Consider the following 60948-nt stretch of genomic DNA (forward strand, 5'->3'; position numbering starts at 1 on the left):
ACAACCCCTTGAGACTCCGATCAAAATCATTACGTTGCCATACATAGCAGGCGTCGCCAAAAAGATTTCCAAAATTCTGAACAAACACAAGATCCAGGTCCGATTCAGTACAGTACACAAGATCCGTGATCTGATCCCATCCATGAAAGATGTCATTCGTAACTTACAATACCCTGGTGTCTCCAAACTAAGTTGCACCTGTGGGGATTGTTATATCGGGGAAACGAAACGACATATTTCTGATCGCATTCGCGAGCACAAGTCAGATTTGAAACATGGCAGGACGAATTCTTCGGCCGTGGCTGACCACTGTTGTAATACTGCTGGTTCTCATGACATTGTGTTCTCTAATACCAAGGTACTCTGCAAGCCTCCTGGATACTACCAAGATTTGTCCATGAAGCCATCCTGATATACAAACATAGACATAACTTCAACCGAAAGTATGGATTCAAATTGAGCAATCATTGGAATGATTTTTTTCGATTTAAAGCTTTCGTGACTGCAGGGATTCATCTTCTTGGTTCTTTCGGTAAAGTCACGTAGAAGGGAAGTAATAAAATAATAAAAATAAAACATAATAAAATAATTCTCACGAAGTTTCGGCCACAACGCAAGCAGCCGTCCTCAGGTGGAGAACAGGTCCGTCAAGTAGACAGAGTCTGAATGGCACGCTCCAGACTTGGAGTGACTATTTATGCTGGGATGGAGGGGCGAAGAGCGTCTTGACAAAATAATTTGCATATCAAGAGGAATTTAGCATATTTATGGGAAATGCAGATATGCGATTAGCACTACTTGTGAAATGCGTAGGAGGTTTGGCGAGGGGTTTAAAGTGATTATGCCCATGTATTATGCAGGATTAGCAGCATCAAAGGGAGGGAGTAAGGTCAGAATTAATAAAGGGAAGGAATGTTAATAATATGGCGCCGCAGCAACTAATATGCTTATTGACTATACCTTGTCATATTACACTATGTTTTATTCTATCCACTCAACTGTAAAGCACACTGCTATATGTTCACTATAAAATTACGATACTATATATTACCTTATACATTGTATTAAACATTACACTTTAATACTATTTATTATATAATATGCTATACACTATACCATAAACCGTCGCGTGAAAGGTACTAAGAGAAAGCAACTAAATATGTCAATGGGAGAATGGTGGTAGGAAGCTTGCAGTGGAGCAAAGAATCCATTCTCTGCGGAGTGCATATCAAGAGGAATTTAGCATATTTATGGGAAATGCAGATATGCGATTAGGAGGATTGGCGAGGGGTTTAAAGTCATTATGCCCATGCATTATGCAGGATTAGCAGTATCAAAGGGAGGGAGTAAGGTTAGAATTAATAAAGGGAAAGAATGTTAATAATATGGTGCCGCAGCAACTAATATGTTTTTAGACACTGCATTGTAATATTACACTATGTATTATTCTACCCACCCAACTGTATACCACACTGCTGTATATTCACTATACAATTACGATACTATATATTACCGTATACATTGTGTAATGCGAGCGTAATTGGCCAGGCTGGATGTGACGATCCGCGAGGGAGGAGTCAGGGTCACGTGGGAGAGGGAGGAGTCAGGGTCACGTGGGCGAGGGGTTATAGGAAGGAGACCGGAAGACATCAGGGCAGTCGAGGGATTGAAGAGGGAGACCACGTTGGGTGGCCGCCGTGCCTCAGCCTTGTGGCTGAGGGGCTCATCGGACGGCGCCAGCCAGTGGGGTGAGGAGAGAGCAGAGTGCGCGGGGCGCACAGGGCATGCAGGGGTTGCACGGAGCAGCCGAGTAGTTGCAGAGCTAGCGGAGGCTAGCACAGGGCGTGCGAGGTTGCACGAAGCAGCCGAGTAGCTGCAGAACTAGCGGAGGCTAGCAGAGGGTGCGAGGTTGCACAGGCAGCCGAGTAGCTGCATAGCGGAGCAGCAGTGGGGCTGCATAGGGAGCAGCAGGGTAGCTGCAGAGTGCGTGGGGCGCAAGGAGAGACGACGCAGGGCCGAGGAGGAGGCCAGCGGGGTGAGCGGAAGACGAACACAAATAAAGGACCGACGGAGATCAACATCGTGTGACGGAGTCCTTTATTACATTGGTGTCAGTGGACTTTTTCAAGTCAAAATAACATCGAGGAAGACGGCCGAGAACTTGAAAAAGCGTAACCCACTTGTTACGTCTTCCGACGATGAAGGAACGGCTGCCGGCGCACGTTCTCCAGTGGCTACGTGGCGGTCCAACTTGAATCGCTGCGGGCCGTTCTGCTGGATTTGTCACCTTGGTTGCGCCGGCGACGAGGCCGGATCGGCCACGCGGCGGGCCTGGAAGCGGTGAGCCTCCGAGTGGGGCTGAGCCGTCTGCCATTGGGGCCTGGCCCACGCTTCCCGCCTCTCCAACACGCAGCAGGGCGCCGCCATCTTGGGTGTGGTCAGGGAGAAACGGCGGGAAGCCGCCATCTTGTCACCGCGGCGGGAAGACGCCGCCATCTTCAACATCGCGGCGGAGATGCGGCCGTGCGCTGCCATCTGGAGGCGCCGCGGGGTGAGCAGCCTGTTGCTGAGCTGCTGTTTTGCGAGGAGGAGCTGCGAGGAGAGGACGCCGACACTGCAGCTGCTGGGGCGGGTGCTCTCCCATCCTAGCTCGTGTGCGAGACAACGGAGCAATCAAGTCACCGTTCGAGTTCTGCGAGGCGTCTCAAGTTACCACCCTGCCATCCTCTGCTCGCTGCAGCCCCGGGCGAGTCGTAACGAGATGCACCCGGCCCTAACACACACCTCACCCATCTAGCGTGTGCCGGGGGGGCGATTGTTGTCATGTCTTGAGCGAGCGGAGAGTGGTTCGGGCTGTGTGTGTGTTGACGATGGACGCGCTATCTGCTTGTTTGCTCAGTGTCAAATAGTGTGCGTGCGTTGCGGCGTGGAGATGTTATCTTCATGGTGAAGTTAATTATTAATTCGGTTGCGTCAGGTATCCCGCGCTGTAACATCCCGTGGGAGCGTGAGCGATGTGGTTAATTGAAAAAAAAATTTCGTGTGTTGTTGCTGCAAGGTGCCGTGTGCGATGGGGTTGATTGCAAAAGAGAGAATCATTTTGTTGTTGCTGCAAAGGTACGACAGGGTTAATGGTGTGTTGGTTGCCTGCAGATCTGCTTGCTATTGTGCTTAAATGTACGCGTGTGATCGCGATATGCTGACTGCATGTGCTGTTTACACTGTTCTGTACGGATACGCGGTGCAGTGCATTGGTTGACCATTGAGTTCGGGATTGTTATTAATTGTGCGTACCTGTTTGGAAATTGGGAAAAATTCGGGGGGGACCCAAAAATTTGGTTGTATGGGTGTTCATGCACACGAGATTGCGTGCGTGTTCATAGGTAATTGCGCTTGTAGAGAGAGAGGGCGCGCGATGAGGACGCGCGATTACACCGTTCTTGGTGGTTTTGCTGTTAAGGGTGATGGGGCCGTAAATTGCCGCCAAGTGGCGTCGCTCATTCTGTTGATTGCATGCGGCCAGGGGTTGCTTTACGAGTTGGTGTGTGTAAGCTATGTGGTTTGGTAAAATGGGTCAAAATTTCCCCGATACGACTGCTGTGCACAGCAAACTGGGGCTGTGCATCCTATCATTGAGGGGTTGTTACAACGTGACGGGGGATGCGTCTTGTGACCCCCAGCAACGGGCAGCTGGGGTGCACGCACGGGGAAAACTGGCGACGTGGTCGCACGTTGGCCCGCCATTTTGAGTGCGCGCGGGGTATTGCGACGATGCGCTTTGCGCAAGGGGCCGCCATTTTGAGTGCGCGCGAGAAATTGCGGGGATGCGCTTGGCGAAGGGTGCCGCCATTTTGAGCGCGCGGGAAAAACCTCGGTGGGGCAAATAATCCATTTGTATATGCCTGCCATTGTTGATTGGGTGATGCAAGAGTTGTGGTCACATCGGCCTATGGCTGATGGCTGACCTGACAGCCCGGAGGCGAAATGCTCCGTGGTATGTCTCAAATTAATGGGCCGTGTTCTCATATGGCTCGGGGAGTCATGGTTCAGTTGTGCGGTGCCACACTGAACCTGGTGTGCCGGGGGCTCACGGGATTCTGGAGTGGAGGTTTTGTTATGTGCCAGCGAACGGGGTGACCTGGCTAGCATGGAGCAGGGATTCTCTATGCGGGTCCTCCAGCGGGAAGGGCCGCGGACTTGTTCCGCTCTGGGTTAGGGCATTATTGAATCTATAAGAGAACATTGCCCCGTGGGGGGGTCGATGGTGTCTGGCCTTGCCGAGGGATTAATCTTCCCTTGGCTATAAAGCGTCAGACTATAAGATGCTGGTGTGTGTCCATCGCTGATGGGATAGTAAGGGAGGAGCATGGCCGAGTTGCTGCTCATCCCCGAAATTGCACTAGCCGAGAGTATGATCAGTGGATGTTGCTGTGGTTTGACGACCACGGTGAGGGTTAGGGTGAGTTAAACGTTACCGCTGGGGAGCGCGGCTTTCTCCACGCGAGGGTGTGCGACTGGGGGCTTTGTTGAGAGTGACCGTGGGTACATGCTGTGTACGTGCGATGTCTGTGCTGGTCCTCAAGGGAGGACTGCTGGTGGGCAAGAGCAGGAATTTTTTTTGTTGTTGTTGTTGTCACGTGTAAATAATATTGTTGTTAAAATGTAAATACTGGGGCATCCATCGCGTCTTTTTTGGGTATTTATTGGGGTTTTTAAGCGGGCCGGATTTACATCATCTCCACTACCCTGGGGCCGGGTGGCTGTCGTGTACGACATGCGGATGTGCATTGTGGTGCTGTGCCTCAGGGGATTGGATTCTCCTTCTCGTCACAGATCTTCGGCGCCTGCCACACTGGGTGTTACCTGGTGTGCTAACTGGATGAGGATTTAAAGGAGCAATTGAGCACCCGTTCGTCATTCCTGCTCTACCACTTGCTCTTTGACGTTGGACTTGAGCCGAGCGGATGGAACAGAAACATGGACACGCTCTAAGACACCACATTCCTGGGTTGTGCGCGTCGGCCGTTTTTGCGTGTCAGTTGCTGTTTTTGTGCATTGTTCCATTCTTATTCTTGTTGTTGTTGCGCGGAGGACAAGCCGGTGTTCTGTTCCGGATCCTGATCCCTCCCCCTTCGTTACTTGTGTTGTTGTTGTTGTAATCTCCGTTGTGTCTGGGGTGACTCATGATTGTGATGCCTTCGCTCGCATTATTTTGTCCTGTTTCAGCCGAGGACGGCTGGATTTTTCTTTACGGGGGGGCGGGGGGGGGTGGTGTAATGCGAGCGTAATTGGCCAGGCCGGATGTGACGATCCACGAGGGAGGAGTCAGGGTCACGTGGGAGAGGGAGGAGTCAGGGTCACGTGGGCGAGGGGTTATAGGAAGGAGACCGGAAGACATCAGGGCAGTCGAGGGATTGAAGAGGGAGACCACGTTGGGTGGCCGCCGTGCCTCAGCCTGGTGGCTGAGGAGCTCATCGGATGGCGCCAGCCAGCGGGGTGAGGAGAGAGCAGAGTGTGCGGGGCGCACAGGGCATGCAGGGGTTGCACGGAGCAGCCGAGTAGCTGCAGAGCTAGCGGAGGCTAGCACAGGGCGTGCGAGGTTGCACGGAGCAGCCGAGTAGCTGCAGAACTAGCGGAGGCTAGCAGAGGGTGCGAGGTTGCACAGGCAGCCGAGTAGCTGCATAGCGGAGCAGCAGTGGGGCTGCATAGGGAGCAGCAGGGTAGCTGCAGAGAGCACGGGGCACAAGGAGAGACGACGCTGGGTCGAGGAGGAGGCCAGCGGGGTGAGCGGAAGACGAACCCAAATAAAGGACCGACGGAGATCAACATCGTGTGACGGAGTCCTTTATTACAATTGTATTAAACATTACACTTTAATACTATTTATTATTATATAATATGCTATACACTATACCATTGACCTTCGCGTGAAAGGTACTAAGAGGAAGCAACGAAATATGTCAATGGGAGAGTGGTGGTAGGAAGCTTGCAACGGAGCAAAGAATCTATTCCCTGCGGAGAATACAGGATATATAGTCAATGTCAGTGAGTGGAACGCGGTCTGAAAGTCACCGTAAACGTGGACACAATCAGTTAAGATCCGAAATGGTTTATTACGTCCTTCCAATGATTGCTAAGCCGGAATCCATCTTCTCGGTTGAAATTGTCTCTGTGTTTGTATATGTGGATCGCCTCATGAACGAATCTCTCATGGTAGCCAGATGGCTTGCAGAGTCTTACTCTGCGTGTGTGTGGCGATCTCGCCACTCCTCGACCTCCGCCCTGCGTGGCCTCACTCTAACTCTATCTCCCACACTCCCCCGTCTCTTCCGGTATCTCTCCCTTAAGACCTCACCCCTCTCTCCCACGTGACCTAACTCCTCCCCCCCATGATGTCATATCCGCGAGGCCGTTTACGCCCGCATTACACCACCCTCCCCCGTAGAGAAAATCCAGCCGACCTCGGCTGAACAATAACGAGACAAGTAATGCGAGCGAACACAACCATCACACATTCAAGGACAACGAAGCATACAATAAATATAACAACAACAACAACACAACAGTAAAATTCAACGAAATGTAAGGGACTTTGAGTGCGTTCGGGTCGCCGGTCCGTCCCGGACGGGCGGCGGCCCTCCTGCAGACCGGGAACGTGACGGGGTTTTAGGAGCGACAAGATGAAGTCCTCCTGTCGCTATTGGAGGCCCGTCAACGTCCCGGTCCCGTGTCCCTGAAGGCCCAGCATCGGGGGTGCGTCGCGATCGTGTCTGCGACGGGGTCGGAAGGACGGCGGGGCTCGGAGTCCCCGCAGCCGTGGTAGGCACACCCCGAGCAGAGTCTCCTGTCTCCAGCAATGTCACGGCCGGCTTGTCTGTAAAAGGCACGACAGGCGCTCTTGCAAGGTCAACAGGCACAGGCAAGGATGAGTCAGCAGCAACAGACCCCGGCAAGGCAACATCAGGAGATGACGCATCGTTTCAAGGGGCCACATATGGTTTCAAGCGCGACGTGTGAACGAACCAACGCCGAGATCCAAACCGAACACGCGCAGACTGTGGGTTGGGAACCTCGATGAGACGAACCGGCCCTTGCCATGGTTTGTGTAATTTAGGAGAGGTACCTGGCCGCACCTGCGGGCAATGGAGCCAGGCCATGTCCCCCACCTTCCAGGGGCACTCCCCCTTCGAGCGTCGAGCACACCGCTCGTTCCGGGCCTGGGCTTTGGCAGTAGCCCTGCGGGCCCCCTCCCGTGCCTCAGTAACCCGGCGAACGGTATCCCGAATGTAATCAGGAAGAGGCTTAGCAGGTCCCCTCACTCCAGTTCCCAACTGCACATCCATTGGCGGCACGTTCTCGCGACCGTACATAAGGAAAAACGGCGAATATCCTGTAGCCGCATGCGGCGTCATTCGGTATGCCGAAAGTACCCCAGGGATATGCAAATCCCAATCTGATTGTTTTTCACTCACGGTGTGACACAACATGGCGGACAATGTCCAATTTAGCCGTTCGACCATACCATCCGTTTGCGGATGGTAGGGAGATGTCCGTATCTTTTTAGTTCCAAGAGCCGCGCACACCTCCCCCAACAATTTAGAAGAAAAATTACGGCCTTGGTCTGTGAGGAGCCTCTCCGGCGCCCCCTTGTCCATAACGTACCCGAATAGAAAGGCGTCTGTGATAGACGCCGCTGACTGGTCAGGCAAAGGCCAGGCCATCGGCTAGCGGGAGAGGTACTCCACCCCAACTAGCAAGTATTTATTTCCCTTAGCGGATGGCGGGAAGGGTCCCAAAATGTCCAACGCCACCAATTCGTTAACTATAGACACCTGAATAGACTGTATGGGCGGCACATATGGTTGTTTAGGTGGTTTTCGCCGGGCACAATCAGGACACGCGCGAACGTGACCGACGACATCTGTTGTCATGCCGTGCCAAAAATAGTCTCGCTGCAGCGTCAATAGGGTCTTCTGCACCCCCAGATGTAAAAGCGTGTCCCCATGCAGAGTCCTAATCAACTTGTACCGCAAGGATGCCGGTACAACCAGACGCCAGCGTTCCTGTAACCCTTCCCTCCACATCAGCAGACCATCGCGGAGAGCGGTTTCTGGCATACCCCCCGTACCCAGTCCCCCACTCTTCTTCGCAGTCCGATTCCGTAACGAGACCAATGAACCATCCAACATTTGTTCCCGAATCCACACAGCCCTTGGAAGATTCAGAATCCCATCAGCCGGTCCCGGCTCCTTTGGAGCTTCAGGCACGTCGACCACCAACGCAACAGGCTGAGGGGGTTGCTGAATCGGCGCACATCTATGCGTCCCCGACGCGCACGCGCAAGGGGATCGCTGCGGCAGCCTAGAAAGCGCGTCCGCATTCGCGTGACGCACCCCCTTCCGATGGTGAATTTGGAAGGAAAATTCTTGCAGCGTGTCCAACCACCGCGCCAACTGGCCGGATGGTTGGTCCATCTTAAGAGCATACTGCAAGGCCGCATGATCCGTGCAAACAATAAACGAACGACCGTAGAGATACGGTCGAAATTGGCGGAGAAAGAAAACAATAGCCAAAAGTTCCCTGCGTGTGACGCAGTAGCGAGTTTCTGCGGGAGACAAAACCCGGCTACCATACGTACGCCACCACGCGTTCCACACCACCTTTTGATTGAGACAACACGGCCCCAATGCCCGTGTCACTCGCATCCGTATCCAGAATGAAGGGGTGATCGAAATCAGGATAATCTAACGTCGGTGCCGTAGCCAGTCGATCGCGCAGGCCCTGAAACGCCGCCTCTTCCGGCGGTCCCCAAGCAAATTTCCTTTCTTTACCTGTGTAGTAAGACCGAATTAGGTGCACACACACGCAGCTTGGAGGCAACACTATTTATTAAACGGTAGGTAATATAACACTGTACATAAGGTGGTGACCACCTTCCTCAACTCACTAACACTCTGGAACACGACACAGACTGGACCAGGCAGGCAACGGCCTGCCTGGCCCAGGACGACGACTCGGGACTTGACGACCGATGATGTCTTCACTTTGGAGTACAGTACAACAGCCTCGCTCTGCGTTCACACCACGCTTATATCTGGTTTGGCGTGGCTGGCTCCGCCCCGGCGTGGCTGGCTCTCTTCAGGCCACGCCTCCCTTCCCAGGACACGCCTCACTTCCCCCACCTCTGGGAAGGTCCGAATCCCTCCAGCACGTGACCCCCCAGGCACCCATTTGGGGCCCCCAGCCCTCGTACAGGCCGACACAGTAGTGACCATTCTATGTCACTACATCACCCCCCCCTGTATAAACACACAGCCGTCCCCGGCTGTAACACAACTGTGAAAAATCGAAAAGGTGTGCCTCCGAACCAGCAACATCAATAAATGACCGGCGACCGATAAGAAATACAATCACGTAATATATACAGAATCGACGAGGGTAAAAGGGAACCGCACAGAAAACGGGGAATTAACAACAAATATACATGCAAACTGGCTAACCCACTTACGCTCCAGCACAGCCCCCCCCCCCCCCCCCCCCCGTTAGAATCACGCATGCAATGACAGTCACCCGTTAGCACCCCCCCGCCTTTCCGACGTGGCGTCACAACCAGTAGCACGCGTCGGCCATATCGGGGGGGGGAATTTCCATGTTACCACCCCAACGCCTTTCCGATGCGGCGTCACAACCAGTAGCACACGTCGGCCATATCGGGGGGGGAATTTCCATGTTACCACTCCACCGCCTTTCCGACGCGGCGTCACAACTAGCAGCACGCGTCGGCCATATCGGTGGGATTTTAACCCAGTCTCTCTCCAAGACTCGCATCGCAGCATATAGCTGTAGCGACCGAGCTGAGACGACCCAGTCTCTCTCCAAGACTCGCATCGCAGCATATAGCTGTACCGACCAAGCTGAGACGACCCATCGTTCACTCACTGCACAACATGCACCCTAACAACTGAGGGATACAGTCTCAACGTAACAGGACAACTCCACCTGAACCTTACGAATCTCCAGCCCACTGTTTCAACGCGCCTCGGAGGGTCTCAACCTCCGAGCCGTCAGGTCAAGCTGTCAGCCATAGCATGACGGGACCACACTCCCCGAGCCATGTGAGCGCACAGCCCACAAGGCTAGACAAGCCACAGAGTGTCTCGATCTCCGGGCTGTCAGGTCAAGCCGTCAGACACAGCATGACGGGACCACACTCCCCGAGCCATGTGAGCGCACAGCCCACTAGGCTAGACAAGCCACGGAGTGTTTCAATCTCCGGGCTGTCAGGTCAAGCCGTCAGCCATAGCATGACGGGACCACAACGTTCATGTTAGACACGCAACTCTCACTGGGCCATCCTGGTCAGGACCTGCGCCCCAAGATAGGTGACAGCCAGCAGCACAATTCCAAATCCCTGGCAGCACGTCACCATCGCACTTTAACACCATCACAACACATACAATTTGAATTATGATCCGCCACAGAACTGATCCAATGCCGAACAGGTACGCACAATTTGTGACGATCCCGAATATTCAATGGTCACAACAATACACCTCACATCCCGTATCCGTACACATCATCTCTGAGACTCGCATTGCAGCATGCAGCTGTACCAACCGAGTGGAGAGAGCAACGCAATTTGACGGCAATTAACGGAAACGCACCCCCGATCCACGTAGAACACAAGGAGCATTCCCGCACAAAAGACATCATCTGTGCAACAACGGACAGGAACCAACCAGTGAGTTTGAAACAAACCGAACCTGTCATTTCAAAATCCCCTTCAACATTAACCATGGGACTCAGGGCATTCGAATTTTGAGAGCAAAAAAAACTAGACACAAACGTCAAAAATCGCCGAATTGATTAATACAGTATATGCAGTATACGAAGTTCGTACAGTCAATCATTTGGCGCAATGCTCCATCCAGTCCCCACATATAAACAACAACAATCCTAGACAACCGCAACAACAAACCAATCCTAAACCCCTACGCCAAGCATCAAAAACGCCACACAGCAACACACCACAACACCAAGCACCCAACTAACATCCCTATGAATAGCAAACCAAAAGCCCTAAGCCAACCTCTTCCTGGCCACAACATCACAACAACAATATAACACCAAATAACACTCGCACAAGCCAAAATGCAAAAAGAACAGAGGGAAAAACCGCCCGCGAGGAACACAAAACCGGAGAGTCAAACTGAAAAAGTCCCTCCCAGCAGTGTCTCCAACGTCGAAACCCTCTCTTCAATCAGGGGCCCCTCTCGCTTTCACCACTGATGCCCTCCCCCGCTCTACTTACTTTAATGTGGGGAGGGAGGCCCGTAATCACAGGGCTGCAGCGGCGCGCCGCCAGGCCGGCGCAGCACACAAGGCGCAAAAGGCGGGAACGCCGCCACCGCGAAACCACTGCCGCGGTGAAAATGGCGGGAACGCGGCTGTGGGAAGTGCGGGAACGCCAACACGTTGAAATGGCGGGAACGCCGGCACGTTGAAGTGGCGGGAACCGCCGGCATGGTGCAAATGGCGGGAACGCCGGCGCTGTGAAACTGGCGGGAACGCCGCCGCAGTGAAATGGCAGGAACGCCGGCACCGCCGAAACGGCGTAAACGCCACAGCTGCGTCATCTTGCAATTTCGCCATCACTCACCAACACCCGGCCACTCCCTTGCCACCAGCAGCTGGTCGAGTTGACGAGCGACGTCGCTCCAACTCGCCGTCGATGGCGACCAGCCCGGGCCCGCAGCCTCCTCCCATGCAGGCTGCAGTCGCCCATCCCCCGGGGCACACCACCGGGGCCCCGGACTCCGGGGTCGTCGCAGGGAGAGGCCAGGTGCAACCCACACCGTCCATCCGCACCTCGGGTTGGGTCTTGCACTTCGCTGCCAGCTTTTACACCATGGCAGCGAAGGGTACAGCTTCTTCAAATTAATCAGCGAAAGTTCGATGACCACTTCTACACTAAATGTAGTAAGACCGAATTAGGTGCACACACACGCAGCTTGGAGGCAACACTATTTATTAAACGGTAAGTAATATAACACTGTACATAAGGTGGTGACCACCTTCCTCAACTCACTAGCACTCTGGAACACGACACAGACTGGACCAGGCAGGCACCGGCCTGCCTGGCCCAGGACGACGACTCGGGACTTGACGACCGATGATGTCTTCACTTTGGAGTACAGTACAACAGCCTCGCTCTGCGTTCACACCACGCTTATATCTGGTTTGGCGTGGCTGGCTCCGCCCCGGCGTGGCTGGCTCTCTTCAGGCCACGCCTCCCTTCCCAGGACACGCCTCACTTCCCCCACCTCTGGGAAGGTCCGGATCCCTCCAGCACGTGACCCCCCAGGCACCCCCTTGGGGCCCCCAGCCCTCGTACAGGCCGACACAGTAGTGACCATTCTATGTCACTACACCTGTAAGGAGGTGCAAGGGCCTCGCGATCGTCGCGAAATCCGGAACAAACCTCCGATAGTATGAGGCAAACCCCAAAAAGCGACGTACATCCCCCACCGTGGCCGGGGTTGGCCAGTCACGTACGCATGCTGTCTTGTCCGGATCCGTGGCCACCCTGTCCGCACTTACGATATGCCCCAAATAGCGCACGGACCGTTGCAGTAGGTGACATTTCTTAGGCTTAAATTTCAAATTTGCGGAACGCATCCTGGTGAACACCGCCTCCAACCGCAGTAAATGCTCATCAAATGTGCGGCTGAAGACGATAATATCATCTAAATATATCAGACATGTCTCCCACTGCAACCCCGTTAACACCAACTCCATCAACCTTTGAAATGTGGCAGGGGCAGCATTCAGCCCCATCGGAAGACAGTTAAATTGGAATAACCCCTGCGGCATACGGAAAGCAGTCTTCTCCCGCGAGGGCTCGTCAAGGGGAAGCTGCCAGAATCCCGAAGAGAGATCTAGCATTGAAAAGAACTTCGCCCCTGACAAGGCATCGAGGGAGTCGTCCATACGCGGCAGGGGGTACACATCTGCCACAGACACTTTATTCAATTTCCGAAAGTCGACACAAAATCGCAATTTGCCATCCTTCTTTTTAACCAAAACAACAGGCGCGCCCCATGGGCTGTTAGATGGAGATATTATGTCCGCAGCCAACATGTCATCCACTGCCCCTCGAACCTGATCTCGCTCCGCCGGACTCATCCGATGCGAGTTCAACCGAATAGGGGCAGCGTCCCCTGTGTCAATATGATGGTAAAGCAACGAGGTGCGTCCCAAGTCCAAATCGTCGGAGCTAAACACATCAGAATAACTCAACAATAATTTACGAAGCGCACAACGTTGTTCACCGGAAAGGGAAGAATTTTCCCCACACAATTCGGCGATCCAGCGATTATCAGCGGCACCAGGACCTGAAACACCACCAACCACGACCTGGCTGCCCAGATGATCTTGTGCCGTAAACGCCGTAGTGGCATGTGCCACAACCGTACCAGCCGGCACACACACATTTTCGGTACTTGCATTAAGCACCTGCAGAAACGGCTGCTGGTCAGGCTGGACAATAGTTTGCGCCCCAAGGAGCGCCGCTCCGCCCGTTATAGTGGCGGACGGCGACAACAAAATCCCAATTGCACCCTGACGACCAGGTACAGGCTTCCGATATCGCAAGGGGATAAGCATCTGTGAGCGAGGTGGAATATCAACAGATACCTCGGACAGCGCCTGCACCTGAGCGACCGGAACAGGTCGCCCCCAGGGCGACGGTAGAAATGTAATTTTTCGCCCACCCGGTAATTCAATGCAGTTTTGATTAATTCGAATTAGAATGGGCATCTTGGCCAGGAAGTCAGTTCCCAACAAGCAAGGAACCGCGAGGGACCTCGAAATTAACACAATTCCCGAGGCCGACACTCCCCCGATAGATATAGTAGCGTCCACCTGGCCCACAATGCCCATGCTACCCCCGTTGGCAGCGACGCAGGAATCGTAAACCGGACGCACGGCCTTAGGTAGGATGTTCAACAGATGGAAAATGACATCCGATATAATGGTCGCGGACGCCCCTGAATCCACTAACACACGTACGTCCACCCCTTGTTTCGAACCAGGTACAGTGGACGAACCAGTAGCGGCCGCGACGACCCGCCGTGCCAATTTACGCCACTGCGTTATCGAGCGACGTGGCCCAGTCGATGGCCTCCCCCCGTTATTAACAACACCCGGATCGCACGACAACGGTGATGAGTGAGGTGTCAAGCCTTGCCGGGTGTCTGGTGCGCACCGACTTGCCTGTCCTGGAGGATCCTTCCGTGGCACGTCCGCTGACGAGGCCTCCTGCTGGGGCGGACCCAGAACGCGGGCCCAGCAGTCCCTGGCGTAATGGCCTTTACGGCCGCAGCGGAAGCAGTCGATGTTGTTGCGCCGCGCCGCAGGCACTCGTCCCGACGCTCCCGTGGCGGCGGCGCAGATCGCGGCACCGGCGTACTGCGGGCCGACCACTGAGCAGAGGCGGCTGTCAGCTCCTGCGGGCCCCCCCGTCAGGAACGTACACCGCCTTCTTGGGATCCCAACCCGCGGCACCTCCATCGACGATGGGCCCCCCCCGTCCACGCCGTGACTTGCTTCCAATGGCGCAGGTTGAACTGGGCATCAAGACATTTAGCGGCCGCCCGGGACGTGAGCTTTTCGTGGCCAAACACCGGCATAGGAATCCCCAAATCCCGGGACAGCTCGAGCATCTTACCCAAGATGAGAGGTTCGAGCAGGTCAGGCTCCATCTCCGGGTATGCAGCCATGGCCAACTCCAATACCGCACCCCTGTATGCCACCGGCGACTCCTCGGGTGCTCGCTGACATTGAACAAACCGGCGATGAGCATCATCCGGTGGCTCATTTGCATCTGCCATCTCGTCGAAAACTCCTCTCAATGTTTTCTTCTTCTCGGCCTTTATAGAGCGGAAGAATCTCACCGACTCGTCATCGAGAAGAGTCGGTAAAACCTCCAATGCCTCAGCGTCCGTCCACCTTGCTGAGCGTACCGCCGCCAGAAATCTGCAGGCGAAAGCACTCCAATCGCCCCCGATGGAGAATTCTTTAACGGTCGTGAGATGACGACTGCGACTCCTTGTTGCACCGTCCTCAGCCGATGAGTCACCAGGCGGCATATTCAAAATGGCGTCGCATCGCAACGTGTTCAAGATGGCGGCCTCTCGCCGCGGAGAGCGCAAGATGGCGGCTTCCCGCCGTTCTTCTCCTGCCACGCCCAAGATGGCGTCTTCTTGCCGCGTGGCCAATGGCGCCGACAGCGGAGGCAAGGCAGCGACCTGCGGACCTCCATCGGCTCTCCCCAACGCCGTCCTCGGCGTGACGAGCTCGCACAATTGCGCGAGCACGATTTTCAGTGTCTCCAGCTGCGCCGCCATCTGCCTCCATCGCCAATCCGTGTCCTCTGGTGCAGACGGGTCCACCGACGCGGCGACATCTTGGACTCCCGGACCCGCACTTGTTCCCGCACGGATCTCCTCCTCCATCGCAGGCAGGTCGACCGCCCGAGGAAGGTCGTCGTCGTCGGATGATGTAGCAGATGATGGCGCAGGAATATTCTTTCTTCTGAGCTGTTTTGACATGCCGTTTCACTTCTGACACCAGTGTAATAAAGGACTCGATCCTGGGTCTGTCTCCGTTGTCCTTTATTCGGGTTCTTACACTTGTCCCACACGGCCCTCGCTCAGAGCTCTCCCCTTGGCAGCTCCATAGCTGCCCTCGCTCCCGTAGCCTCCACACCTCTGCAGCTCCGCTGCAGATCCCCTGTGCAGTCCTCCGGCTGCCCTCACTGCAGCTCCACCGCTGCCCTCACTGCAGCTCCACTGCTGCCCGTCGTTCCTCCGCGCTTGGTCACCGCTGGCCGACGGTGCCAAGTCTTACTCTGCGTGTGTGTGGCGATCTCGCCACTCCTCGACCTCCGCCCTGCGTGGCCTCACTCTAACTCTATCTCCCACACTCCCCCGTCTCTTCCGGTATCTCTCCCTTAAGACCTCACCCCTCTCTCCCACGTGACCTAACTCCTCCCCCCCATGACGTCATATCCGCGAGGCCGTTTACGCCCGCATTACAATAGTGTAGTGTATAGTAATATATAGCAGTGTATTGTGTACTGTATAATAGTGTAGTGTATAGTAGTCTATAGTAGCGTAGTATATAGTGTAGTGTAGAGTATAGTGTTGTAGTGTATTGTGGTGTATATAATAGTGTAATGTATAGTAGTCTATAGTCGGGTAGTGTATTGTATAATGCAGTGTAAAGATATACAAACATAGGCATAACTTCAACCGAGAGGATGGATTCAAATTGAGCAATCATTGGAAGGATGTTATTAACCAAGTTAGACTTAGCAGACTTGTAGTTTACTGCGGTATACTGCAAGGCAACCAGTTTATTAGCTTCTACTCCACATGGCTCGCCCTCGGGCCCTCCGTACTCCTCCTCCCCCCCCCCCCCAGATTAACCTCCTCCTTAACCTCCTCCTAATCCTCCTAATCCCCTGCAGCATAACAAAAGGCGGCTTAACTTAGCTTCCCTTTTGTTCAGCTTAAATTTCGCCCCCGTTTTAACTCGCTGGCCATCTCCTGCATCATAAAAGTGATGTCACCAGCTTATCACCCGCCCCCCCTTCCGCCTCCCCCCTTCCGCCCCCCACGGCCCATCCTGGCACCCCCCCCCCCTCTTAACCTATATATAATGTCGTGTCTCTTAGAGCTCTCTTCACTTGATAGAGTAATTTTGCTGTGACAGTTCCACCTGAAGACGGAAGCTTGTGTTGCCTCCGAAACGTCGTGATTTAATTCAGTTGTTTTTTCATTTATTTTTATTTTTAACTACGTGACTTTACTGAAAAAAACAAAGAGTATATAGCAGGGGTTACCAAAAAGATTTCCAAAATTTTAAACAAACACAGGGTCCAGGTTATTTTCAACACAGTACACAAAATCCGTGATTTAATCCAATCTGTAAAGGATGTGATTCCTACAAACTGAGTTGTGGTTGTGGCAGCAGTTACATTGGGGAAACGAAACGACATGCCTCGGAACGCATTCGTGAACACAAGGCAGATCTGAAACACGGTAGGACCAATACCTCTGCCATTGCTGATCATTGGTTTAACGCTGTGGGCTCACACGAAATTGATTTTTCCAAGACGGAGGTACTCTGCAAACCTACCGGCTGCAAACAGATTGTGTCACCTGCAAACAGATTTACCCCGGAATGATCCAGGTCAGTGCCATAGTCATTGACATAAAGAGATAACAAGAGGGGGCCGAGGATGGAATCCTGTGGAACCCCTTTTGTTATCTTAACACTGTTTGACCTCCAACCATCTGTAGAGGAGTAGTATGGGGACGTGACGTCATACGCGCGGGCAAGTGCGATGATGTCATATAACCTAGGGGTGCTTAGAGGGAGCCTGTTGTATATGTCGGGTTATGCAATTTTGATTAAAAAAATTACAAAAATGAAAATGCGTAAATCGCGGAAATTATGCTAATGTATGTAATAATATTCATAAATTATGATAATCATATATATGTAATCGTATTAATGTATGCGAATGCTTGCGATTATGTTAATGTGGACAGTTATAATTAGGCTTAGCTTCGCTGCCCAGTGTCGTATTTATCAATTGGGATAAAACAATTATCCTTACTTAAACATTATTGATTATCTTAGTGTGTTTATGTTATGTTAGGTCTCCAAATTAATATCTCAACGCAGGATATAGTTCTTATAATTAAGACAGTTTTGCATGGACTGGGAAAGAAGCACTCGAACACTTCTGTGTTAAGCAATTTTAATTCTAAACAAAAATATGACTCTCGGTGAGCAGCACTCTTAACCATCAAGGCTTGCGTTGTTTCACTTTGGCAACCGCACATATCATTAATTCCACCGCGTAGCGAGCATATCCAGCGATAGGTGGTGTCTCAAAACAGGCATGCAACGATATTCATACGAAGGGCAATAAACTAATTATTATATCCCGAGGGCAAAAGTATACGTCAATAGATTCATCAGCAAGATTATGCAATTAACGAAAATGAATGACTAAAACACTTCTAACAACCGTATTCATGTAACTCGATGGGCAGCAACTGCTTGTCGCGATCAGTTGATATTGAACGCACCACCTTGAAATGGCAACCCTTTTCGAAACAGAAAGATAACTCCTCTTCTTGGTTCTTTCGGTAAAGTCACGTAGAATTGAAATAATAAAATAAAAAATATATAACATAATACAATTATTCTCACGACGTTTCTGGATGGCGTCTGTCTCAAATTTCTCCATGAAAACGTTGGCTACAACTGGAGATAGGGGGGAGCCCATTGGGGTGCCCTCAGTTTGTTTGTAGAAAGTTCCATTCCAGGTGAAGTATGTATTGGTTAAGCAGTGTCTCACCAGGGGGGGTACCCCAGTATTCAGTCCTTGATGAACCAAGTCTTCAATGATTGCGATGGTGTAGTTGCTTCCTCTTAGTATCTTTCACACGATGGTCAATGGTACAGTGTATAGCGGATTGTATAATAATAAATAATATAAAATTGTAATGTTTAATATAATGTACAAAGTAGTATATAGTATCGTAATTGTATATTGCATATACAGCAGTGTGATATACATTAGGGTGAGTAGAATAATACAAAGTGTAATATTACAATGTATAGTCTAAGGTATAGGGTGGTGTATAGTAATGCAATATATAATTTAATGTTGGGTTTGTCTATGGCAGTATATAGTACGGTGTAGACTCTTGTGATGTAAGAGAATAAAGTTTAGCTGGAAGCATATTATATTTTTTGCGACATAGAATTGTAATGTATTACTTACTGTTAGTAGTTGAGCTTATTGGAGAGTATATTTAGTATACTGATGATACTATGTAGTTTATACTTTATATAAACTACATAGTAGAAAGCTTTAAATCGAAAAATATGTCGTTTATACTTTAGTTGTTTACGTGGTGGTTTTGTTACTGCAGCTACATACTATTAACATTCCTTCCCTTTATTAATGTTACCCCTATCCCCTCCCTTTGTTGCTGCTAATCCTGCATAATGCACGGGCATAATGACTTTAAACCACCCACCAAACCTCCTACGCATTTCACAAGTAGTACTAATCGCATATCTGCATTTTCCATGAATATGCTAAATTCCTCTTGATATGCAAATTATGTTGTCAAGGAGCCCTTTCCCCCTCCATCCCAGCTTAAATAGTCGCTCCAAGCCTGGAGTGTGTCATTCAGACTCTGTATACTCGACAGACCTGCTCTCCACCTGAGGACGGCTGCTTGCGTTGTGGCCGAAACGTCGTGAGAATTATTTTATTATGTTTTATTTTTATTATTCTATTTCCATTCTACGTGACTTTGCCGAAAGAACCAATAAGATTAATCTCTGCAGTCACGAAAGCTTTAAATCGAAACAAATATAACTTTTTGGAATCTTATTCGTCCCGATGTGCGTGTTGTGTGTGTGTTGTCCCCTTGGTAAATTAATTAATTACATTTTTTAGAGCCGGGAGTTGTGTCGTGAGCCTGCGGGGGGTGAGGAGGAGTATACAACCAGAAGCTTCACACCCTGCTCCCTCTCTCGGGCGTGGCAGTAGCGAGCCCGTCGCCGGCTTTCTCTCTCCACAGCTAGATTGAGCGGCGTTGGCACGATGTTGTCCTTGAAGAGGCTCGGTCGCTTGGTGCTCGGTGGCGCCCGGGTGGTGCTGCTCGTGCACTCGTTTGCTGGCGGCTAGCTGCGCTCGTTTGCTTGTGCGCTGGTGGCTGGCTCCTTTGTGCTCTATGGCCGTTGCAGCTGTTTTGTCCACAGCTGGATGACGAGTCGGCACGACGCTCGCCGTCGTGGTGCGCGATGATTCCGTCGTCGGATAGCGCGCAGCTCCTCCGCTGCTGGACGTCTGGTCTGTTCTCAGCGGGTCTTGGTCGATGTGTGTGTTTTAATTACACGGCGCATTCGATGGCGCTCTCCTCTTCCTCACGGGCGGCCAATCAGGCTCTTTCCACTGCTCCGTTCTCTCTCCTTGCTTCCGCCTTTGGCGTGCAGCTGACAGCTTCACACGGGCACCCGCCGATGCCCCTCCCGCCCTCACTTCAGGGCTACGCTGGTTCAGGTTCACTTCGCTCTGCGAGAAGCGACACCGGCCATCGGTATTGGTGTTTGGCTCCCGCGCGACAGCACCGCCAGCCGGAGCACGGCTGAAACCAGCCTTGATCCAGACTCAAACCAGACAGACTCTGTCTCTCTAACGACCCCTCCTTATTCCATCTCTCCTCGAGGCACGACCCATGGTTGGTGTCACTTTGGCAAGCCTCCGCCCCAACTCCCTTGCGAGCCTCCTTCGCAACGCTGCGTCGCAAGCCGAGTTACAAGACTGAGCGCGACTCGAACCAGACTGAACTCAGACTTCTGCGACTCTAACGACCCCTCCTCGTCCCATCTCTCCTCGAGGCACGACCCGCCCCAACTCCCTTGCGAGCCTCCCTCGCAACGCTGCGTCGCCAGCCGAGTCACAAGACTGAGCACGACTCGAACCAGACTGAACTGCGTGATGTGCGTTTGTGATTAAACCCAAAAACGTGCAAACCCCCCCCCCTTCCCTCTCCCCTCTCTGCGCGTCTCTTGCGAGAGAAAAACAAACAAAAAAACAGACGCCCTCCACGGCCCCTCCCTGCGGTCTCTCCCCGTGGCCGCCCTGACCCCCTACCCCTGAGTGGGGTCATCCCGAGGCCAGACCCCTCCACGGATTTTATGGCTGGCCTGTTTTCGTGCCGAACCGTGGGAAGACAAAGGTGGCCGGGGAGGCTTTTTTCTATGGGATACATATTATTTTAGTTGTGCGTGGTTGACCTATTTTGACTTTCTATTTTTCTGGATGACCGTTGTTCTAATACTTAATAATTATTATTCGGTTTGTGATTTACCACCGTTATTACCACGTATATTCATAGAGTTTACTGACGTTTGTTGTCTATCTGTATACAGGGATTACACTGTTTTACTCGAATTATATTTTAATGTCCTGAGGTTAAGTGTAACTAAGTTTCCACTTAAGCTTGCTTGACTGCTGGAATTCGTATTCTTCAGTTTTTGGTAAGGTCATGTAGATATAAAGATACAATACAAAATAATATATATGCGGTGAGTACGAGTAAAATAAGGGAATTATTAATAAAAATCCCCTATTGTAGGCTGCAGTCTTATACCGTTGGTTGGTTCTTTTTGTTGAATTTCTACTTTTACCGTTAAGGAAAACCGTTAAAGAAAACACGAGTTGTAACAGTTGTTTTTTTCTGCTCTGCACGTTATCCGTGCATCTCCAGACGTCTTGGGAATGTTAGGCCATCGACCTTTCGTCCATCTGGATATGTCTAGATCAGGGGTGTCCAAACTTTTTGCAAAGAGGGACACATTTGATAAAGTGAAGATGCCCTGGGGCCAATAGTTCCTTCTGACATTTTTTTTACCACAAAAGTTACATGAAAATACACACTGTTATAAAACAATTGTCATTGTCACAATTACCTTTATTTTTCAAATGACAATGTAACTAAATATAAGCCACTCAGGCAGATGTGAACAACTCTAAAAACACAATTATGCCTTTCATTCAGTCAGATAACATTGAACAAACTGTACAGAATACCTTAAATTTCCATGAGTTAAATATCTTTGCCTCATGAACATTTTAAACAGGAGTTATAAGTAATGCAAAGTGTTCTGTTATCATTAAACTTTAAAACAAGTGCATTTTGCCCTTGTCTTTTACAAGATCTTTTACCGGTCCCGCTTTACAGCCAATGGGGGGAGAGCCTGGGAGCATGGCCCCGGCATGATCACGGGATGTCAGCTAGGTGATTGGTTTCGTTGGTCTTGGCCTCAGCCAATGGGAAGACAAGTCGGGGGCGTGATCCCGGGAGTTGATGGGGGATCTGGAACATTCGGTGCAGGCTATTGAGGATTGGCTGGAGTGTACCACGTGACCCAGGCATTAAATAAGGGGAGAGAGGAGAGACACGGGGTCAGACACGGAACTAAGAGAGGGAGAGGCCACGCGCGAGTGGGGCTCCGGGTGCCACGTGGTGGTGGGTCTCTGGTGACTGTCTGCCCGCTTCCCGTTGCCTGCCAGCAACAGGGAGTGTTTGTGAACTGCAAAGGAAGTGAAATAAAAGGATCTATTCTACAAGCCGTCTCCAGCGTGTTATTACATTGGTGTCAGAAGTTCTTCTGGGACCGTTTGGACGATCTTCAAGATGTCCAAGCACCTCAGAAAGAAGAACCCACCCGACCCTTCATCGGAGGAAGTTGCGGAGATGGACGACGACGATCTGCTAGGAGCTACGACTCCTCTACCTCCGACGGCCGCTCTCCTCGATGCCGCTCATCGTCCAAGGGAGGAAGAGGCAACCACCTCAAGGGCGGATGAAGGATGGCGGCTGATGGCGGAGCAGATCGAGTCGATCTGCGCGATTCTGCTCAATCTGGTGATGGCGGTCGCATCCTCTACGGGCCTGGGTCGGCCAGCTGTGGTTCAGCTCGATGCCGAGGACCAGTATCTTCGGTGGGAAACGACGTCCGCCATTGCTCCTGCCACGCGGGGGGAGGCCTCCATCTTGGGCGGCACCGACGGAGCCTTTCGACGCCATCTTGCGCGAGGCTGCTACCACGCGGCCGCCGGACGCCATTTTGTCAGAGACGCGCAGAACGCGGGAAGCGCAAGTGGAGACGCCCGCGGCGTCTGCCTGCCACCGCGGACATCGGCTTCTGTTGGGGCCGCTGGTCCCCGAAGTCCCTCCCTGCTCCATGCCAATGGCAGGGGCTCTGCCGTTCGTCGACCCCTCGCTACTCTGCGAGCAGCTGCTGCCGTCGCTGGGCTCATCGCCCGACGGCTCCCCTCCCTGGTCCGTCCCTCCGCGAGCTCGTGTGAGAGGCATAGCTCGCCGCACGCTCTCATTCACCTGTAAACACTGCGTTGTCTCTCAACGAATCACGCGCTATTAAACGGGGGTCAGGGGTCGGAGGGTGAATGACACTGCCCTCACACTGCGCGAGTCCCTGCGGCGATAGATGGAGCGGGGACCTGTGGACACACCGACCCCTTCCCCCACACTACGAGCGCACACACCTGCACAGACGCGACACCCACTCTCGCGCCGCTCTGCGCAGCGCTCCCATGAGGCGAGCCGCTGTATACGCAGCACTACACGTGTTCACACTGCCCAACGAGATCACACGAGGCCACGATTCGCTATTAATGATTTATTGTTTGCTACCTGGAAATGGTGTTAAATCAGTATGAGTCGACAAGGCTGGCCTATTCTACTACCTCTGTACCTATTCCCTATTTATCGGCTATGATCCTACTTCCCCTCCTTACTCACTGTTAGGTGCCCACGGCGGTTCTTTGATCCCGTACTCGCAGCGTACCTCGATGCGTCTCACGGACGTTTGGGTCGCTGGACTGGAGAGCGTCTTGTCGCCTGGCGCTGGAGTGAGAGCGATTTCCCCTTTGCGCCCCCTTTTTATCCTCCGTACATCAAAGGGATGCGGCTCCGAGCATGATGGCGGCCCTCTCCCAGTTTTTCTTTAACAATGGACGCGCGCCCGCCAGCACGCGCACGGCGGCTCCGGGCACCTTTGATATGCTAATCGGATGTGCTGCGTGTGCGGCGCCAATTCCAATTAATCCCCTTCTCATGCATGGCGCCGTGCTCCTGCGCACCATGCAGCGGCGTCCATCACCACGGCCCGCTGCGGAAGTTAAGCGCGGAGCCTCCGCATGTTCCCACCACCTGCCCCATCAATTGCGCACCCTAAACTATGCCGCCCCGTCCCTCCTCTGCCTGTCTTGTCGACCCGTGGGGGGTGTGTGTGGGGGGATGCATTTCAACCGCGGTGGCCGAATGCCCTTCGCCGCGACCATACCATCTTAAGGCCGGTCGCAGCGCCGCGGTGCACAGTAGCGTCGGGGGGAGGTCGTCCAATTCCCTGGTCGCCGGAAACCGTGAAAGTCAATCCTGATAAGGGCTTCTCGGATAAAAACCGGTCGATCAGGTGACCTCCCCTTCCAGCTCTATGGGTGGGGGGAAAATGCGTGCGGGTGTGTTCATGTGAGGTGAGGTGAGGGGGACGCGGGGTCGGCTCCGTCGCTTGGTGGTGGCGAGGTCGTAGATGGGGCGCCTGCTGAACGGCTTCGTGGCGGCGGCATCACACTTCCACAGATTAAGGAATTTATCGCCATGGGCGATTGGAGTGCTTTTACGTGGTGCTTTGAGTCGGCCTTCAGATCCGTGCGATGGACGGAGGCGGAGGCGCTGGAAGCGCTGCCCACGCTGCTGGACGATGTTTCACTGGCGGTCTTCCGATCCATCCCGGCGTCCAAGAAGAAGACGCTTTGTGATGCTTTCGCAGAAATGGCGGAGTTTTACGACCCGCCGACGGCGGCCATGAGGAAATTTATGTCACGTCGTCGAGGATCGGAGGAGTCGCCCTTGGCTTACCAGGGGGCGCTGGTGGCGTTGGCCATGGCCGCTTACCCCGACGCGACGGCGGATCACCTCGATCCTCTTATCCTTTCCCGTATGCTGGAGCTGTCCCAGGAACTCAACATCTCGCTGCCGGTATGCAGCCACGAACCGCTTACATCGTGATGGGTGGCGCGCTGCTTGGACGCTAAATTTAACATCTAGCGCTGGGATCAGATGGCGGCATGGACGGGGAAACCCGAAATCGACGACCCACCTTTAGGGTGGTCTCCACGACGGGTTGTTCACTGCTCCGACAACTCCGGCGACGACGAGATGGTGGCTACTTTTCCACACTGGATCCCGAGACGGTGGCTGAACGACCGGAGTGGTGACTATGCAAGCCAACCACGTGCGGGGCCGGGTCGACCGACCGCTGGCCGACGACGGCCACGTGCTTCAAGTGTGGCCGACGAGGCCAATTTGCCCGCGACTGCCGCTGCCGACCTCTGCCTTCGCCGCTTCCGCCGAGTGGGCCTCCATCTCCTCCACCGGGCGCGGAGCCGCGACACCCTCGGGCGAGTCGGCGCAAATCGGACACCCGGCAGGTCGTGTCACATCATTCATCCACTCGCACACATAGTTGCACTTCCAATGATAATTGTGATTCTTCGGTGTCATTACCACGCTCTACTACACAATGAAAAAAATTGGCTCGTAGGGTTGTGGCTGCGGCGTCGGGATCGTCGACGGTACGGGGTACCATCGACGGCATCGATGTCCGGATTTTGGTGGACACTGGCACTGGCGCATCTGCCACCATCATTTCAGATGTTATTTTTCATCTTTTGTCTCTTCCCACGTCACGAATCCGCAGGGTTAATGACGCGTGTGTAGCTGCGAATGGGGGTAGCATGGGTTTTTTCGGTCAAGTTGATGTGCGAATTGCTATCGGTAATATTACCGCAGAAGGATCGGTGTTGATCTCGCGCTCACTGGCCGTCCCATGCCTATTAGGCACCGATTTCTTGTGCCGCATGCCACTTAAGATACTGGTCGACCAGAATTGTTTAGAAATGCCGGGGGGGTCGTAGGATGTCGTTCCTGCCTTCCCTGCTGGCCCGTTCGCCACCGGGTAATGCTGTTAACACCATGATCGCTGCCACAGTAGAAGTTCCATCGGGCTCACAAATGCTTATCCCGCTGCGTTACCATAAACCCCTTCCGGTTAAGGATGGTACGATGGGTGTGTTATTATCCCCATCGAATTCGGTGTCTAAATCTTTTTCCTTGGTGGCGGCCCAAACGATCGTACGGCCGGGTCAGGCCCCGTTCATACAGGTGTTGAATGGGGGGCCAGAACGGGTCGTTGTCCCGGCTGGATCGGTATTGGCTCACGCCACTACCGATTTCACCACTTTTTACAGAAAGCCACGTATTAAAACACACACCGATGGACCGCCACGCGATTGTTCACAGGAACGGTGGATCACGGACTTGTGCGGAGAAAATTAATCTTTATCAAACGCGCAGAGGTCTGCTTTGCATTCGTTGTTACTACAGTATGCTGACGTTTTCAGTAAAAATGATTTGGATCTCGGCCGCACGTCGCTTTTGTCGCATCATATTGACACTGGTGCGACACCTCCGATTTGTATGCATCCGCATCGCATGAGCCCTGCAGAAAGGGAACACGTGCACGGCGCGGTAGACGAGATGTTGGCGGCGGATATTATTTCGCCATCCAACAGTCCGTGGGGCGCGCTGGTGGTACTGGTTAAGAAAAAGGATGGTGGGACGAGATTTTGCGTCGATTTCCGCCGGTTGAATAAGATATCCGTGGCGGACGCATACCCTTTACCACGGATGGATGACTCATTGGACGCTTTGTCAGGGGCAAAATTCTTCTCCACCCTCGATCTGTCCTCGGGCTTTTGGCAGCTCCCCCTCGATGATGCGTTGAAACCCAAGACGGCATTCCGCACGCCACAAGGCCTCTTTGAGTTTAACCGTTTACCCATGGGCTTAAATGCGGCTCCGGCGACGTTCCAATGCCTGATGGAACTGGTACTGGCGGGACTACAGTGGGAGACATGCCTCATATATTTAGACGATATTATCGTTTTTAGCCGCACGTTCGAGGAACACCTCCAATGCCTGGAGACTGTCCTTCAGAGGATGCGCTCGGCTGACCTAAAGTTTAAACCAAAGAAATGCCACCTTTTGCAACACTCCGTCCGTTACTTGGGTCATATTGTCAGTTCGGACGGCGTGTCACTGACCCTCAGAAAACGTGATGTGTCCGAGAGTGGCCTACACCCACGTTCGGCACTTTATAGGCTTTGCATCCTACTATCGCCGGTTTGTTAAGAACTTTGCCACGCTGGCTAAACCACTGCATATTCTGACGGGCAAACATTTAAGGTTTAAATGGGGTCCAGAGGAGGAACGCTCTTTTTACTCGCTCCGGGATCACCTCGCCACGGCGCCTACGCTCGACTACCCAGACTTTTCCCAGCCGTTCATCCTTGACACGGATGCTAGCGATATCGGCATCGGGGCCGTTTTATCGCAACGTAAAGACGGAGTTGAACGAGTGGTTGCATACGGCAGTAGGGTTCTGTCCCCGGCAGAAACACGATATTGCGTGACAATTGGCACGGTGGTTGGAATCGTTACAGGAATTTTCCTTCGATATCACGTACCGCAAGGGTGCTCGCCACGCCAACGCGGACGCGCTCTCCAGGTTACCACCCATTCCCCCGTGCACTTGTCTGACGGGTATGCACCGCTGCGGGGCGCGCTTATCTCGCCCTGTCCGGTTATGGGGGCGATGTCGAACGAGGACGTCCAGGATGTGCCAGTGGATACTGATGATACCCTCGGCTGCCGCACTCGGTTTGGCTACGCGAGCAGGAGGCCGATGCCTCTCTGGCTCCGCTGCGGACATTGATCGGGAAACCGAGAGCTCATTTGGCGGGATGGAAGTGGCGGATGTTCCGGGGCCAGGCGGGACTATTAATGTGTACCGATGGATTGTCTGACCGACCACGCCTGGTCGTGCCTACATCCCTTCGCCATGATCTGCTTTGCGCTCTGCACGCTGACAAATTAATGCACCTTGGCGTGCAAAAGACTTTGGCCGCAATGCAGAAAGGTTTCTTTTGGCCCGGCATGATGGCAGACGTCAACGACTTTGTCCGGTCATGCCATGATTGTGCGAAGAGGAAACCGCCTCGGAAACATTATGTGCCGCCATTCCGTTCCATTGAGGTATCCCGTATAAACGAATTAGTTGCTCTGGACTTCCTTGGGCCGTTCCCTCCATCCGCTAGGGGCCACAAATACCTTCTGGTCGGGGTAGAATATTTTTTTCGATGGCCTATGGCCTGGCCTCTGCCTGACCAGACGGCCGCGTCCATCACCGATGCTTTCGTGAATGGTTATGTCATGGATAAAGGAGCACCCGAGAAACTGCTCACGGATCAGGGACGTAACTTCTCCTCCAAATTGCTCAAGGATGTTTGCGATGCGCTGGGCACAAAGAAAATCCGCACTTCCCCTTACCATCCGCAAACGGACGGCATGGTGGAACGATTTAACTGCACCCTTTCGGCTGTGCTTTGTCAGATTCTTAGGTTTTTTCGGTAAAGTCACGTAGGTAAAACATCAAAATTAATGAAAATAAAATAAAATAAAAAGAAAAATCACGACGTTTCGGAGGTAACACAAGTCTCCGTCATCAGGTGGGACCGTCACAGCCAGATTAGCTGCATCATCTAATCTGGCTGTGACGGTCCCACCTGATGACGGAGACTTGTGTTGCCTCCGAAACGTCGTGATTTTTTTTTTTTTCATTAATTTTGATGTTTTACCTACGTGACTTTACCGAAAAAACCTAAGAATATGATTCCTTGCAGTCACGAAAGCTTCAAATCTAGAATGCTTTGTCACACGGTCAGTGAAAAGCAGACCGATTGGGACTTGCCCATACCGGGTGTCTTAGCGGCATACCGCATGGTTCCGCACGCGTCCACGGGATATTCGCCATTTTTCTTGATGTATGGTCGTGAGAACGTACCCCCCATTGATGTACAACTGGGTACGCCGAGGAAACAGCCGTCCCTTTCCTTGCCTGATCACGTACGGGACTCGCTTGAACGAGTTACAGAGGCGCGAGAAGCCGCCAGGTGTGCGACGGCCCGTACGCAGGCAAGGAACGAGAGGTGTGCGCGTCGATCGCGTACCCACATGCCCTGGTCGGTGGGCGATCAGGCATGGCTCCACTGCCCTCAGGTGCCGGTGGGCACATCCCCTAAATTGCACAGGCCTTGGCGAGGACCTGTGACGTTGGTGGACATTCGGAACCCACAGAGTGTTCGCGTCCAATACGGAAAACGTCGGTGGTACGTCCATTCGTCGCGACTCAAACCCTACGTTGACCCGCGTACCGACACCTCATCTCCACTTGTTGACCTGCCGGGGTCTGTTGTGCCGAATATGCCGCTTGCCTCGCCCGTTGATCCCCAGCGGGACTGTGTTGTGCCACCCGCAGATGAACAGGTTTTGAGGGCTGCTGAGACCCCCGCCGTCCCTCCTCCAACGGGACCTGACCTGGACACGACCGAAATCGGAAATCCTCCTTCTTCTTCTTCACGCCAACCACCTCCTGTTGATCCGGCGGTAAGGCGACCATGCGCAGGAAGCGGAGAGGGTCCCACGTCGCGTACGCAGTCGAAATCTCTTCCGTTTCTATAGCATTGATTGCCTTGCAGTCTCTTCCCTGTTGTTACCGCGCTGCAGGGGCGCCCTAATGTATGTCTGGTTATTCATGGGTGAATTTTGTCTTTGTTCAGGCGCATAAACGCCCATTTCGACCCTTCATGGTTAATGCGTCTTTGACGCCCAAATAAGCAATTTTATGGAATCGGCTTGTCACCCTTTTCCCAGCTGAGACGGCTGACTTTTTCACCGGGGGGGGGGGGGGGTGATGTAATAAGAGCCTATGTCAGATTCACGTGGTGATCGGCTTTGCCGGTCCCGCTTTACAGCCAATGGGGGGAGAGCCTGGGAGCATCGCCCCGGCGTGATCACGGGATGTCAGCTAGGTGATTGGTTTCGTTGGTCTTGGCCTCAGCCAATGGGAAGACAAGTCGGGGGCGTGGTCCCGGGAGTTGATGGGGGATCTGGAACATTCGGCGCAGGCTATTGAGGATTAGCTGGAGTGTACCACGTGACCCAGGCATTAAATAAGGGGAGAGAGGAGAGACACAGGGTCAGACACGGAACTAAGAGAGGGAGAGGCCACGCGCGAGTGGAGCTCCGGGTGCCACGTGGTGGTGGGTCTCTGGTGACTGTCTGCCCGCTTCCCATTGCCTGCCAGCAACGGGGAGTGTTTGTGAACTGCAAAGGAAGTGAAATAAAAGGACCGATTCTACAAGCCGTCTCCAGCGTGTTATTACACTTCTTTGATGGACAGGTTGAAAATATGGGCTATAGGTTTGTATATTAGGTGACCAACAGTTAGCAGAGCAAAGACGGGAATACTATCCGCTCTGGTAGGGAAGGACCCTTTGAGGTAGGACAGTTGTTTCAGAACATTACGTTTGTGGATAGGCTGGAAACTAAATTCGTTTAATGTTTGAACAGGGGTGTAGGAAATTGCATGAGCAGGGGTGACTCCCAATGCATTATCAAAAAGGTCACCAGCTTCAGAAAAATGAAGGTTAAAATTGTCGACTATTTTTTGGGGCTCTGAAAAATAGTTCCCATTTCAGTTAAGCGCAACGGGCAGATTATCTGTGTTGGATGCCTTTTCGATACATTTGATCATTTTCCAGAAGATCCTGGCATTGCCATGTGATTCCAGGAGAGTGGAGGAAAAGTAAGCATTTTTTGCATGCCATATTTTATTGACGCATTTATTCCTTAAAATCCTGTATTCTAGCCAGTCATTGACCAAATTTTTTTTCTGAGCACATGCCCAAGCCTTGTCCCTAGTTTTCATGAGCTTAGTAATAAAAGGATCAAACCATGGTGGGCGGTTGCCTTTAATTTTAAATCTAACCAACGGAGCATGTTTGTTAAGAATTTGTAGAAACGTGTACCTGAAGGTCTCCCAAGCCGTAGTCAGGTTGGAGATATCACAGACCTTGTCAATATCCGAGTGAAGCACATCATTAGTAAATGCCTGCATGCTGAAGTGTCTCATGGAGTGCTTCTCAACCAATTTAGGGGGGACTTTGGGTCTGGCTGATGATCTCACCCCAAATATGAAGGAGTGATCACTAAGGTTATTACCCAGAACACCAGTCAGTGTGAAATTGTGAGGGGCATTTGTCAATAGGACGTCAAGCAGAGATGACTGTCCCAGATTTTTTAGGTTAGGTCTTGTGGGGACATTAATTAATTGAAATAGGTTAAATTAATCTGCAAAGTTTGTGGCCACAGCCGGCGGGTTTAGCCAATTCCAATTCAGATCACCCACTAAAACTATTTCACCTTTAGAGAGGCCCCCAAGAAGCTCTCTCAGTGCAGACACAGCTTCAACATCCTTACCACTAGGTGGTCTATAGCAGCACACTACCAATATCTATTGATTATTTGGGAGAATTATTCTGAGAGCCAGACCTTCAAAGAAACATTTTTCTTAACAAGGCGTGAGCTGGTGAACATGCAATAGTATTACGAACATAGATGGCAATTCCACCTCCTTTAGACCCTCGGTCAAGCCGAAAAAGTTTGTAGTTGTCAATCGTAGTCTGCAAGTCATTTACGGCAGGAGTGAGAATTTTTTCTGTAAGGCAAAAAATGTTCAGGTCCAGATTTGCCACTTCTAGTTTTAGTTGACTTAATTTAATCACAAGCCCTCTGATGTTAACATGTAGCACACCAACACCTTTTCTGCCAGAAAAATCTACAGAATTATACGAGTTCTTTGCATTTGGGCCAGGATGAAGCTCAATACCTCCCAGAAATAGGAAAACTAGAACTAAGTTTGCACAGGTATTTTCTGTGAAAGGATGAAGAGCGGCGAACCTTGGACGAATAGCAGCAACTCGCAGATGGCGATATTTTAAAGAGCAGAATGAATTTCGATTTAAAACTTTCGTGATTGCAGGGATTCATCTTCTTGGTTCTTTCGGTAAAGTCACATAGAAGGGAAATAATAAAATAATAAAAATAAAACATAATAAAATAATTATCACGGCGTTTCGGCCACAACGCAAGCAGCCGTCCTCAGACGCTGTCTTTCCGACAGACCTGTTCTTAACCTGAGGACGGCTGCTTGTGTTGTGGCCGAAACGTCGTGAGAATTATTTTATTATGTTTTATTTTTATTATTTAATTATTTCCCTTCTACGTGACTTTACCGAAAAAACCACGAAGAAGAGCAGAATAAAGTTTGGAAGGAGTGCTGGTGAAGTAATGGGACAGAGATAGGGGTTAAAAGGATACAATGATGGAGTGTAGAAGTGTCTATAAGCTATTTCATTAGCAGGTTTAGTGGCAAATTGAGCAACAAGTATGGACGAGAAGGAACGAGGGTTCCTGGTGGTAGAGTTAAGTGTGGCACTAGATATGGCTGGGAGGGACAGCAGACATTAGGGATTAATAAAGTACAACCATAACCACAATCATATAAACAGAAATCTATTTTATAGCAATATATTGGGAGGGGGACATTTTGAGCATACTGTATTTGAATATTGGGGGGGATGCCCCCCCCCCCCCAATAGATATTATAATTACGGCCTTGCTATGCACTATGGTGCATACGAGCGTTCAGGGTTTCAACGCAATCGATGCGTTTCGACATCGCGGAGTAGCACTGATTTTGATTGATTGGTACCGCAGTCACGGAGTTAAGTACACCTCTGGGAAAAAAAGTGTCCCAGAAATAACATATTTAATTGCTTCGGTCATTTTGTATTATTTGGCACCCCGGGGTACCGCCATAAGGATCACATGAAGGGCAAGTGTTAATCATTAATTGTGCTTGTGCATCACGCAACAGCAGCAGCACCACCAGATAATTAATATAATTAGAGCACTGTGTATGACATTTATAATTAGTGACACAAGGCGTCATTACACGATCGACAGCCACGGTAATCGATTACGTCAAATTAGTTAAATGCGGCACCGTGACGGCATATAACAATACGACGCAAACTTACAGTGGTGACGTCACGCGGCGATGACGTCAATTGTCAGTTTATATATTGCGGCTGCGGGTAAAGTTGTGTTCAGGTCTGGGTCGGAGCAGTCACGTGTGGTCGGTGACGTCACGCGAATATGGCGGAGGCCGTGTCTCCACAGCGGCGCTTCTTCTGCCACCAGTGCGGATGCGACGTGTGCCCCAACCTCCCGGTTCGCTCTCTTCACACCTCGCACCACTTGACGCAACTGCTCCTCTACGTTCCCTCGACCATAGTCTCTCGAGCACACCGGCAAACTATGGGCACACACGAGAGACGCGCGCTGGCGGCCTAGCGGGCGCCTCTAGGCCGACACACTGGGCTGTGTGAGTAGAGCTCCTTATAAACAATAACACGCGTAATGTCCAGCGAGCCCATCGGCCGAGTGTCCTGTCAACACGATTATTGTTAAGCAGCGTTTGTTTAAGCAAGCACATTCAGCAACCTGTTTCCACTTTTTGGGTCTCATCAGCAGTTAAGCTTGTCCGACGTAATGATGCTGCTGCTGGATTAACCAGATGTTTTTTTGTCAGCATAGGCGCTCTCTTCCAGCACTTATCCCAGCATTCTGTAAGGGTAGACTGCAGTCTGTATCTGTGGATGTGATGTATAAAGCTGTGTGTACGTGTTGTGTAATGTTCACGATGTGTTTATTGGAGCCATAATACTGTCTTGAGCTTATACGAATTATAGTGAATGCGTGGCGTTAATTCTAGCATAACACGTGTTTTTTTTATTTGCCGCGGTTTGTGAGAGCTTAGATGATTGCAGTAGCTTCCACTGACTCAAATCAATTTTCATCCTCTTCAGATAAACACAATGGTATTTAATTGTCGTTTGACTTTTCTGCATTCTACGTGGTAAATGTGAGAAAAACAAATCCTGAACCCAGCCTACTTGCCCAAATGTGGCATCTAAATTGGTCGTTTTCCATTTATATAGTATGACAGTCTCATGGATTTGCAATTAATAAAATTAGTTTTATCCAAATTTTTGAACTCTATTATAATTTACGCATTTTTCCACAGTTGAGTTATTTTACAACTGAATATATTTGGTAAATATCTACTCAAAGTTTGATATCCACAGTTATTCCTTCTGGTCCTAGAGCTTTCCTGTTATCATACCTCTTCAGCTGTGACTTAGGTTATATTTATATATGAAAGTTGTTCAAACTGTCGTTTAATAATAGAAATGGATCAGCTTCGCTTATACAGAATTGCGTAAATAAAAAAATACAATCGAGCACGAGTCCGATAAGGAAAGACTCAACAAGACTATTCAGTGTCAATATAAATCATATTTCGAAAATTGGATTTGATCAAATGAAAGGCATAAACGTAAATTGAATAAAAGCAGAAACAATCTCAGATATCCTGACGACAGTCGTTATAAGTTGCCCATTCGGTTCTGAAGGGTTGTACTGCGTAAACATGCCCGTTAAGCTGCTAGCACGCAGAGTTCATTAACACGCGCATCATGGGCGAGCTGTTACGAAACCCAGCTAACTCTTTTGAAATGTCCGTGTAGCTGTAATTAGGCTGTAATTTGCTGAAGTGTCATTTTACCCCGACTTACAAACGCGCAAGCAAAACGCTCAATGATCAACGGCACCGTACCTTGAGTACCAATACAACCATTAACACAGTATAATCAGTATTAGTGTGGAAAAGTACACAACAACGCAGGATCATAAGTACTTTTATGCAGCTAATAACACAGTTTATTCAGTGGTGATAAACCCAACAACATAGTCTGATAATTCCTGATGGTGAATGCATAAACCCATCAACGTAGTACAGTATGAACAATACTTGTATTCATATTCTTGGTTCTTTCAGTAAAGTCACGTAGAAGGGAAATAAAAAAAAATCTCACCACGTTTCGATTGCAACACAAACAATCATCATCAGGTGTGAAAACCACAGCAAGAAAATTAATCCCTGCAGTCACGAAAGCTTTAAATCGAAAAATACTTGTGTTGAATATGACACTACCAACTACGCAGCACGAGCAGTACTCGTACACCCAAAACAAAGTACCATCCGTACTCATACAGTACTTAAAATAGACACAATACGTTTTCAGTATCAGGTACCCTCACAGCTGATACTCGATGTAAAATGTACACTACATTCTTATTTTGGCATGATACAACACAATCAGCATCGCAGTGTCATCAGCCCTGATGCTGAAAATGTCACCACGCAGGCCCTTCAATATTTATGCAGAATATGGCACAACCACCACAATACCTCCTGCAATGCTGTTGACAGCGACACCGCTCGCAACAGACGTGTCAGCACGGATGCAGTGTGACCTCGAAATATGGCGTGGGGAAGGCTCCGAAAACAAAGTTAAAATCTCAACCCCTCCACAAAAGCCCAACAACTGAACAGCGTGCCAAGTGACGCTGACTTTGTTGTCAGCTGCGGGTCCTCCCTGCGTGGATCTTCCCGCTCCAGGCATTCCATTTTATATTGATGTTATTACATGAATGTGTAATACCCATTTATAATATTTAAACCAATATAATTAACATTACAAGCTGTAAATAGTTCTAAATTTGGTGTAGATGGAAAGAACTTGGTGTTGAGTAAGTTGATATACTGGGGCACCCCATGCTTGAATTTCCCCAGTATTTCAAGAACACACTGCATTGAAAAAATACCACGGCTAGAGCAAATGCACGGGAAAACTCAACTGGCCATGTTGGTCTTCACACATTACCCTCGGTACTGCATACTACTGTGCTGTTTTTAATATGGAAGACACATTTTCACAAGTACTGCTACTGCAAATGGAAACACAACAAATCCGCTACCATCAGTACCGATTCTGAAACACAATACACATCCTCAGTGCTGTATTAATAATGCCACATTCGTAATAGCGTCATGGTTGATATTTTTCAGACACCGATTAATTTTTGTTGTATGTGTAGTTGGTCCACCACACTACTATTATAGTTTATTATAATAAACACGACAGAATGAAATGGCATTGGATGTTATTAAAACATATATATTGCATGCAAATGTTCATAAATAACATTTACTTGGCATTGGTGGTTTTGTTTTTATCTAGCATTGCCTATTCATTTTAATTTCAACATCACAGATTCATTCATTCTTGCAACCTTGAATAGTGCACACGAATTGATTATCGATGATTCCCGCCGAGTTACATGCACACGTTTTCCTGAAGGCCAATGGAAGCAAAGGCACAGTACGAACAAGACAAGTAAGATGTAAAAAAATCGATTCGTGAAACAAATCATGACCCCTGTGTAGTGACAGATGGTATATATTTGCAGAGATAGAGGCTGTTCATTGGTTACATGCCAAGATATTTGTGTATTTTCTCACAGTAAGAGCCCCCCCCCTTCATAATATATTTTACCTATTTCTACCTCTGTATTGTCCCTGGGTTTCCTTGTAGCTAAGAGGTGTTCTCATACATTTCTGGAAAAAATATACCAGAGAATTTCACATTCCTTGGAATTGATTCCTTTGTGTGAGGAAAAATGCAATGTACATTCCATACAACTCCACAGCTGAAATGAAGACTTCTTAAGCTGACCATACTTCATCCTCCTAATGGACTAAATGTAAACATTTTCCTGCAGATTACTCAATTGTAATATTGAAAGTAATCATTGCCCCCTGCTGCAAATATTTGTAATGCGGAGAGGTCGTCGAGCGGGACGCGGGCCTGAGCGAGACGCCGTGGTACGGAGATTCTACGAACCCAATAAAGGACAACGGAGATCGACATCTGAGAGAGAGTCCTTTATTACATATTTGCCAGGACCTTCCTGAAAAACAGTCACGAGCTCAAGTGAGGCATTCCTGGGTTAACAAGCAGAAATAATACTACAAAATAATGTTGGTCAGGATGGGTTGGTGAAGGTGGAGAGCATAGATATTGGAGCACAGAGTACAGCAATTTATTTTCCTTCACTTCCCTCTGCTATGGGGTTAAATTGGCAACAGTCTTCAATACATTTTTTATGCACGTAGTCGCAGTTTGTAATTTTGTCAACAAAATGTAGGATGCAGACTGTATTTTGGTATGCTGTCTTTGCTGCATCACAGACATTTACCCAAGCGAAATGATTACCGTATGAATTTCGATTTAAAGCTTTCGTGACTGCAGGGATTCATCTTCTTGGTTCTTTCGGTAAAGTCACGTAGAAGGGAAGTAATAAAATAATAAAAATAAAACATAATAAAATAATTCTCACGACGTTTCGGCCACAACGCAAGCAGCCGTCCTCAGGTGAAAACCAGGTCTGTCGAGGCGACAGCGTCTGAATGAAACAGCACACGTGCTTGGAGCATATATATAAGCTGGATTGGAAGGGGGGGAAAGGGCGCCTTGACAAAAGAATTTGCATATCAAGAGGAATTTAGCATATTTATGGGAAATGCAGTGCAGGTATGTGATTAGTACTACTTATGCCCGTGCATAATGCAGGATTTGCAGCATCAAAGGAAGGGCATATGGGAAATGCAGGTATGTGATTAGTACTTCTTATGCCCGTGCATTATGCAGGATTAGCAGCATCAAAGGGAGGGGAAGAAGTGTTAATAGTATGTAGCTGCAGTAACTAAAACCACCACGTAAACAACTAAAGTATATTTAGTATACTGATGATACTATGTTAGTTGATGGGCTTTAACCGAGTGAATTCATTAAACAGCCCAATGCAGGGCTCTTATGAGTAAGTAGCTGAAGATATTTAGTTGGGCCTTCCTGGGTAACTTGTGTGCTTGTTAATGGCCATTAGGGGTTAAATTTCATTCTTTGGTTTGTGGCAGAACGAACTGGATTTTAATGGATGGGCAGGTCTTGCTTAAAACTGGAACTTGGTTTTTCCCCTTTTGCTACAGTTAAGTTTAAGATCTTGAGTTGATCGCAGCCGGTGCTATTAATGTCACCACGTATCACACTATTGCTTCCTCCTTTCTGCTAGATTTCGCACCTTCATGGAGTATTAGGCAAAGGTTACCCGAATGCACAGTCAGTTTAAGCAGACCTACACGTAAAGGGCAGTGAGTGTTTCGCACGTTAATCTTTATGTTGCAGAGTAACCATTTCAAACCGTTTGATGCATCAAAGCCACATTAAAATGCTAATTGGACACTAAATCAAGATTTCAAGGTTTTCACAGCCTTAATTAAAATTAATGTTTAGAAAATGTATTTATCGTGTTGTTTATTGTGTTGTCTCTGACCTATTCACCTAAAATAAGCCTGATCTCACCAGGTTTCAGAAGCAAAGCAGGCTTTAGCCTGCATAGTGCTTGGTTGGTTGCCCACCGTACAAGCCATGGTGTTGTAAGTGGTTGCGGGCATGTGCTACGTCTATGCCCCCCCCCCCCCCGCGTTCATCAACCCGTATTGAACGGCGTCAGCGCGGTGGAGTGTGCACATGACAGGCGAGACAGTCTCGTGTCGCTATCTCATGAAGCAATGAATTGTGCTGGCGGGAGGGAGAAACGGCACCTCTGTTCACAGCACTGGTCGGAACCGGCTCGCGTTGGTTCGGCAGGTCAACCACGCAAGCTTGTGTTCTGCTCGGGCACAGCTTTGTTAGGCCACAATGGGATGTATGTACGTATGTTGAACTTCTTTCGCACCGTACGTAGCCAACCGTGCAATGGGAAGTGCAGGGGAAGGACAATAAACTAAACACAAATCAGTTGCAAACAAATTAGTTTTCAATCTAGATTTAAAGGTGCATAGTAGCTTCCTAATATTGGAAGGAAGAGCGATTCAGATGGCTGCAGAAGTGCATCTGAAAACGCGCAGTGACCATCTTTGATGGAAGATGGCACAACGGGATGTGAGCCCTGCATCTTGAGAGCTACAAATAAGTGTGGTGTCTCTGACTCTGTGTATGCATGTTTGTGCTGAAGGATTACACATGCCCCCGCTGTGAATCGGGATTCATCGAGGAACTGCTCGCAGAACCCAGGTACTTAACACCCAGCGTGTGGCTGTGCTTTCCCTGAACCCCACGTGGTTGTGTGTGTGTTTTATTTAAGTTTAATTATAGACGTTGCATGTTTGCATGTACAGCCGCTGCCGGAAGAATGCCGTGTAGGTCACGAGGCTTACATAACTACAGTGGCTAACATCCAATTGTTGAGATTTTCTATTGATAAAGTGATAAAACAGCCTTCAGTTAATTGTTTAATTTATCAGATCCAAATGGCAATTGTGTTTTGAAGATACTCGACTATGTTCACTCCCATTCTAGTCGCCTTAAACTATGGATGGGCTTGGTGAAGTGCGATTTTGAGTAGTGTAGTCACACTCACTGGCTCGGCGACAAGAATTTGTGCATGTTAATTAAAGGGGGGGGGGGATTGTTCACCAAGATACGATGGGGCCCCTTGGCCAAACGCACATTCTTCTCTTCATTCACAGTTTGTTCCCGAGTCTCAAAGGTGCAAAGGAGTTCATGAAAATAACTCGTCTAAATGTTGTTCTCTCATATATATTTTTTTGGTCAATGTTGGGACCAGTGTGCAGACCAGCGCACCTAGAAGTCACGATGAAAATCCCTTGACAAGAATTGAGGAGGTAGGTGTGAGCACGTGCATTGCCACAGGCTCTCTCACTTTTTTTTTGTAAAAAGCCTCGCCGAGTCTCATGACCCATCTTCAATTGAGTCCTGCATTTGGGCATTCTTAACAGAAAAGTCATAAAAACAAGATTGCCTGTACAACCTAATCCAGTAACTCACTTGAATATGGATCTTGAGACTTGAGTAAGGCTTTCCTGACTAAACAAAGGGCGTTACTTTTATCATTATTAGTCTTGAAGTACAGTGTCGGGAAGACAGCACTGGCCCGAGAACGGTACATGCTTCTTGCTTATCCCTAGGATTTAGAAGCCTCCGGCAGGAGTGCGATTAACAACGTTCCGTGTTTGTCTCGATGACTTGTTGGGTTTTTTATTTGCACACGACTATAATTCCAATCAATTGTCCTTCACCGCTTCCCTACGCAAGGTCCTCGACCAGATGTTGTTGGAATTCAACCCCCTGACGGGGTTGCGGCTGATGACATTCGGCTCCCCCTCTTCTTCATCCACCTCGTCCTCGGCGTCCCGGCAGCATGCGAGCGGCACGGACGACGCGCATGGGAGCTCGGCGCCAGTCTCCTCGTCGTCGTCATCGGACGAGGGCGGGGTTGCGTCGGAAGTGGATGGCGCAGCCAGCCATGCGCCGGGGCACCAGCATGCCGGTGCTGGGCTGGGTGCAGGGCAACAGCAGCTGCGAGCGCAGTGGGAGCATTTCCACATTCAAACGCACGCGGGGCGTGTGCCGTCCATCGAGGGGTGAGGGCAGTGGGCATTGGTGGCTGTTGCTGGCCGCCACTCGCTGGTAGACTCCAAAAAAGAAAGTGCTTGTCCCTTTACCAAATTTCGAATTAAAGCTTTCGTGACTGCAGGGATTCATCTTCTTGGTTCTTTCGGTAAAGTCACGTAGAATGGAAATAATAAAATAATAAAAATAAAACATAATAAAAAAATGTTTTATTTTTATTATTTTATTATTTCCATTCTACGTGACTTTACCTTTACCAAATGTTATCCTGATTGTGTTTTCACAAGCATTGCAGTAAGAAGCAGATGCCACAGCCACCTCTGACATCCCTTCAAGTAACCTGTGGTCCACACATTAGCGGGCGAGCGCTTTTCTACGCGCTCTGCCACCGAGAGTCATGTTTGTTACACGAGAGCTGGAATTTTGCCAAGTTAAGTCGAGAACCAAATGTTCAAATGTGATTTTTTTTCTGTGCAATCGATGCTTACCAGTCTGAGACCATTAGCTGCAAATGAGAACCTGGTTTAATCACAGGCAGCTGCCTTAATTCAGACCTAGGATCGTTTTAACTCTCATGTAGATGAGCCAATATAAATCAAGCTGTCGTGTAAAGTGGTGTTGTTATTTGAGGCTTACCTGTTTGGAAACTGGCCAAGTTGATAAAAGGTCTTGTCAAAGACCTGTGGAGACACAAACCAGAGCAAACATGACTACTTGAAAATATACAAATGAGTTTTGCCCTGCCAGCTACTGCTAATTAAATGCCTAAACTAAACTGTTTTTATTTACAAGGTAAGGCCCACTGAGCTGTCTAGCTCTTTTTCATACGCGACCTGGCCACAAATGATAGCTCAACGAAGTGGCTTATCATCATGTGGAAATGTATAGCAGCTAAATACTCTAAACACCTATTTCTGAATGCGGAGGGAAAAACAGGAGGACCCAGAGAAAAATGCACACTCCAAATGTACAAGTGTAAGGGTTGGGATTGAATCTCCTGTATACCAGGCAATGTAGTTAACATCTCACTACCGCAGCACCTCTAATACTTCCAAGGACCAATGCTTGGAAAGTGTTACAGAATAAATATGCGTGATTTTTCATGTTTTATTTTGTACCAATCATGATGCCTTTATTTCAGAGTCATCCAGCAACTGCTTGGCAATTTACTGGGTCATCCGATCACCGGCCAGCCCGGCGCCTCGTGGTAGGAGCACCACTTCTTGACTTTGCTGTGCAGTGAGCTGTCTCTTTGTTAATTATTCAACGTGCTTGTGGACGGCATAATAATTTTAAGCTAAAATAAGGGGTGCGATACATTTTCATTAAATATAAACCTTTTTGCTTCATGTCTTGCAGTTCTGTCGGTGCAAAGGTGTTAACACATCTATTTGTTTATTGCAAAGTTAGTGCATCATGCTTCATGCGAATGGACCGCTGACTTTACCTGGAATAACAGAAAGAGTGGAAATGAATGGCTTTTCAGATGGCCCGCCTTTATTAAAATAGGTAACTTGTCAAAGTGTTTACTTCTTATTCTTTGGGTCTTTCGGTAAAGCCACGTAAATATTAAAATAATGAAAATATCACGACGTTTCGATCGCAACACAAGCAATCTTCATCAGGTGAAAAAGTATATAGCGGGAGAGCTGCTGAAGCAGGATTTTATTTAGGTTTGAGATGGGTTTAGCCCAAAGTTAAGTGGGTGGGGCTAGAGATGGAATTTGCATATGCAGTGAGGGAAAAAAGTATTTGATCCCCTGCTGATTTTGTACGCTTGCCCACTGACAAAGAAATGATCAGTCTATAATTTTAATGGTAGGTTTATTTGAACAGTGAGAGACAGAATAACAACAACAAAATACAGAAAAACGCATGTCAAAAATGTTATAAATTGATTGGCATTTTAATGAGGGAAATAAGTATTTGACCCCTCTGCAAAACATGACATGGTGGCAAAACCCTTGTTGGCAATCAGAGGTCAGGCGTTTCTTGTAGTTGGCCACCAGGTTTGCACACATCTCAGGAGGGATTTTGTCCCACTCCTCTTTGCAGATCTTCTCCAAGTCATTAAGGTTTCGAGGCTGACGTTTGGCAACTCGAACCTTCAGCTCCCTCCACAGATTTTCTATGGGATTAGGGTCTGGAGAACTGGCTAGGCCACTCCAGGACCTTAATGTGCTTCTTCTTGAGCCACTCCTTTGTTGCCTTGGCCGTGTGTTTTGGGTCATTGTCATGCTGGAATACCCGTCCATGACCCATTTTTAATGCCCTGGCTGAGGGAAGGAGGTTCTCACCCAAGATTTGACGGTACATGGCCCCGTCCATCGTCCCTTTGATGTGGTGAAGTTGTCCTGTCCCCTTAGCAGAAAAACACCCCCAAAGCATAATGTTTCCACCTCCATGTTTGACGGTGGGGATGGTGTTCTTGGGGTCATAGGCAGCATTCCTCCTCCTCCAAACACGGCGAGTTGAGTTGATGCCAAAGAGCTCCATTTTGGTCTCATCTGACCACAACACTTTCACCCAGTTGTCCTCTGAATCATTCAGATGTTTATTGGCAAACTTCAGACAGGCATGTATATGTGCTTTCTTGAGCAGGGAGACCTTGCGGGCGCTGCAGGATTTCAGTCCTTCACAGCGTAGTGTGCTACCAACTGTTTTCTTGGTGACTATGGTCCCAGCTGCCTTGAGATCATTGACAAGATCCTCCCGTGTAGTTCTGGGCTGATTCCTCACCGTCCTCATGATCATTGCAACTCCACGAGGTGAGATCTTGCATGGATCCCCAGGCCGAGGGAGATTGACAGTTCTTTTGTGTTTCTTCCATTTGTGAATCATCGCACCAACTGTCGTCACCTTCTCACCAAGCTACTTGGCGATGGTCTTGTAGCCCATTCCAGCCTTGTGTAGGTCTACAATCTTGTCCCTGACATCCTTGGAGAGCTCTTTGGTCTTGGCCATGGTGAAGAGTTTGGAATCTGATTGATTGATTGTTTTTGTGAACAGGTGTCTTTTATACAGGTGTAGTAAGTATTCAGGAGGCTTTGACGACGGGGTCGGAGGCACACTTATTTATTAATATCAACTCGTGTACAGTAACGGGTACACACAACTCTTGAAGGGGTATCGTCCCCTTCACTCGTCTATCAGGGAGACGCAACGTCTAACCCCGCTAACCTACGCCCGAGTCCTCCACTACGGAGCTAGGGGAGGCTACCTATCCCAGCCCTGGTCAAGCTGGGATCCCGGCACCCTGAGTCTCCAGACCGGCTCTTATAAGAACGTCAGTCTGGGCTCTCGGGGCCACGCCACCGGCCTGCCCTGGTCGGTCCTGACAAGGACAGCGAGCCAGGGGAGCTCCGGGGCATATTCTAGCTGGTCTTCACTCTTCGCTGGTTAAAGCTAACACTCGACCTCGAGCCCTCCGGCTCACCACCTTTTATAGCACTCGGCCCCCGGGAGGGGCCCGTGTGGGATGTAGGTGCGGACGTCGGTGCGAGCACCTCCTCCGTGTACAGCCCTAACCCCGCCCCTTGTGTTTGTTTCCCATCCGTGTCCATACATCTACACAATTACACCTCTACACATCTACACAATTACACCTCTACATCACCCCCCCCTGTACAGCCCGAAGCCGTCCCCGGCTGCAACAAAATCACAATAAGGTGCATGACCCCCCAAACCCGTGTGTGCCTCGCGTAATTTTAACAAGAACAACGACAACCATAACAACAACAACATCAGGAAACAGGAAAAAAAATAACCCGACGCACCCCCCCGAATAAATACCCCATTCCGCAAAACCAACATATATACACGCCCTCCGGACGCCTCCCCCCACCTTCCACAAGGGCCCCCCCAACGGCCGACCTCACAAGTCTGTGCGTTTTGGCGCGCGTTCTCGCGGCGGGCCCGTCACAAGGGCCCGTCCCGGCACGCTCAGTGGCGGTTGTCGACAGTCCGGGTGCGAGAGAGTCTGGCTTCGCTGCTGCGTGACCCCCGACCCCCCCTGGGAGGGGTTGGCGGTCGTGGACCCGTCACTCCTGGTGCACCTGGAGATGGAACAGTCGATGTCAGGTTAGGCGAAAGCAGCGACGTCGGGGAGTCGGCGGACCCCTCACACGTTTGGCCATGCGTGTGTGTGTGCGAACCACGGGGCGGCGCAATGAACGGTTTCAACCTGGAGGGGTGCACGTACCACCGACGCCTCCCCCATTTGACGCGTACACATTGCGGCCGCAAGACCTGTACGAGCTCCACGGGCCCCCGCCACGGCCGTACCAACTTTGACGAGGTCGCCAGTGGCACCTGGGGACAGTGCAACCATGCCCTGTCCCCCGGTTTCCATTTGAACACATGTACCCGCCCCAGCCTAAGCCTCTCGTTCGCCTTCTGGCGGAGTTCAGAATTTTGCACGGCCGCTTCCCGCGCCTCGGTTAATTTGCTGATGTTAAATTTAACGTGTTCGGACAATTTAGACTTCGCCTGAGGCGCCGAGAGCTTCAGCTGAGTCGTCACAGGCGGGTTAGCCTCGCGGCCATACATTAAAAAGAAAGGTGAAAATCCGGTGGCCGCATGGGGAGCCATCCTGTAGGCTTGTAACACCCCGGCAATGCGAAGGTCCCAATCTGTCTGGGATTCCGATACCTGCTGGGACAGCATGGACGTGATAGTCTGATGCAGCCGTTCCACCATCCCGTCAGTTTGTGGGTGATATGGGGAGGTCCGAATTTTCTCCGTACCCAAGAGGTCGCACACCTCGCGGAGGAGTTTCCCCGAAAAATTCTTACCCTGGTCAGTCGGCAGCCGTTCCGGAGCACCCTTGTCGAGGACATAGCCCTGGACAAAGGCCTCCGCGACGGCTGCTGCCGACTGGTTGGCCAGGGGCCAGGTCATGGGCCATCTCGTGAAGTATTCAACCCCTGTCAATAAGTACCTATTTCCCCTGGGTGTAGCGGGAAATGGCCCGAGAATATCCAGAGCAACGAGCTCGTTAATCCGGGAAACCTTTATGGACTGCAGCGGAGGGTTGGACCCCCTCGCCGGTGGCTTCCGCTGCGCGCATTGCGTGCACGACCCCAGGAGATCCCCCACGTCCTTTGCCATGCCCGGCCAGAAGAAATCGAGCTGGAGCATGGCAAGGGTTTTGTAAGTCCCCAAGTGCAGGAGCCGCTCATGCGCAGCCCACACCACCTTACTCCTCAATGCTGCAGGCACCACGAGCCGCTGGCGGCGGGATTTCCCGTCCCAGTGCATTAAAAGCCCCTGGAACAACCCCCACGAGTCAATGTTTGCTGCTCCTTGACCAACCCCCCCGGTGCGACGGCGCGGAGCGAGGAGGGAGGTGTCCTCCATTTGGAGGCGTCCCCACTCCGCAACGGACAACCCCAGCAACGAATCCCTCCCTTGCTCGATAGGACCCGAAGCTAAAGGCGCATCGGCGGCGACCACGAGGACCGAATCCGTGGTCGCGTTCGGGGGGCCTACAACGCCCCGAACCCAAGAGGCAAGCGCACTCCGAAGTGGGTGGCAACCGCGACAGGGCGTCAGCGTTTGTGTGGCGGACGCCCTTACGATATGTGGTGACAAAGTCGTAGTCTTGGAGAATCTCCAACCATCGAGACAACTGCCCCGATGGTTGTTGAACCTGCAGGGCGTACTGCAGAGCCGCATGATCTGTACGGACGGTGAAACATCGACCGTACAGATACGGGCGGTACTGCTGAACGAAATCAACAATTGCCAATAGTTCCCGACGGGTAACGCAGTACCGTTGTTCCGCCGGAGACAGTACCCGACTACCGTAAGCCACCACATGCTCTACGCCACCAATGAGCTGGGAAAGCACGCCCCCAATGCCCGTGTTACTTGCGTCTGTATCGAGCAAGAAGGGTTGTGAGAAATCGGGATAATTCAACGGCGGAGCCCCCACCAGGGCATCCCGAAGGGCGCGGAAAGCAGCCTCCTCCTCCGGCCCCCAATGAAACCTGACTCCCTTGGACGTCAAGGCATGCAATGGTTTCGCGATCGTAGCGAAGTCAGCCACAAACCATCGGTAGTACGACGCGAACCCAATGAAACTCCTGACCTCTCCCACCGAGGTGGGAGTCGGCCAGGAGCTGACGCATTTCGTTTTGGCGGGATCAGTGGATATCCCCGAGCGTCCAACAATATGACCCAAATACCGCACCGATTCGCGGAGCAAATGGCACTTCTGCGGTTTAAATTTCAAATTGGCAGCCCGCATTTTGAGAAAAACAGCACGCAACCTCTGGAGGTGTTCATCGAATGTTTTGCTAAAGACGATGACATCGTCCAAGTAAATTGAACACGAATCCCATTGCAAGCCCGCCAAGACCAGTTCCATTAACCGCTGAAAAGTTGCCGGCGCAGAATGTAAGCCCATCGGCAAGCGGTTAAATTGGAAGAGGCCGTGCGGTGTACGGAAAGCAGTCTTAGGTTTTGATTCGTCATCCAGAGGAAGCTGCCAGAATCCAGAAAGTAAATCGAGGGTGGAAAAGAATCGCGCCCCCGCCAAGGCATCGAGCGACTCATCCATTCGAGGAAGCGGGTACGCATCTGCCACTGAAATTTTGTTCAACCGCCGAAAGTCGACACAAAACCGCAGTGAGCCGTCGTGTTTTTTCACCAAAACGATCGGTGCGCCCCACGGGCTGTTGGAAGGGGAAATGATATCGGCGGCTAGCATGTCATCAACGGCCGATTTGACATGATCCTTTTCGGCGGGACTCAACCGAAAGGGATTTTGGGTGATTGGCGTGCTGTCACCCGTGTCAATATGGTGTCGCAGCAATTTAGTACAACCAATATCAAATTTGTGTTGACTAAAAACGTCGCCAAACTCTTTCAGGAGAACTCGCAGCTTCCCACGCTGTGAGTCGGACAGGTCCACTGATCCCGCGCAAAGCGCATCCAGCCATCCGTCATCACAGTCCGAATGCGGTCGCGACGGAGGATCGGTGCTTACCTGACCCACGAGTGGTTCCTCATAGGGTGCCGGCGTTGCGTGTGCAAGCACGGTCCCTTGAGGAACCACGGCCGTTCGCGATCCTACATTAAGGACAGCAATGAAGGGGTCCCCATCCCCTTTCACCATGATCTGAGCCGCTAGCAAATCGGGTCCATTGACCCCGGCCCGAGATGGTCCCAACAAGACCCCCCGATCCGCAACCCCCTTAGCAAACGGCCGACGCAACCTAAGAGGGACGAGCATCTGAGCCCCCGGGGGTACGCGCACAGTTTTTGCCACGAGCGCCTGCACGGTCGCAAACGCCCGACGCTCCGTGGCGGGGGAAGAAAAAAATGTTACACGTCGGCCCGACGGGAGCTCGATGCACCCCTGGTCGATCAAGATACGAATGGGCATTTTGGCCAAGAAATCCGTCCCCAACAGGCACGGAACCGCCAGTGAGGAGGAAACCAAAACAGGCCCGGATAATTTAATGTCTCCAATGCAAATTTTGGCGCGGATTTGCCCAATGATGCCCAGCGAGCCCCCGTTAGCAGCATAGCATGGCACGTCAACGGGGAGCAAGGGACAACTTTGAACGGGAAGGATGTTATAAATCAAATCAGATATAATGGTCGCCGATGCTCCTGTGTCAATTAAAATCCGCACCTCTACCCCATCAATATGACCGACCACTACCGACGATCCCGCCGACGCTGCAACGACACGATGGGCAAGCTCCGACCACTGACCCGGTTGGAGCGCTCGCCGCATTTCAGAACAATCCGACGCAACGGCCGTCGATTTGCGAGCCCTGTTCGTTTCAGCGCGTGAGTGTGTGTCGGATGTGTGCATGGGCCAAACGTGTGAGGTGCCACGACTCGCCGTATTTCTCTGCTGGAGCTTGGGTGGAGACGGCGCCGCGTCCTGACGAGGTGTCGCCCCGCGCTGACGGGGAGCCCGGCATCCTGAAGCAACGTGGCCTTGAAGGCCACAGTTGTAGCAGCGTGTGAGCGCCCCAGATGGCCTGGGCTGCTCCTGGCGGCTCGGTCCGTTCCGAGCCTGTGGTCCCGCAGATCTCCATTCCTCCCGCCGCTCCACCCCGCAGACCTCCACCGATGGAAGGGCGGGAGCCGCCATGACATGGCCGGCCACCCCCTTGGCAGCCTTGCGATGCAGGGACCGCAAGCCCCCGTGGATGTGGCGCGCGACCAGCAGGGAAGACATCTCTGCGTCGTCTTGAGCCAAGACGGCGACGTCCAGCTCATCCGCGAGTAGCAACAACTTTTCCGCCACCATAGCGTCCACCCCCTCCTCATCCATCCGCGGAAAAGCTGCCTTCGCCAGGGCCAGGAGAGCCGTCCGGAAAGCCAGAGGCGATTCGGTGGCGCCCCGCTGGCGATCGTGGAACAGCTGCCTGCAGTCCGAAGGCGGCCCGTAGACAGCGGACAGTAGCTGCAGCGCCAAGTGCAGCGTGGCGCGCTTTTCCTTAGGCGCCGAGGTGAGGGTAGCCAGGGCGTCGTTGTCCAGCATCGCTGGCAGTGCGCGTAGTGCTTCACCGTCCGTCCAGTTCGCCATCTCCTGATGAGCGAGGAACCGTCTCTTGAAGCCACCCCAGTCACCGTCCGCGCCCACAAAATCTTTGAGGCGGCAGTCGCTGCTGTAACGCGACGTCTGTGGTCGTGGATCGCGCTCCGTCGTTCCCAGCAGACGTTACAGTGTGGGCGGGCTGCGAGCATGGCATCGCCGGTCGCTCCGTTGTTGACGCGCTGGCCGGTGTTGATGATGTCACGGCTTGTGCTTGGCCCTCAGCAGTCACCTGACGCGGGCCGGCCCCGCCCTCTGCTCCCACTGTAGTGATGGCGGGAAATTTAACCGCGAGCCGCGTCGGGGTGGCGGGAAATGGCGCCGCGCGTCGGCTGCCGTCGTCGTCCCGCGCAGCCCCTCCAGCCCCCAGCCGCGTGATCTCCTCCAACGTGGCGGCCGCAGCGTAGAGCAACTCCGCCAGGCGGGAGTGAGCCAGCCGAAGTCCCTCGGCCGACGCATCTCTCCCTTCCTGTCGTAGCGGCGCGGGTGTACTCGGCCCCAGCTGCTCCGATCCGACCTCGGCCATCTCTGGTGCCGATTCGGCCGAGGTGTCCTCCATCTCCGACTCCCTGGTACGTGTCGTCCCTCGTGTGTCCATCGTTGAACGATCACTTCTGACCCCAGATGTAGTAAGTATTCAGGAGGCTTTGACGACGGGGTCGGAGGCACACTTATTTATTAATACCAACTCGTGTACAGTAACGGGTACACACAACTCTTGAAGGGGTATCGTCCCCTTTACTCGTCTATCAGGGAGACACAACGTCTAACCCCGCTAACCTACGCCCGAGTCCTCCACTACGGAGCTAGGGGAGGCTACCTATCCCAGCCCTGGTCAAGCTGGGATCCCGGCACCCTGAGTCTCCAGACCGGCTCTTATAAGAACGTCAGGCTGGGCTCTCGGGGCCACGCCACCGGCTTGCCCTGGTCGGTCCTGACAAGGACAGCGAGCCAGGGGAGCTCCGGGGCCTATTCTAGCTGGTCTTCACTCTTCGCTGGTTAAAGCTAACACTCGACCTCGAGCCCTCCGGCTCACCACCTTTTATAGCACTCGGCCCCCGGGAGGGGCCCGTGTGGGATGTAGGTGCGGACGTCGGTGCGAACACCTCCTCCGTGTACAGCCCTAACCCCGCCCCTTGTGTTTGTTTCCCATCCGTGCCCATACATCTACACAATTACACCTCTACACATCTACACAATTACACCTCTACACAGGTAACAAGCTGAGATTAAGAGCACTCTCTTTAAGAGTGTGCTCCTAATCTCAGCTCGTTACCATAAATCTTTCTGATTTGAGAGGGGGTCAAATACTTATTTCCCTCATTAAAATGCCAATCAATTTATAACATTTTTGACATGCGTTTTTCTGGATTTTTGTTGTTGTTATTCTGTCTCTCACTGTTCAAATAAACCTACCATTAAAATTATAGACTGATCATTTATTTGTCAGTGGGCAAACGTACAAAATCAGCAGTGGATCAAATACTTTTTTCCCCTCACTGTAAATGTAAGATCGGAGAGCTGATATACCTCCATGACGACGCAGCTGTGGAGGTGGCCTTGTTATTGTGAGAGATTAGCATATCAATGTAAGCGAACCACCGCAACGGTGGCTGTGCTAGTGTTCCACCTCCATGGTGAATTTAATGGCTGGGTGTATGGAATTGATGTGGTTGAAGAATTGGCCCAGCGCTGGTAGACCGTGTGGCCAGATGACGAACATGTTATCTACGTATCTCTTCCAGAAGGAAGGACATAGGGTGGATGCCTGGATGGCATCGGTCTCAAATTTTTCCATGAAAACATTGGCTACAACTGGAGATAAGGGCGAACCCATTGGGGAACCTTCAACTTGTTTGTAGAATGTTCCTTTCCAGGTGAAGTAAGTGTTGGTGAGGCAGTGTCTAACCAGGGCTGGTACATCAGCATTCAGTCCTTTTTGGACCAAATATTCAATGATTGCAATGGTGTCCGGCACAGGAACTTTGGTAAACAAAGATACTACATCGAAACTGACAAGAAAATCACCTGAAGATAGTGAGATGTCCTTAATTAGAGATACCAAGTGAGCTGAGTTAAGTATAGCTGAGGTGATCTTACCAGTGAATGGTTGTAGGGTCTCGGACAGAAATCGGGCCAGTTTGTAGATGGGTGAGTTAATGGTGGAGACGATAGGACGGAGTGGTGTACCTTCTTTATGGATTTTTGGTAAGCCATAAAATCTGGGTGGTCTAGCAGCAGATGGTTTTAAGGAGAGCCGCTTGGTTGGTTCGATTAAAGATGTCGAATCAGTGATGATATTGTTGGTTTTCATAACCAGGCGGTTGGTCGGATCTTTATTGATTTTGGTATAGCTGCCATCAAGTAGTTCCTGAATTTTGTTAGTGTATGTGGTTTTGTCCATGATGACAGTGGCATTGCCCTTATCAGCTGAGAGGATGACTGTCATCTCTCTTTTTTAGTTGAGAAAGCTCAAAGCGCTCATCCTTGCTGATGTTGCTCATAGGTGTCTTAGCGTTTTTGAGGACTGCAGAGATTTCCGATCTTGCCACGTCTGCAATAATGTGTCCCAAACTCTTAAGGGCTAAGTCGACCTGGGCAATGATATCATCAACTGAGATGTATTTATGGGTGACTGTGAAATTAAACCCTTTAGCTAGAACCGATTTTAGGCTATTTGAAAATGGGCTGTTACTCTGATTAATAACAATCTTGTCACCGTCTAACTTTTTAACGTGTCGATCTGGCTTATTTTTGGAAATGAGGGTGAACTTGGAAATCAGGTCATCTTTGCATTTAGCTGACATTGAGGCGGCTGAAGAGGCTGTCATGTTATCTACATGGTCCCAATCAGATGTAGACATGTTTACTTCTTTCTTCGTTTAAACTCTGTCCACAGCAGCAACTGTGCATGGGAAAATATCTCAAGTTTAGTCCAGTGTTTTTCATTACAAGCCTCGTGAGCCACTGGCAGCCCCTGGTGGCCTTTAGTATCCCCCTGACGTACAGCCCCCATCAATACACAAATATGAAAACGCCCCCTTGCAGGCGGTGTGGCGGCCCTTGCACTGATGATGTCTTATCAGGAAAGTGGCTCACCTCTGAAAATTAGTGAAGAACACTTGTTTAATTCGTGGCCATAAGTCAGCTGCATGTATAGAACATGGTATGACATGTGGCATGGTTTCATTTGTGTTATTTCAACTTTAGATTATAAACAACTAATCTGCGGACATGGGCAGTCAGCGCGAATATATATTCACATATAAAATGTATATTATAATTTATATACACAAAAACAAAGATCTTCCATATAGCCTTAACAAACTGTTTGAGCAAGTGCTGTTAGTGCGCCTTTGGAGGCCGACATGGCACACGAGGGGGTAGGTGGCCAGCACCACGCCCGGGCGACTTTGTCTCCCAAGTGGAAATATTTACACACCATACCAGGTACTCGTTTGAGGCTGAGTCAACTTAGTGGAGGCCCAGGACCGGTTAATATGATTATCACTGGTGATAGCTGTGAGCAGGACTCGAACTCAGGTGCTCTAGGTTTGTAGCACAGCGTGCTAACAGCTACACAACCGCAGACACCCACCCACAATGATGTGGTGGCATACAGGAGTGCCAGACTAATGCACTGTGAACAGAGCATGTCTAAAAACTATGATCAGTATGTAGGACAAAGCAGGCTGTCACACCCTTTTCATCACAATATAAATATTTGATTTCTGTGCAGGGGCTTTCTGCACTCGGATCCTGGTGATTACGCATGGGGCCTGAACGGGCTGGATCGGATCATCACTCAGGTGTGTCTGGTGCCACACCTGTCATCGGCATCTTGTAGATGCATTCCCTGGCCGTGTGTCCCCAGGGCTGCCTGCTATGAGTTTTAAGCGTTTTCAATTGACGAGACAAGCCGAGTAATGTCAGAGTTTTGGAAGTGCACAGTGAAAACTGGGGCGTTTATCCATACCACAGCCGTGCATTTTTAACTGTTTCTCAGCAGGCAGCCACTTTTGAAAATTCTGTGAACTTAGTTCAGTTGGGATTTTTGTAAAAAAAAAATCAGAATGAATGGGGCATCGCCCTGCTCTTTATTTGCAATATTTTGTTGATATCTGTGGATGCAATAATTTGCTCATAATTAAACCCTCACACTTCTGCATTCAGCGCTTGCACATTTTGTACATTGATGTTAGTACTGAATGGTCTCATGCTGGTCATTGATGCCTAGCCAGTGGTCCCGATGTCGGAGCTCCGAGTCATTTTTGCAGTGTTATTGACAAATATATTGAGTTTTTTGTTATTTCTGCTTGCGTACCACTATCAAGCAGCATCTCCAATAATTTGCTTTAGAGATGTTTTGTCTGATTGACCATGAACCAATGGTTCTTTCGTCATTTGAGTTGTAAATATGCAGAAGTGAAAAACTACATTTAATATGATATTTTAAATGTGAAACCATTCATTGGTGTCTTAGTTGAGGCTATCAACTCACCAAACTTGACAATCCAGTATAAGCAGAGGTAATGCCGAAGCCACTTTGTTTTGTGTCCTTCCCTCACACCTCCGATAAGCACAGTGGGACAGAAGTTAAACATATATACATACATCGACTCGCACAGTGACTCATGGACTCAAGCTATATATACATACATACACTCTGCCACCTTTTGTTTTCCTGTGTAATGTTGGGTTCTGCCTGTGGCAGCTGCTGGAACAGCTGGACACATCAGGACCCCCACCAGCTGACCGAGCCAGGATCCACACGCTGCCCAACATCACCATCACGCAGCAACACGTCGGTGCGTACCAATAATGGTACCCAGTACACCAACCCCCCCGCCCCCACCATCATCAAAGGGCAACCGGCCATGTGCCAGGCAACCACCCTCGTAGGCTGAATAGAGGCTAAGTGAGGAAGTGGTCAATGCGACGTAAACTGTGAGTGAAAGCGGAACTTCAGAATCAAAATCTTTATTCATCTCGAAGACATCTAATGAGCGATGAAGCTCTTTTTCACAGATTTCCAGTCGGAGTAGGGTCAGAACATTAAAACAACAAACAATACAAAGAAACTAAGAATGCAAAGTATAGGTAAGCAAATCACAAAAAATAAGTAAACAAAAACTTTATTTATTTTACTGGTGAGCTATTAGTTCCTTTTTTAGAAGCAACCTGGCCACAAATGAAAGCTCAATGAAGTGGCTTATGTAGAAATTTACAGACCGGACACGCAGAAAGTAGTCTGCAAGCCTGTAATGTGACAAGCCACCATGATTAAACATTGCGGGTGAACTGACATGGTAGAAAGAAATATACACAATGCACAAACATGCCCTGTAGAGAAACACGCCCTGGCTTCTAAGTGTCAGTACAGAACATCGGCATGGCTTGTGAGTGGCAGTATAGAAACATTCCATTGGTTGAAAGTATTCGTACATAAGGATGAGACTGCTGGTAAGTAATTGTGCGCCGCCTGTCCAGACGCAGGTCTGGAGTGCTCCGTCTGCAGGGAGGACTTTGCGGAAACTGAGGTGGTACGGCAGCTGCCCTGCAAGCACATGTACCACAATGACTGCATCGTGCCCTGGCTAGAGCTGGTGAGTCCGCAACGCTGTGGAGGTGTTCAGCCCTTGCACAGTGTGACGATCTGCCATTTAAAATGCTATAATTTCGGCGGCCTTACAGCTGCCTTATTCTAGCTCCTGTGGAGGGTTTCTTAGTGCCTCGCCCGTTGCCCCTACTTATGTCCTCTTCTTTCCCCCCCTCCCAGTGTGTGCAGATACTACTGACTATTGTATGTGGGGTGTGTAGGCATATATGCCGACACAATAAAAACATTTTGGGTGGGGGGGGGGTGTGAAACTTTTTTTTTGGCAGGGGTGGGGGGGTTTGACAATTTTTGGAAACCTGTTGGAGAAACTTATTATCCCCACACCTAGGGTGGTCCACTTTCTATAATGTTAGATTCACGCCTTCTAAAAGGCTCTTATTATTTAGTTGGTGGACAAACGGAACGCCGGGTTTTTAGAATAAGAAGCTGTGTACTAAATGAATGCTTCGATCATCTCGCATAAGGTGGTACTTCTCTCAGGCTTGCCTCTCTGTTGAGCGTGGATGGCGCTTTTACATTTTTGCAGCGTGATTAAATCTATGTTGGACTTCTTTTGCACTGTACATAACCAACCGTGCTAATCGTGCTTGCACGGTATTGTTGGCATTTCCCAAAATTCCGCACAGTCTAAAAACTCCTTGCGCATCGGTGGCGGGCGAAATAGGACACTGAACTGACGCGTGTGTTGTTTCCACCGTGTTGCCCCCACACCGCCCCGACCCCCACCAGCATGACACGTGCCCCGTGTGCCGGAAGAGCCTGAATGGTGAGAACACGGCTACGAACCAGCACGCTTTTGCCGGCGCCACATTCGGCGCGCCCGGCCCACCAGGAGGACCCGGGACGAGCCGCCATGAGCAGTAGGACCTGGCCCGGAATCTTCCCAGACAGGAGGTCCCCGCCCACCCCCATTGCCCCTCTGTCCTCGCTCCCTCATCCAATGCCCTCCTCTCCCCCTTCCTGATGTGAATCAGTGAGGTATGTGTACGTATGTTTGTTGGACTTCTTTCGCACCGTACGTAGCCAACCATGCTAATCGGAGGTGCAGAGGAGGGACAACAAACTAAAACACAAAAAGCAGTTTCTAAAAAAATTCGTTTTCAATTGAGATTTAGGAGGTTATAGCTCCAGTGGCTTTCGGTGACAATCTTTGTATGATAGCCAAAAGCCACTGCGAGGTGGAGTTGTCTTTCTAGAGCAAGGGGAGTGGAATTACTGTCAGCAGTTCAGCTCCTGGTTTACTTTTATAGTTGAATTAAGAGAAATGGATAAGACTAATTCTCATATGAAACATTTTATTTATTATTGTTAATAATAATTGGGTACCAAATGATTGCACAATGCCAAACACGAACCAGAATCTGTATATTGATACGACTTTCGGAACAAGAACGCATACAAAAATAATTTTTTTAAGATGAAATTTTTGGCGATGAAGTGGTTGACAATAATTCACTGTCATTTCCATCGCAAAGTGATCAAAATGACGGGATATTTTGTTCAAATATATGATTGTTTTTTTTACTTACTCGCACATCTTAGAAGAGTTTGGCTACCAACACAGGGCACTGGTAGGGTCTCGTGTAGCCCCAGACTCAGAGTTTTGGTTTCCTTCTCAAACCAAGGCAAGTGGGTTCCCATTCATCCCTTCCATTTATAGAATGTGCATGCATTTTTGAAATTGTCAACTGGAAGTGGCAGGGAAAATACGTGGCCAGAATTTTTTCCACTTTTGGAAATTGCATTGCCTTTATTAATAGAGAATGGGGTAAAAAAAATCGGCTGGCAGCTTTGCTGACGCATAGTCCTGTAGCATTAACATGCAAGTGCTGTTCAACTATGGTCCGGCATCGAACCATAACCAGGTTATTCTCATATGCATATCAAAGGAAAATTCTGGTAGACCATTGGAATCCTGAATGATCCTGGGAACACAAGCGGCAAATATATCTGTGGAAGCCCCCAGTCAATATTTGCTCAGTGGGGGGTCACTTTCCACTGCTAAACTATAGTCTAGAACTCCCTTTCCCCTGCCATCTGTTCAGTCGACTACCTGCACAGCCCTGTTCAAGGTGAGGTTCAAGACCTTCATTTTTTCCTCTGCCTATGACTGACTGCCTCTATAAAGTTAATGTTCTCCCCTTTTTGTACAGTGTTGAGATGCGGTCACATTTAGACTTTAAATCCACTTTGTATTGTAAAATGTATTGTAGTCCCTAAGGATGGCTTGGTGTGTAAAGGGTTGTGTGGAACCTGCAGCACTTTGCATCCTTCACCCTGAATCAACAACATGCTTTAATTTCTTCTGTTATCTGCTAAAACCAAAGCTCCTGTTCCATTCCATTGAATTTGCTTCTGGCCATTTGTAAGGTACTTACACCAAAACCAGCTTATCTGGCCAGCAATCTCCTACAGTTCTGTTTGCGCAGCACTGCTTGGTAGCATTTCTGGAGATTATAATTAAACAAGTTAATAGTGCAGTTTTCACGCATTCGGTTTCCCTTGGGTCCAAGGTCCATCGTCTTAATTTTGTCTGCACTGGCTGCAGTGTAAACTCGCTGACGATGAGAAAAAAACGAGGTGCACCTCAACCTAAAACCGAGGGCGGAGTGGACAAACTTGTTGTGTGGTGTTTTTATGTTGTATAAGAAAACAACCTGTTTTCTGTTTACGCGTGACTGCTGCTCGTGATTCCACAGCTGCTGGTGTGCATACCGTGGAATTTTGTGAAATTTCCACTGCAGTTTGGGGGGAAAGAAGTGTGGTGCACATGTTCTGTCCTCACCCCAGCACCGTAGCCCACTCAACAGAGTTGCATTGCCCAGTGGCAGAGGCCCGCAATAAATATTCAATTGGGCATCTTACAGGTTTAGGAAAAAGTAAGCCAATGCGAAGCACATTTTTTTGGTTTTTAGTGAATGCTCATGCTTTGCGTAAAGATGGTGTGTTTGAGTGCACAGCGGATCTACGCAATGCTTTTTGGTGAACACATTGCTTTGGGTTGCCTGTGTGTTCTTATATTTTGTTCAAGTCAATTCCCGAACACTAGTACTCCGCACAACCCTCAATATAATTGAGCCAGCTCTTTTTTTTATATTTCGAAAAATGTAATTTATGCGCAGCACAACAACTGTAAATGCACCGTTGTGCCCTGAAAAATAATTTTCATCTCTCAAGACACACCTCGGGGGAGACCTACGATAAAACTCTAGTCCATGAGATGTCCCCCCCCCCCCAACAGTTTCTGGTCACTGTAGCTCTGGTGTTGGCAGAGAGGGATCGTGCTCCGCTGGCTTACGGCGCCCACCGTCTTGAGTGCCGTGCGGTCGTGGTGGTCATGTTCCCTTCCTGACTGCATTGCTTCCGGTTCAGACTCTGCCGTGGTTTGATTTGTGTGCGGTGGTCTTCCACCTACGCCGTCTCATTTGACGGCCATAGGTGACGGAGCCATCCCTCGGATACGGCGAATCGGGACGACCGCCCTGAGCACCGTGCTTAAGGAGGGGGACCCACACTGGGATTTTACCCGGACCCTGCTCCTGCATATGGACGACGGCCCTTGTGACAGTGCAGTTGGGTTAGGGAGACAGGCAGCTTTGGATTGAGGGTGGCTCATGCCAAATGCCGCACAGTTTGAAATCCGGTCGTGTGTTTAGTGGGCCTTATTCTATGCTGATGGTCAGATACAGAATCTTTACTGTGTGTGTACATGTACAATCCTTTGATCAAACCACTCGTGGATAACAGTCCCTCCGCATGCCGTGCTGGTCATACAGGTCAAGTTACCGTCTCACCTGCTGGTTAATGCGGGTTGGTGAATGTGCATTTGTCGGCTTGGCTGCAATTTTTTTAAATTTCAGTCAAAATGATGCTCTCGCAATTAGGTTTGATCGTCTGAGATGTATTTACGTGACGCAAACAATTTATTCACCTTTTCTACAGCACTTTCACAAACACAACTTTGCCAGGTTTACGGTGATGTTTTTGTTTTGGTTAAAGAAAACTCCCGTGGCCTCTTGCCGCGTTCGGTTAATTGCTCGGCTAGTTCTCGACGCCGTTGGCCAAGGTCTTGACGGTGCGACACGACTGCGCAGTCCACCCAGTTCAGATGAGTCGCGCGACAATGCCGACTTCTCGCCTAACGCAGGGAAGGGGAACTTCTGGCTGACCGCCCACGGCCAGTGTCCGGCCCACAATTGGATTTTATCCACCCCATGGCCACATGAAGCTCACCACATTGCAACGTATGTATGTATGCTGAACTTCTTTCGCACGGTACGTAGCCAACCGTGCTAATCAGATGTGTGGGGGAATGACAATAAACTAAACACAAAGCAGTTCTGAAGTTTTCATCTTAGATGTAAAAGTGCATAGCTCCAGTGGTTTCCTAATATCGGAAAGAAGAGCATTCCAGACGGCCGCAGAAGCGCATCTGAAAGCGCACAATGCATTTGACCATGTTTGTTCAATGGTTAGCCAAAAGCCGCTGCTGCAAGGCTGACCGGCCTACAGACATACTTTTATCTGTCACTGCAAGCGTCATGACCACAGTAATTGAGTACTGGAGTGGAGTTTATTTTTTCCAGGCATAGATGCGTTTCAAATTTGTGGATCTTGCTGCAAGGTGGCCTATTGCAATGACAGAAGTGTGTGTTAATGTGCGGTTGCCCACCAAAGGTTTTTAAAAGTCCTATTCGGCCCGTGGCAAGGAAAAGGTTCCCCATCCATGACTTCCCGGTCTGGAACGCTTAACGGAATGGAGGCAGGATTTGAGTGCATGCAATGCTATCACACAGCTCGCCAGTCTCCAAGTCGGCGCACAAGCGGTTTCGTTTATGCATCGGGTGCTAGTGTGTGTGAAATTGGCCATGGGTCGCTGTCTCCATGCTGACAGGGCCACGTCCTCTTCCACTACTGGCAAACTAATGCACATTTGCAGGCCGGTGCTGCATTCATCTGTTGCCTCTGCATCAGGAGATCAGCTGCTGCCACGGGGTCTCCCTGGGTGAACCTGCAGCAGGGCACCGGAAAGGTTGAGACAATATGTGATGCAAGGTGCTACGAGTTACCGAGGCATTTAAGCGAACGCCCGTGTACAGGATAATCCTTATTGCGCTGTGACTGCTGCTGCCAACGTAGACGTTTTCTTTCCTTTGTGGCAGGTGGCGCCCCCTAACTGTGACGTGACGCGCTCGCATATTTATGATACTGGGCTGGCGTGAAATATTTTTCGAATTTTGCAACATAGGTAACCAGGGTAAGCATACGGGTGCATTAGGGTAACTTGTAAATATACACACGCACACACATGCTCTTTGGCCTCTAGGGTTGTGTAAGTAGCCCTTGGGGCCATCTGTACATTGCATAGTGTAACTTGCAAGCCAATGCGAATTAGAACATTGTGTTGCAATTAAGTGTAGTTTGGTACTGCCCTGCCACCATTCATTGACACCTACTGTATGTATTCAATTGCAAGGTTGCACATTATGCTGTCCCACTTTACCAAACTCCAGTCCTCACACCCCACCCACCGCATTCCCTTATTTACCATTCGCCATTCAATTTCGGATTGCGGCGGTGCTGCTTTGGCAGTGGTGCTAAATTACGAATGATAAATGGAACACGTTCGTCAATAACAAAGCCTTAATAAGGAAACAATAGGTGACGTTTCGGGCAATGATCCTTCATAGCACACATGTACAGATTTTTGCTACATGCTGAATGTGTCTGACTGGTAAACACATCCCACATGACGACATCTGGAGTGCCGATTCAATAGAGGATGTGGCATTGCTCTTGGCAGCACATGAGACACGTTTACACTCGCACAAGATCCTCTATTTTTATTTGAATTGGAGCTCTACGTTACATTGGACACACACAAGATCCTCTCTGTCAATTGGCACTCTGCATAACAAAAAAGCCTCAACCACCATGCTTCATTCTTCACCGAGCTGTGTTGACATCTAAACTGTGCTTATGCCATGGGAGGTGCAGGGCACTTGTGCCAGGCAAGGTAGAAGGATACGGGACAGGCCCACGTGTTTATTATGGGTTGTCCGAGGTAGCTGGCAAATGCCTCGTGGGACCTACATGTGGTACACGCACGTACAAATGTGCACTGGATTTCAATTTGAACATTTATCCACTGTTCTCTACGCACAAGTTCTCTTAAATTGAATCTGCTTTGTCACATGGGCCTTGTTTACCAGTCATCAGGCGTGTGTGGCACGTATGACTTTGTTTTGTACGTGAATGGAGATTAGTAAATTGTTTTAAAGTTACTCCATATATGGAGCAAGAGAGCTGGAGAATGGTAGAGCCTGTATGAGTATCTGATGCTCGGGATGACACTCGCAGTTCTGACTGTGTTGCCGAGTGATTTTTATTTAGCAAATCCAAACGATCGGCGCTTCTCTGGTGATCGTGCGAGCCGCCGCTTTATACGGAGGCTGCTCTTAGTCGCTCGGCTCAAGCCTGGCTCCCACCTGGCTCAGACTACCACATGGCTCTGGCACCCACATGGCTCTGGCACCCACATGGCTCCTGCTCGAGCCGCTTGGTTGCATACAAAGACTCGGAGTGGCTCGGCCATGGCTTGACTCGGCTTCTGGAAATCCTGAGCATGGCTGGGGTGGGAGGGGACTGTGCTTGGAGCCAGTTCAAGTGAAACATCACTTTGGGCTGGCTCGCCTTGAGCCAAGCCTCAGCGAGCGA

The 60948-nt window shown here is 50.2% G+C and overlaps 1 protein-coding gene across 2 annotated transcripts; it reads left to right on the forward strand.

The window, feature by feature from the left end:
• The first annotated feature begins 32736 nt into the window (after window positions 1–32736).
• LOC144731634 (E3 ubiquitin-protein ligase RNF126-A-like) lies at window positions 32737–58568 on the forward strand. Of its 2 annotated transcripts, XM_078612843.1 has the most exons (10): window positions 32739–32882; window positions 38634–38692; window positions 39246–39303; window positions 39734–40062; window positions 41193–41258; window positions 52351–52420; window positions 53326–53419; window positions 54102–54217; window positions 54961–55125; window positions 57670–58568. In XM_078612843.1, exons 1-9 carry the CDS (start codon window positions 32808–32810, stop codon window positions 55093–55095), a joined length of 1002 nt encoding a protein of 333 aa, XP_078468969.1. In that variant the 5' UTR covers window positions 32739–32807; the 3' UTR covers window positions 55096–55125; window positions 57670–58568. The 2 variants fall into 2 exon arrangements, with proteins under 2 accessions (XP_078468970.1, XP_078468969.1); XM_078612844.1 differs by lacking the exon at window positions 57670–58568 and having other exon boundaries at window positions 32737–32882; window positions 53338–53419; window positions 54961–55210.
• The last annotated feature ends 2380 nt before the right edge of the window (window positions 58569–60948 follow it).

Source organism: Lampetra planeri, chromosome 39, assembly GCF_965212315.1.
Source record: "Lampetra planeri chromosome 39, kcLamPlan1.2.h2, whole genome shotgun sequence".
NCBI lineage: Eukaryota > Metazoa > Chordata > Hyperoartia > Petromyzontiformes > Petromyzontidae > Lampetra > Lampetra planeri.

What these genes read in the sequence shown, in the direction of transcription:
- LOC144731634 (XM_078612843.1), top strand. Translation starts at nt 32,808, where the DNA reads ATGGCGGAGGCCGTGTCTCCACAGCGGCGCTTCTTCTGCCACCAGTGC. An exon ending in GGCCAGCCCGGCGCCTCGTG is followed by an intron (nt 41,259 to 52,350) that starts GTAGGAGCACCA and finishes ATTTCTGTGCAG; the next exon opens with GGGCTTTCTGCACTCGGATC. An exon ending in TCGTGCCCTGGCTAGAGCTG is followed by an intron (nt 54,218 to 54,960) that starts GTGAGTCCGCAA and finishes GACCCCCACCAG; the next exon opens with CATGACACGTGCCCCGTGTG.